We start from the raw sequence: 72,089 nt of genomic DNA, 5'->3' as shown, positions 1-72,089 counted from the left end.
GAGATTTAGTAGTTTTCGTCTGGTCATGTGATCTTAACGTTGCAGCCCCTATGAGGGGACCCTCTCCAAGTGGATTTAAACAGCAAGGTTACTGATATGATTGAGTCCACATCTCATGTGAGTGGTCTTGATTATATATATGTTTCAAAATTACAGTTAATTTCTTTTGGAGTAAAATGTATTTAATGAGGGTAAAAATACTGAGTGCACCTTTAAATGTCATATTATTGCTTCATATTTTATTGCTTCCAATGGCCTTGCTCAAGATCTTTTAGTGTGTATTTATTTAGAGCAAGAAAAGAAAGATAATATTTGATTATATATACAATATGTATGTATAAAATAATTTTGAAGGCAAAACAGCAAGGTAGGTTTAAATAAATAAGCCTTTGAAAAATAAATGTTTAATGTTTAAAATAATAATTATTTAAAACTACTTTATGTTGTTTTGCCTGATCATATTTAATAATAAAATGCTGACCTCTGGTGGAAAGATGTATTTGCAGTCCGTTTCTGTTGACCATAATAAGGGTTCCCTGTCAAAAAGCTACACTTTGATGCTACGCTGATTTAGCTCTTTGGGAACAACTTTAGGTGTGACCAGCTGTGAATATGTGTACAACACGTCATTGAAATTGACCAGAATTTATAGCCTCTGCGGGTGACATCATTGGATGCACCTGTAGCAGGGCTATTAATAGATGCGTCACAGGTGCTTTGTCATATCTTTTGTCTTCATATCATTCTGTGTGTGTTGTGCTTCTTGACTGTCAGAACTTTCTACTTTCCTCTGTTAGGAGTTAGAATTGTTAGCCAGTGTGCAGAAACCTTTCTCTTTTATAAAAAAGAATGACTGATAAACAAAGCAAGCGGTGTGTGTTCCCATGTTTACGCTCTATGGCTTAAATAGACACACACCAGTTTTGCTTTGTGTGTTTGGGGGAAGAGCATGCTGCTCTTGCTTTGGGGTGGGGCGGGTGTGAGCATTGCAATCTATTTACAGTCAAAATGCTTTGCACTCGTCTCGCTTACTTCCAAGAACCAGCGCCCACTCTTTCATCCTGGTGCTCTCGCATAGATCTGGCTGAGGAGCGAGAGAAGGTCGCTATCTCCCCAGATCCAGCTGATCCTTCTCGTAAGCCTGAAGCGCGCTTCGGCACCTTTTCGGTTCACGAGGGGGGGCGCTGAACCTCTGAACATTCCACGCACAATAATAAAGCGGCTGAGGAATTACTCGAGGTGGTTACTCGGGCTGTTGCCAGGCTACAGTTAGACTGGCCACACGAACAAGACACCCCCCAAAAGTTACAAACTAGAAGACAGATTTATGTCTGGTGGCCAAAAAAAAGGAAGTGAAGGGAATGGTATATCAGTCCCTTTCTTTCTTTGATGACCACAATGGTTTCTCGTTCATGGAGGAAACCTTATACTTCCCATGTCTTCATGCCTTCGACGTCAACATATTCGACTATCATGGGTGCCGAGGCACGGGGGTATTCAGTGATGCCGCTGGTAGAAGAGACACTTGTGGGTTATCTCTCGCCTGGCTCGGCATCATCACTAAAGAGACCCACTCTCCCCAGAAAGCTGTGCAGGACCACCTCCATGCTTGTGGGGAAGGCTTATCAGGCAGCAGGTCAGGCTAGTGCTGCCCTGCACACTATGGCAGTATTACAGGCATACCAGGCTGATCTGTTGAAGGACCTGAGTGCGGGCACCACGGATGACGAAGAGGCTTTCTCTGAGCTTTGTCGAGCCACGGATCTGACTCTCTGTATGACCAAGCAGATGGCTCGCACCATTGGCTGGTCTATGTCTGCTTTAGTCTGCATGGAGAGACACTTATGGCTCAACCTGTCGGGCATCAGAGACAAGGACAAACTTTTCCTTCTCGATGCCCCGGTTTCACCTTCTGGCTTATTTGGTGACGCAATGAATGTAGTTATCACCAGGTTCCAGGAGGCAAAGTGTCACGAGGAAGCCTTGGGGCAATTCCTTTCTCGCCGCACTCAAGGGGAGGGGCCGTTGGCCACCCAACCCCGCCCCGGTCCTTCTAGATGGGAGGCTCAAAAACAAAGCTTGGCAAGTCGTGCTCGCCCTCAGCATCCCCCAAAGCAAGACCTCAGGGCAATCATTTCTGAGAAGAAAAAACCCTGACGATCTTGCGCCCAGTCTTGTGGGGGTAGCCCCCCTTGGGTAGGGGCGCGTGAAGCATTCACCTGTACCTTCCTGATACCCCCACGAAACCTCTCCATTTCCTCCGCCTCTGGTGTTTTGGGAGTTAGAGGTTTCCAGCAAAATGTTGGGTGTTCCGTTGCTTCCTGCCTTAGTCCAGGATGCGGAATACTCGACATCCCCTCAACAGGAAGTGTCAAAATTGATACCCATCTCAAAGAAGCATGGAAGCTACTGCCAGGTGTTTCTATGTGGGTTCTAAGAACAGTAGAAAAAGGCTACAGAATTGCCGTCCTCCGCGTTTCAATAGCGAGGTCTCCACTACTGTGAAACCGGAACAAGCATGTCTACTGTGGAAAGAACTGCAAAATCTCTTGGTCAAAGGGGCCATAGAACATGTTCCCCTTCCAGAGAAAGAGTCAGGTTACTACAGCAGATACCTCCTGGTTCCCAAGAAGGGTGGGGGGTTGCTTCCGATTTTAGACCTTCGAGGCTTGAATCGCTCAATCAGGGCATTCAAGTTCAAGATGGTAACTGTCAAGACGGTCGTGTCTCAAATCCAACATCATGATTGGTTGGTCACGATCGATGTCATGGACGCATATTTTTATATAGAAATTCTGCCACAACACAGGAAGTTCCTGAGGTTCGCTTTCGGGGGTGAAGCTTTCCAATATTGGGTTCTTCCATTCGGCCTAAGCACTGGCTCCTTTGCGACTCCGGGGCATCTGCATTCTGAATTACACAGACAACTGGCTGATACTAGCACAGTCACAAGAACTGGCATTTCAGCACAGGGATATCATCTTACCTCATCTGGTTTCTCTGGGTCTGAGAGTCAACGTCAAAAAGAGCATTCTCTCTCCCACTCAGAAAATGACCTATCTGGCCGTTGTATGGAATTCGATCATGATGCAGGCACAATTGTCTCCCGCTCTAATCGTGTCCATTCAGAACACCCTGAGCAAAGTCAGGCTAGGCCAAGTTTGCACTGTTCATCAGTATCAACGAATACTAGGTCTCATGGCATCTGCGTCCTCTGTGATCCTTTTGGGCCTTCTGCACATGAGATCTTTTCAGTTGTGGCTCAAAGCCAGGGGATTTCATCCAAGGGCCAGTCCCCTAAGGCTGATAAGGGTTATGCGCCACGCACTTGGTACCCTTTCTATGTGGTTCAGACCCCGGTTCCTCACTTTGGGTCCCACTCACAACAGACGCCTCCCTGACGGGCTGGGGTGCGGTCTTAATTGGTCGTCCTTTTCAAGGGGAATGGGAGGGTCATCACCTCGATTGGCACATTAACTGCCTCGAGTTGATGGCTGTATTTCTGGCCCTGAAATACTTCCTCCAGTATTTGAGTGGCTGCCATGTCCTGGTGCGGGTGAACAACACAGCAGTAGTCTCTTACATAAACCATCAAGGAGGTTTACGTTCAAGCCAGCTTAACAGACTGGCACGGCAGATTCTCCTTTTGGCCCAGGGCAAGCTCCTGTCAATCAGAGCAGTTTATATCCTTAGATGCCTGAATGTGGGAGCAGATTTTCTGTCCAGACAGAAAATACCGACGTGGGAGTGGAAACTCCACCCCGAGGTAGTGGAACAAATCTGGATGAGATTTTACAGAGCGGAAGTGTACCTCTTTGCCTCCCAACAGACAGCACAATATCCCCTCTACTTCTCTCTGAGTCACTCAGCCCCCCTGGGTCTTGTTGTGATGGCACATACATGGCCCAGAATGCACCTGTATGCATTTCCTCCGGTTTCTCTGCTCCCGGGAGTCTTGGCCAGAGTTCACCAGCAAGGGTCTTGTCTCTTACTGATAGCGCCACGTTGGCCGAACAGGGTATGGTTCTCGGAGATAATGTCTCTCCTCGACGGCTTGTCTTGGGCGATTCCGGACAGGAGGGACCTTCTGTCCCAGGTGCAGGGAACAATATTTCATCCCCGGCCCAAACTGTGGAACCTTCAGGGACACTGGGCTTTCACCTGAAGTTATCGAGACCATTCTAAGTGCTAGGGCTCCCTCTACTAGAAGAAGTTACGCCAGTAAATGGGGTGTCTTTGAAAGATGGTGCAGTGTACATAATGCAGATCCAGTTAACTGCCAGATTGCTTCAGTTCTGGACTTTCTGCAGGAAAAATTGTCAGCAGACACATGCCCCGCCACTCTCAGGGTTTACGTGGCCCCTCTATCGGCTTGCCACGCCTTGATTTACAGGGTGCCGTTGGGGAGACATCCTCTGCTCGCTCGCTTCCTGGAGCCATGTGACTGAGACCTCCTGCTAGGACCAGGATCCCTTTATGGGACTTAGCAATAGTCCTTGAGGGTCTGGGTGAGAACCCCTTTGAACCTCTAGAGTCAGCATCTGATAAACTTCTGACTCTCAAGATGGTTTTTCTTATGGCAATTACTTCTCTAAAAAGAATTGGGGATCTACAGGCTCTGTCTGTCTTGCCAGCCTGCTTAGATTTTTCCCCAGGAATGGCTAAACTAATTTTGCACCCTCATCCTGACTACCTGCCTAAGGTTCCTTTCTCGACTGTACATCCGGTCACTCTCGAAGCCTTCTGCTCCCCGCCGTTTTCAATGCCGGAGCAGAAAAACTTAATGGACTTTGTCCAGTCCGTGCCCTTTAGACTTATGTCCACCGCACTAGCCAGTGGCATAAGTCAGGGTAACTATTCATTTGCCATGGGGTCGCAACGGGGGGAGGGGAGTTGGGTTGGGTTAGGGACGCTATTGCCCTGGCCTACGAGGCGCTGTCAAGCTTCGCCAGTAGGTATCAGGGCTTACTCTACCAGAGGGGTCGCCTCCTCTAAAGCCTTGGCTAGAGGTGTCCCTCTGCTGCATGTTTTTGATGCGGCAGGCTGGTCCTGTAGTTGTGAGCACAACTACACAACCGTAAGGGGTCCGGACATCCCCAGTGTGGCGGCGTGGGTATTCTTGTTCAAAAAGTGTAGCTTTTTGACAGGGAATGTCTCAGGTTACTTAACTGTAACCCCTGTTCCCTGATAAAAGCGGAACGAGATGCTGTGCTTCATTGCCACACTGGGATGCCCCAGGACTGCTCTTCAAACAAAATACCTGACGATGCACCTGTGATGCATCTATTTATAGCCCTGCTACAGGTGCATCCAATGATGTCACCAGCAGAGGCTATAAATTCTGGTCAATTTCATTGACGTGTTACACATATATTCACAGATGGTCACATCTAAAGTTGTTCCCAAAGCGCTAAATCAGTGCAGCATCTCGTTCCGCTTTTATCAGGGAAGGGGTGTTACAGTTAAGTAACCTGAGACATTTTACAGAGTCCTGTTCTCTAATAAATTCTTAAAGGGATAGTTCACCCAAAAGTGAAAATTCTCTCATCATTTACTCACCTTCATGCTATCCCAAATGTATGACTTTCTTTCTTCTCCTGAACACAAAGATTTTATCTCAGTTCTGTATGTCCATACAATGCAAGTGAATGGTGGCAGCATAAAAGTAATACATACTACTTCTGTGGTTAAATCCATGTCTTCAGAAGAGATATGATAGGTGTGGGTGAGAAACAGATGTCCTTTTTTGTTATAAATTCTCCTCCGAGCCCAGTAGGTGGTGATATGCATGATGAATGTGAGTCACCAGAAACAAAAGAAGAAGAAAGTGAAAGTGGAGATTTATATTTAAAATAACTTAAATATTGATCTGTTTGGCACCCACACGTCATATTGCTTCTGAAGACATTGATTTAACCACTGGAGTCTTATGAATTACTTTTATGCTGCCTTTATATGCTTATTGTTGAGTAAATGATGAGACAATTTGGATTTTTGTATAAACTAACCCTTTAATATTTTCATTTTCATGTTTATTTTCTTAATTAAAGATCAAAGAAGAGAGAGTACAGAGTATGGAGAGGTTGACTGGAATAGCCCCGAGAGTGATGAAAGTACAACGGTGGTGTAAATTGTAGGTCAGGTCGGGCACTTGCTGGTACGATGAGACCACTGGCAGCAGTGGGAATGGTCAGCTGCATCCAGACTCCTTACTCCATTCCTGTTCACCACAGCAGGTGTCACATTGGACATTTGAGAGAGCACTTGAAATCCTGGAACTACATACAGGACAGCCAAGAACAAAGAAATGAAATGAGGGAACATGCAGCCTCTTCTAATAACCACTCTGACCACAATGCCTGGAGAGGGGAAGAAACCACATGAAATGCAGGAAAACCTGCTCTTTTTCATTCAAAGCTGTCAGAAAGCATCTATACAAAAGATACAAACAACACATTTCAGATAAAAGGTTTCAGGTCCCTTTTATGAAGCAGACCTCACACAAAGTTGTATGTAATTCCTACCAGAAACTGGTTTATTTACCGAAAAATAACAAGATTTAATGCCAAGCTTGGCACTACAAATAAAAAGCAAACAAGTGGAGGAAGCTTAGAGAGCAGGGGAAGGAGTCTGAGTGAACCTGGTGAGAAATGGAAACCTACACAGCAGTGGAAACTTTCTCTCTGTCTTGTAGTTATTTTTCTCCGCTGTTTACGTGACACACTAAGAGCTCCTGTGGAGGGACACCAAATTCTTAAATCTCTTAGTGAAAACAATTAATATGTAAATCTAATTTGGACATCTGCAGTGACAACAACTCTCTCGGCCCATCTATTTAGCAATTCAGCCTTCAGCTCGGCTTTCATTAAGAAACAATATTACCATTTTCCAAGCAGCTGAGCGATGACTGGAAGGGCTGCAAAGAGCCAATGACAATACAGAGCTAAGGGGAGTTGGAGGGTGGAGGGATGATAGTGTAACCAGCCACCCACGTTGCTGAAAAGAGTGCATGCTCAAAACACAGGCACTGATGTATAAAACCACACAGACCCCTGTGTTACTCGTGCTGTCCCTTTCACTTAAGGTGATCTGACCCAGGTTTTTTCTTCCGCAAGTCTTTCCACGACTATTGCACTACGTGTCTCCCCGTCGGGATAGTGCTCCGGCACACACCCACTCAAAGAGACGTAACACGCTGTTTCCAAGAGCTTAGCCCAGTGATTGAAAAAGCCACCTGCCCAGTTCCATAAGAGAGTGGTACAGCTCTTAATCATTTCCTGAAAGATTTGAGTGCTTCCTGGTTTACTCTCTTAACCTTTTGTGCTGGGCAGCAAATATGTACTTTTGTGACACTAGAGTTTAATGGCAAAGACCACCAAATATAATGATCCCCTTGCAAAGAGCCCCCTTCCTAAAATATAAAGGCAGTTATATAATTTCGTATAAAAAGACCCATATGAGAAAAAAGCATGTATCACATTATACAGACAACTTGATGAAATAATTGGCTTCTATATTGTACTAAATTCTAAATGAATAAAATAATGTGTGAAACGTATTTAATTAACAATTTATGTTAACACGATAGCTATCTTTGACAGCCTTAAAATATTATGAAAACATTATCTTTTCTCAAATTTCTGTGGACCCCCAGAGACCCTTGAAAACCCCTGCACTAGAACATCTAGAATGGTCATTTAAAGTTCCTCCTTCATCATAAAAATAAGCTACCAAACCATTCTTCGGGAAGAATCGGGGTCTGACTGGTTTTTAATTACATTTACATTTTAGTACCTAACTATCAATTTACAAAATCTTTATAATGGGTGAGGTCTTGATTGCATTTCTTCCATTGTAACTTTAGATCTTCTGCTGTTAAATTCATATGACCCTCTGTGAAGATTGAATTCTCTCTAATATGTTTCCTGTGTTAAGAAATGTACATTTATGATGGGTGGCACAGAAGCAAGGGGAGTTTAGATTTTGGAAAAGCTTTCTTAATATATCTAGGACTCCATCAATCCAAATAGCACACCAGGATATTTGCAAAGTACAAATCCACAAAGTCTCCCGCTGGGCCTTGTCTTGTCTTATATTCAGAATAACTCCATGTTTCCAACCACAAATGGTGCTTTGCTTCTGTAAGGCACAGACCTACTGGAACTCTTAAATCACAGCTTGAAGGGTGGCCAAATTTACCAGAATATGAACACTGTAATGATGTATGGTATGTTCACAGAGCAGCCCAGCCCCAGGGATTATCCTGCAAAAGCAGGAAAAGATTTTCAAACTAATCCAGAATGGTATGCTGCTCTGATGTTCAATGCACGTTTATGTGCTAAGATAAAGGGGTGAAAGATGAGGTCAGGAGAACCTGTCCGGAATTACCAAAGCAGTCTGACTTTGTGGACAGGGCCAGAAACCATTCATAATGGTTACGTTCATAACTGACAAAAAATAAAATACAAATCTGCATCTACACCTCCCCCATACTACTGTGAAATTGGCAAGAGCTGGTCAAAAGTTCTGCTGCTGAAATTGGTCTGTTTTTACCAAGATTTGAACCACTGCCTCCACTGGTCAAAGCTGGAAGTGTTGTTGAATGCCTGGACAAATGTAAACTCCAGTTACGCCCTTTCAAATAACTGGCTAAATGCTGAATTCTCGCAACAGTTGGATGTCATATTTATGCACTATGTTTGTTGTGTTTATTTGGAGCCCCGCAGCAAACCATACCCCTAAACCTTACCTTAACTACAAAGATTTATTTTTTTTTAATTATTAAAGATACTGCAACATAAAGTTATATTAAATACAATCAAATCTCTGTATCACTAGGTGGCGACAGTGAGAAGAAACATGATAAAAATGAAAAGGAGAAGATGCTAAGCTAAAATGCTAACCGGTTAGCTTGTGAGCTAACTGGAGAGAAAATTAGAACAGAGGAATGTTAAATTTCACCATTTACTGTGCATCTTAGGTTTAATAATATATGTGACATAATGATAAAGTTATTCTTTGTCATATTTACATAGTTATAACAACATGAGAAGAGCTACCTGACTTGCAGTTTACTGCTTCTTTTAGATTCAGCTTTTTAAACGTGATGTCACCTCAGATCTAGAGGGATTATGGGATCGTAAAGTGTCCAGTCGATCAATGGATACAATGCAACCTCCTAACCACACTAATCATTGAATTTGTGAACACAAATATTTCCTGATTTCCATGGGACCAAATCTGATCCATTATAAGGATTTTCTAATGTCTCTGAGGCTGCTCACACAATGAACAATCAGTAGCACCACAAAAAAAGGTAAAGAACTTTTAATTGATGGCAGTAATCTCTATTAGTTTCTTATTGTAGCTTAATTCTTTCTTTATTGCCTTTCTTTATTATTTCTTTACCAAGCAACACAAAAATAAACTTAAAAATAATATATTAAAGCTTCATGAGAAATGTTGTATGTTGCAGTAAGAAATGTCTTATTTTTGCCTTTAATGTAAAAGAATGGGACACATTACAAAAGAGCCGAATGTGAAAGAAAGAATGAAAAAAGATAGATCCCTGAGTGAAAGGATTGATTATGTCAAGATTAAACACAAAGAGTAGAGGGGTTAATGCAATAGATTTAGCTCTGAAAAGAACCAAACAGTAACTCAATTTAAATGTGCGGTCTACAGCAGTTGTTGTTGGTGAGGGAGGTGGTCAAAGGGTGGAGGAGGTGGTGGCCACTTCTGGCAGTGACTGGGATAGCATAGTTTTTTATTAACCTGTAATAGAAATTAGAACAGTGGGAGTGTTGTGGAGCAAGACAGAGCAGCACTGGAAAAATTCTAGGTTGGCTGGCTAAGAGGCTTTCAACATCCAATCTCCTTTCCTCTACCAGTGTGCTCTGCCCCCATCTCTCTGCTTGTAGAGCCCAGGTGTGTGTGTGGTATCTTAGATATAAACAAATGCAGTACAGCAGTACACACAAATTTGGATTATATGGGTAGTTGGCAGTGTGTGAGACTATGTGTCAGAGGAGCACCACCCACAGACAGCCTCAGTGCGTGCTGAAATCACTTGCCTCCTGCTGGCACCTGCCAAGTCCCTGTCACTGTTACCTTTCTCACAGGGAGAGACTAAATAAATGAAAAACAAGACCAAAGCACCAATAACAACACAAACTGGCACCCATCACCTCAAATACTGCTCTTATGAAGGTGCTCTGCCTGCAAAGACATGCAGTTCATAACTTTATGCTAAGCATTACCAGTCTGATTCTTGAGATGTTGGGAAAAAAATGTTACACAATTCTGCCAGTCATTATTATGGAAACTACCAATCTTCCCATTTTTTAAATAATCTGAGATTATAAATAAAATGCTCTTAACACAAATGTATAATCAGAGACGGATTTAACTTGATAGAAAATAACTGCCTGAGAGTGTTCCAAAGATGGCCGCCGAGTAGACTAACATGCCTTGAAGGGGGCCAGCCAATTCAAATGGGTATAATTTCATTTTTATGATGCCATCCTAACTTCCCCTAAAACAACATGGCCTCAGACCATAACTCAATACTTTATAGGTTTAAATTTGTATTAAACCAATAAAGGAATAGTTCACCCAAAAATGAAAACAATGATCAAAACACAAAAGAGGATATTTTGAAGAATATCTCAGCTGTTTTTGTCCATACAATGCAAGTTATTTGGGTCCAAATTTTTCAAGCATCAAAAAGGAAATAAAGGCAGCATAAAGTAATCCAAGGGTTTGAGTCTCATTTTTTTTTTTTTTTTAGGGGTTACCTAGGTAAGTATAGTGTGCATGCAGAATATTTCAGGTTTGAGACTTTTTTATGGGGGTGGGAAAGTGCAATTTTTTATAACATTACAATTTCCATTATTTCAAATAGAAACTAGAAGTAGCTAGCAACACACAAAAAGAAGCTGCATTTAATAAGTGTGATAAACTAAATATGATTATTTTGTCATCACTTTAAGCTGTTAACACTAGATTTGACAGTGGGGAAAATTCAATAGATGGATTGAAAAGATTCCATTTCCAATTATTCACAAACAGGCCAAAAATGTACCACGTGAGTTCAAATGAGAACATTTTCAAGATCTCTCTAAAAAGTAATCAACCCTGTAAAGAACAATCCCTTGTTAGCTTAAGTTTCTTCTCTTAGTAGAATGCTTGTTTGAATTGCAAAGTATGCAGGTGCTATTCTGCAGTCAGGATGATTGGCCATGGAAGAAACCAGAGGCATGTGTCTTTTGTTAGGAAATATCAGCCTCTTGTGGTCAATGAGATACATGACATCCACAAGGATTGGCAGAGGAAATTTAGGATAGCCCAACATATGTGATCTGCATAACATTGTCAGACACTGTTTAGCTAGAGATGGACCACTTGTATAAAATGAATGGGAGAAATTGGAACACCCAATATGGTAGATGTAGAAATGAAAATCCTACCTTACAGGTAAAAGAGCCAATCGCCTTTTGGATACAGACATCGCCTGTCCTTTATCTTGAGAATGTGCGTGTGCATTAGCTGGACAAGCCTAAATAAATTGTGTTTCTTAGCATGATACAAGTTAAACAAAAAAGCACAATTTATGAGAAAACAAAATGTTTGTGTATCTCCCTGAACTCACACTATGTGCTAACTAAATTTTCAAACTTTCAAAATTTTGTTAGTTATGTGTTAAATGCCAGCCGATGTCATGCTCACTTTTCTTTTTACATTTCATAGCCGGTAACAGGGCAATAATGACTGTATTTAATGGCCGAAGTGAAAATAAAATGTTTTTCATGAACGAGATGCAATACTATTTATAAACAATGTGGAAGTTTGTTAGATGGAATATGCAAGGCGTTAATTCACCTATTACAAGATACAAAATATTCAACCATCTAAAAAAAAAAATGCTGACATATGTTTACTAAAAGAAACAGAATAATATTACAACAAGAGAATATACGTACCTACCTTTCACCTGTTCATAAATCACACTTGTGTACTGATTGTTTTCTCAAAATCTTTCACACGCTACAATTGAACCAGTTGTCATCTCTGACCATGCACCAATTACCCTTTTTCTTAATGAAGAAAAAGAAAGTGATATATCCACAAAAACAACAGGAAAATCACACATACTGTATATGGCATATGAATACATCTTCAAGAGCAAGAAGTTTATTAATATTTGAAAGAAAGAGTTGGCATCCTTTATTGAGATAAACAACACACCTGATATATCCACATCAACACTTGGGGAGACAGCAAAGGTGTCAGTGAGAGGGAAAATAAAACGTATAAAAACAAAAAACAGCAAGAATTAGAAAAAGGAGGGGCCTGGGTAGCTTTGCGAGTATTGACGCTGACTACCACCCCTGGAGTCGTGAGTTTGAATCCAGGGCGTGCTGAGTGACTCCAGCCAGGTCTCCTAAACAACCAAATTGGCCCAGTTGCTAGGGAAGCTAGAGTCATATAACCTCCTTGTGGTCACAATTATTGGTTCTCTCTCCCAATTGGGGCTCGAGGTAAGTTGTGCATGGATTGCGGAGATTAGCATGAGTCTCCACATGCTGTGAGTCTCTTTGGTGTCATGCACGACGAGCCACATGATAAGATGTGTGGATGTGTGCCTCAGAAGAGGAGGCAACTGAGACTTGTCCTCTGCCATCCAGATTGAGTTGAGTAACCGAGCCACCACAACAACCTACTAAGTAGTGGGAATTGGGCATTCCAAATTGGGAGAAAAGGGGATAATATATATTTTTAAAAAAGAATTAGAAAAAAGACCTATAGTAAACAAACTTAAAATATTACACATCACCGACTCACAAAATCTCAATGAACAGACTTTAAATGAGTTAAATATAATTTTGAATCAACTTGAAGACATTACACTTAAAAAGATTGAATTCCAAAAACAATAACTAAGATCCACACATTTTGAGCTTAAAAACAAGTCAGAAAAATAAACGCAATAAAGAAAGAACACTAATAACCAAGGGGGTATGAACCATTATAAGTGAGGGGGAAATATTAATCTGTTTCTCAACCACATCAATCATATCACTTCTGAAGTTATGGATATAATCACTGGAGTCATGTGGATTACTTTTATGATGCCTTTATGTGCTTTTTGGAACTTAAAATTTCTGGCAACCATTGACTTGCATTGTATGGGCCTACATTTGACATGGTGAACTGACACTTTCTTTTTACGACACTAGAGAAAATTGGCGTTGGAGAAGCATTCATGCACTGGATCAGAATATAGTCCTAATATTGTACACCAAAGGCTTCAGTTATGACTAATGAGCTCATATCACAATCATTAGACAAGGATAGCCAACTCTCTCAGTTACTTTTTGCATGGTTCATAGTAGAAACTCAATCAGCTGACTTAAAACAAAATTATAATATCATTGGCTTTTCATCGAGTAAGACCCACCATAAAATGTCATTATATGCACATGACATTCTACATTACCTAAAACCCCCAGAAAGATCACTTACAGAAGTCAAGCTCATAAAAGTCTAAACTTTCAGATTATCCTATAATTTGGACTAAGTCTACAATCATACTAATAAATAAAAACCTCAGAACATAAGACTACAGAATATTCCATTTAGCATAGGCAATATAAACTATCAGGAATACACATCTATCCAACCTATCAGATTTATTTATACTTCACTTCAATCCACTGCTAAAAACAATCGAAAACAACTTAAAATGGTGTATGAAAATATATCTACCACTTTCCCTACAGTAAAGATGTCTATATTACCAAATACAAACTACCTTTTTACATAGATTCTGATACAACCCACTACAAATGCTTTGACACACTACAAACTACTATAGTAAAGTAAATAAATGTTATTGGAAAAACAAGACCCCTAGAATAAACCTCTGTAAACTTTAGAAAAGCAAGGACATGGGAAGATTAGCAGCACCCAATTTTCACTATTACTTCATAGCAGCACAAGTACGGTATCTGTGCAAATGGATAAATAGCAATTATCTCCAAACACCAATTTTACATTTAGAACAGGCAGAATTATAATATTATATTTAATTTTGCAAGTTTATGTAGCTTAATGAGAATCCTTAAATTATCATATTTATGTATTTATTTTTAAATACTTTCAGTTTTGTTCACGGTGATTAAATCAATATTTTTTTAATAACCATCAAATAAAAGATGGTGAAAAAAAAAAAAAGGAGAAACAAAAAGGCCTCCTGTTGCAGGGGCTAAAGGCACTTATAAAACACATTGTTTTTCTTTAGTGCGGCAATGTCACGAATCACGGTGAATGAAGACACGGGATGAGGATCTAACTGCAGCGATACTTTATTGGGACAACGGTGCAAAACGAAAACACAGGAACAAAGAAAACATCCACAATGGGAAACAGTAAAACAAAAACACGGAAGGCGTACGAGGATAGAACAGGCTGGGTGACATCGACGGGAAACAGGCATCTACATACAAAAAAGACAGACTGGGAAAGGAGAAACACACAGGGTTAAATACACAAACACAATGAAGATTAAATGAGACACAGGTGAGAACAATGAAGAGTGCAGGCAGTGAGAGAGGCCAGGAATTGTGGGAATTGTAGTTTTACACACGGACAGTGAGACTCAGGGTGGGCAAAAGGGAAAACATGACATGGAATATGATGTGCTGAGTGAAACAGAAAACACGGACCGGACCACAAGGAACGTGACATAAACGTGATGGGTGAAACAGAGAACATAGGGCAGACAACACAGGAACGTGACATAGCCCCCCCTCAAAAGGACCGGATTCCAGACGGTCCTAAGAAAAGGAATAGAAAAAATAAACAAAGGTTCAAGGAGAGGGGGCCTGGACAAGGGGGAAAACAGACAGACCAAAGGGGCCACAAGGGACACAAAGACAGACTAAGGAGGCACAAGGGACACAGAGACAGACCAAGGAGGCATAAGGAACAATTAGGCAGTCCATGGGGGAAAAAGGGGCAATTAGGCAGTCCACGGGGGCACAAGGGGCAATTAGGCAGTCCATGGGGGCACAAGGGGCAATTAGGCAGAACAGGGAGGCCGAGAGGGCAAGCAAGCAGTCTCTGGGGATGTGTGAAGGGAACCGGGTCAGGTGGCCTGGGGGGCGTCCACCGGGTAGGGACAGGTTTAGGAGGCCAGGGAGGTATCGACCGGCAGGGACAAGTTTAGGTGGTCTAGGAGATGGCCGTAGAGCAGGGGCCGGTTCAGGGAGCCTGGGAGGAGGCCATCGGACAGGGACAGGTCCCGGAGGCGGAGCTGAGAGGGGCTCTGGAGAGGAAGATGGAGCCAAGGGAGGCGGAACCAAGGAAAGCTCTGGGGCCTCAGGAGGCGGAGTCGAGGGAGGCTCAGGAGGTGGAGCCGAGGGAGGCTCGGGAGACGAAGCCGAGGGAGGCCCTGGAGGCCGGGCCGAGGCAGGCCCGGGAGGCGGAGCCGAGGAAGGTTCAGGAGGCGGAGCCGAGGAAGGCTCAGGGGGCAGAGCCGAGGAAGGTGGCGCCGTAAGAGGCTTTAGGGGCGGAGACCCGGAAGGCTCTGGAGGCAGAGCCAAGGGAGGCTCAGGAGACAGAGCCGAGGGAGCCACTGGAGTCGGAGTCAGAAGGGGCTCAGGAGGCAGAGCCGAGGGAGGCTCAGGAGGCGGAGCGGAGGGAGGTTCTGGAGGAGGAGCGGAGGGAGGCTCAGGAGGCTCGGGAAGTGGAGCCGAGGGAGGTGGCGCCATAGGATGCTCTAGAGGCAGAGACCTGGAGGACTCTGGAGGTGGAGCCGAGGGAGGCTCGGGAGGCGGAGCCGTAGGAGGCTCGGGAGGCAGGGCCGAAGGCGGCTCGGGAGGCAGAGCCGTAGGAGGCTCGGGGGGCGGAGCCCTGGAAGGCTCAGGAGGCGGAGCCCTGGAAGGCTCGAGAGACTTGAGAGGCGGAGCCCTGGAAGACTCGAGAGGCTCGAGAGGCGGAGCCCTGGAAGACTCGAGAGGCTCGAGAGGTGGAGCCCTGGAAGGCTCGAGGGGCTTGAGGGGCGGAGCCCTGGAAGGCTCGAGGGGCGGAGCCCTGGAAGGCTCGAGGGGCTTGAGGGGCGGAGCCCTGGAAGGCTCGAGGGGCTTGAGGGGTGGAGTCCTGGGAGGCTCGAGAGACAGAGCCCTGGAAGGCTCGAGGGGCTTGAGGGGCAGAGCCTTGGAAGACTCGAGTGAATTGAGGGGTGGAGCCCTGGGAAGCTCGGGAGACTTGAGAGGCGGAGCCCTAGTAGGCTCGAGAGGCTTGAGGGGCAGAGCCCTGGAAGGCTTGAGAGGCGGAGCCCTGGAAGGCTCGAGAGGCTTGAGGCGTAGCCCTAGAAGGCTCGAGAGGCTTGAGGGGCAGAGCCCCAGAATGCTTGAGAGGCGGAGCCCTGGAAGGCTCGAGAGGCTTGAGAGGCGGAGCCCTAGAAGGTTCGAGAGGCTTGGGGGGCAGAGCCCTGGAAGACTCGAGTGACTTGAGGGGCGGAGCCCTGGGAAGCTTGAGAGGCGGAGCCCTGGAAGGCTCGAGAGGCGGAGCCCTGGAAGGCTCGAGGGGCTTGAGGGGCGGAGCCTTGGAAGATTCGAGTGACTTGAGGGGTGGAGCCCTGGGAAGCTCGAGAGACTTGAGAGGCAGAGCCCTAGTAGGCTTGAGAGGCTTGAGGGGCAGAGCCCCGGAAGGCTTGAGAGGCGGAGCCCTGGAAGGCTCGAGAGGCTTGAGGCGTAGCCCTAGAAGGCTCAAGAGGCTTGAGGGGCAGAGCCCCAGAATGCTTGAGAGGCGGAGCCCTGGAAGGCTCGAGAGGCTTGAGAGGCGGAGCCCTAGAAGGCTCGAGAGGCTTAGGGGGCAGAGCCCTGGAAGACTCGAGTGACTTGAGGGGCGGAGCCCTGGGAAGCTCGAGAGGCTTGAGAGGCGGAGCCCTAGAAGGCTCGAGAGGCTTAGGGGGCAGAGCCCTGGAAGACTCGAGTGACTTGAGGGGCGGAGCCCTGGGAAGCTCGAGAGGCGGAGCCCTGGAAGGCTCGAGAGGCGGAGCCCTGGAAGGCTCGAGAGGCGGAGACCTGGAAGGCTCAAGAGACTTGAGAGTCGGAGCCCTGGAAGGCTCGAGAGACTTGAGAGGCGGAGCCCTGGAAGGCTCGAGAGACTTGAGAGGCGGAGCCCTGGAAGGCTCGAGAGACATGAGAGGCGGAGCCCTGGAAGGCTCGGGAGGCGGAGCCCTAGACGGCTCGGGAGGCTTGAGAGGAGCCCTAGGAGGCTCGAGAGAATTGAGAGGCGGGGCCCTTGGAGGCCCGAGAGGAGCCCTGGGAGGCTCGAGAGACGAGAGGCAGAGCCTTGGAAGGCTCAGGAGGCACGAGAGACGGAGCCTTGGAAGGCTCGAGGGAAACTGGCTCTTGGACGGTCATGGCCACTTGCGCTGGCTCAGGGACGATCGTGGCTACAGGCGCTGGCTCAGGGACAGTCGAGGCTACAGGCGTCGGCTCAGGGACGGTCGAGGCTACAGGTGCTGGCTCAGGGACGGTCGAGGCTACAGGCGCTGGCTCAGGGACGGTCGAGGATACAGGCGCTGGCTCTCTGACGTATGAGGCTTCTGGCGCTGGCTCACTGATGTCTGGGGCTTCAGGCACTGGCTCACTGAAGTCTGGGGCTTCAGGCTTGCTGACCGTGGCTGGCGTGGGCTCAGGCTCGACTCCCTCCACGGGTGGTCTCCGGTTTCCTGGCGCCTCTCCCCGCCGGGATGACCCAGTAGATGGTCTTTAGGGCCTCGTCGTCGAACCCGGTGTGGATGGCGACCGTGGAGAAGAGTCATGAGTATTTGCGGATGGGAAAGTTCGCCGGGCCAGTTCGAGGAAAACCGCTGCTAGATCCATTTGGTGGTCGGTCTTTCTGTCACGAATGACGGTGAATGAAGACACGGGATGAGGATCTAACTGCAGCAATACTTTATTGGGACAACGGTGCAAAACGAAAACACACGAACAAAGAAAACATCCACAATGGGAAACAGTAAAACAAAAACACGGAAGGCGTACGAGGATAGAACAGGCTGGGTGACATCGACGGGAAACAACGAAGATAGAACAGGCTGGGTGACATCGACGGGAAACAGGCATCTACATACAAAAAAGACCGACAGGGGAGAGGAGAAACACACAGGGTTAAATACACAAACACAATGAAGATTAAACGAGACACAGGTGAGAACAATGAAAAGTGCAGGCAGTGAGAGAGGCCAGGAATTGTGGGAATTGTAGTTTTACACACGGACAGTGAGACTCAGGGCGGCAAAAGGGAAAACATGACATGGAATTTGACGTGCTGAGTGAAACAGAAAACACGGACCGGACCACATCAACGTGACATAAACGTGATGGGTGAAACAGAGAACATAGGGCAGACAACACAGGAACGTGACAGGCAAACAGATTTGTTATGAAAAATGTTCAAAGTTGTTTCACATTGAATGATCCAATCACAAAATGGAGATTAATGCGTTTATAGAATTTTTTAGATGTTATGAAATGCCAAATGTGACTGAAATTAACAGAAAATGTTGAACCCTTTTCTGAAGTGGTTATTTTGTGAATTTGTTACTGCAAAAAAAAAATATATATATATATATTTATATATATTTTTTTTTTAAGTATTTGCCTAAGTTTAAAATGTTGCCCTATAACTATTGTTCCTATATTTACATGATATCATGTTAAATCCCCTGGGGTAGAAGGCTCCCTCTCCACAGTTAAATGTTTCATTTCCATTCTGAAAGCTATAAAACAGGGTTTTTTATTTTGACAATAAATAAAAACATTTTTTTTAAAAGATTCATAATATATAGATGACTATCTTTGTCTTTTTGTTTCTCTAGATTAACAAACAATAAATGTTTCCATAATAAAACGAATTGAGCATCAATATGCTTGGCAATAAAATCACTTACATTTTTCCAAAACTCTTTACCAATGAAAAGTGCCAAAATAAATTCACAGTTTCAGTTGGTTAAATGGATACAAAAATGACTAAAACAGCTTTTTTTTTTAGATTAACAATTTTAATCGATTGACAGCCCTAATGACAGGCCACTGGCCACCCCCGGCCACCCCCTTGCTCAGCTACTGGTAGCTCAGTTGTAAAGACGCTGACTACCAAATCTGGAGTTCGCTAGTTCGCTATTTTGAATCCCAGGGCCTGCTGAATAACTCCAGTCAGGTCTCCTAAGCAACCAAATTGGCCCGGTTGAGTTGCCGCGGTGGGTGACGTGAAGCCTCCACACGTTCCATTTCTCCGTGGCAATGCGCACAACAAGTCACGTGATAAGATGCGCGGGTTGGTGGTCTCAGTTGCGGAGGCAGCTGGGATTCGTCCTCTGACACCCAGATTGAGGCGAAGTTACAAACTGGTAATTACAAGGTTATTATGCTATAAATGTGATTTATGAGGACATCTGTAGTGTTCCCATAATTTATATCGCTTAAAAATTATACAAAACAATGTTTTATTGAAAATGTAAAAATGCAGAAAGTTTTCTGTGAGGGTTAGGTTTAGGGGTAGGGTTAGGGTTAGGGGATAGAATCTATAGTTGTACAGTATAAAAGTCATTATGTCTGTCATTATATACGTGTGTGTGTGTGTGTGTGTGTGTGTGTGTGTGTGTGTGTGTGTGTGTGTGTGTGTGTGTGTGTGTGTGGTTTTTGTTATTTACGAGGACAATTTTGTAAGTTACAAACTGGTAATTACAAGGTTATTATGCTATAAATGTGATTTATGAGGACATTTGTAGTGTCCCCATAATTCAAATCGCTTAAAAATCATACTAAACAATGTTTTATTGAAAATGTAAAAATGCAGAAGGTTTTCTGTGAGGGTTAGGTTTAGGGGTTGTGTTAGGTTTAGAGGATAGAATCTATAGTTTATACAGTATAAAAGTCATTATGTCTATGGAAAGTCCTCATAATGATAGGTAGACCAACATGTATGTGTGTGTGTGTGTGTGTGTGTGTGTGTGTGTGTGTGTGTGTGTGTGTGTGTGTGTGTGTGTGTGTGTGTGTGTGTGTCTGAGGTTAAAAGTGGGTACAACAGGGCTAAAGGCACATCTTAAAGTTGATTTGTTTTCTGTTTTTTCAAAATGTCCTGCTGGAAAGAAAATAAATATCTGTTTTATTTATGTAGTGAACAAATATTATAGGCCTTTTATAACACACTATCTGATAAAATCTTTATGTTAACAAAATATTCTGGCTTGGCCCACATGCCCCAGAGATTTTTTCCATCTGGACCACTTGTCTATGAAGTTGAATAGGCCTGCTGTAGAATATCTTAATAAACTTGGGAATTTGTTGTTCTCTCTGATAGCAAGCGGCCCATGCCTCTAAGCCATAAAGAAGCCCCAAATCATGATGCCCCCTCCACCATACTTCACTGTTGGGATGATGTTTTCATGTTGTTATGCGGTGCCCTTTTTACGCCATACGTAGTGCTGTGTGTTCTCTCAAACAATTCAACCTTACTATTATCGGTCCACAAAACATTTTCCCAGTAGCATTGTGGAGTGTCAACATGGTCTTTGGCAAACATGCAGCAATGATGATGTCTGGTTTTGTTGGAAAGCAGCAGCTTCCTTTGTGGTGTCCTGCTATGGACGCCTTGTCTGTTTAATGTTATCCGTATAGTACACTCATGTACAGAGATATTAACAAGTTCAAATGATTCCTTCAAGTCTTTATCGATCACTCTAGGGTTCTTTTTTCCTCCTTTGTGCCCTTTGAGTCATATTGGCTGGATGGCCACTTCTAGACAGAGTTGCCACAGTACTAAATCATCTCCATTTATTGACAGTTTGTATAACTGTGGACAGATGAATATCTAAGCTCTTCAAGATAAATTTGGAACCCTTTCCAGCTTTATGCAAAATAACAATTATTAATCATAGGACTTCTGAGATCTCTTTTTTGCGAGGTATGGTACTCGTCAGTAGATGCTTCTTGTGAATAGCAAACTCAAAATGTTTGAGTGCTTTTTAAAAGCAAAGTAGCTCTAACCCACGCCTCCAATCTAATTTCATTAATTGGAGGTTTGCTAACTCCTGACTCAAATTAGCTTTTGTGGAAGTCATTAGCCTTGGGGTTCACATACCTATATATATATATATATATATATATATATATATATATATATATATATATATAGATAGATAGATAGATATATTAGGGCTGTCGATTTAACGCACTGGCCCGGACCATAATAGGGAAGATTCCTGAGAAATGCAAGCTTGTAGTAAGTGAAATTTCAGCTGTATGAGCAATGCGCAGTTTATACAGTGAAGAAAACAACAATCAACAGACACACAACACAAACATGCGTTACGTTCTTGCGTTCAAAACAATTGAAGGAGCACAAATGCGATCTCAAGGGATCTCAAGATGTGTTTAAAGATTGAGTATTAAACTATATTTAACTTTACACAGTGACCTAAACATTTTATGTTTATGAGACAACACACCCGAGATGCTACACAAGCATGTCTGACGCAGGAGTAAATTGACGGGCTCTTAAACAAGTCCTCATAATAAATCTCCAACTGACTGACAAAATCACTTGTGTAATAGATTGCTGTGAACTGTATGCCAATGATTGACTTATGATCAATAATATGGTAGTAAATAATACATTGTATTCTAAAGCCGCTTTTTGTATTGTCTTATCAATGATTAAATCTTCTGCCACAAGAATGTAATGCATTTTAATTATCTGAATATTTTGTATTATATATATACACTCACCTAAAGGATTATTAGGAACACCTGTTCAATTTCTCATTAATGCAATTATCTAATCAACCAATCACATGGCAGTTGCTTCAATGCATTTAGGGGTGTGGTCCTGGTCAAGACAATCTCCTGAACTCCAAACTGAATGTCAAAATGGGAAAGAAAGGTGATTTAAGCAATTTTGAGCGTGGCATGGTTGTTGGTGCCAGACGGGCCGGTCTGAGTATTTCACAATCTGCTCAGTTACTGGGATTTTCACGCACAACCATTTCTAGGGTTTACAAAGAATGGTGTGAAAAGGGAAAAACATCCAGTATGTGGCAGTCCTGTGGGCGAAAATGCCTTGTTGATGCTAGAGGTCAGAGGAGAATGGGCCGACTGATTCAAGCTGATAGAAGAGCAACTTTGACTGAAATAACCACTCGTTACAACCGAGGTATGCAGCAAAGCATTTGTGAAGCCACAACAAGCACAACCTTGAGGCGGATGGGCTACAACAGCAGAAGACCCCACCGGGTACCACTCATCTCCACTACAAATAGGAAAAAGAGGCTACAATTTGCAAGAGCTCACCAAAATTTGACAGTTGAAGACTGGAAAAATGTTGCCTGGTCTGATGAGTCTCGATTTCTGTTGAGACATTCAGATGGTAGAGTCAGAATTTGGCGTAAACAGAATGAGAACATGGATCCATCATGCCTTGTTACCACTGTTCAGGCTGGTGGTGTTGGTGTAATGGTGTGGGGGATGTTTTCTTGGCACACTTTAGGCCCCTTAGTGCCAATTGGGCATCGTTTAAATGCCACGGCCTACCTGAGCATTGTTTCTGACCATGTCCATCCCTTTATGGCCACCATGTAAACATCGTCTGATGGCTACTTCCAGCAGGATAATGCACCATGTCACAAAGCTCGAATCATTTCAAATTGGTTTCTTGAACATGACAATGAGTTCACTGTACTAAAATGGCCCCCACAGTCACCAGATCTCAACCCAATAGAGCATCTTTGGGATGTGGTGGAACGGGAGCTTCGTGCCCTGGATGTGCATCCCACAAATCTCCATCAACTGCAAGATGCTATCCTATCAATATGGGCCAACATTTCTAAAGAATTCTTTCAGCACCTTGTTGAATCAATGCCACGTAGAATGAAGGCAGTTCTGAAGGCGAAAGGGGGTCAAACACAGTATTAGTGTTATGATCCCGTGTCATCCTTACCGTGTTTTCTGTTTCACCCGTCACTAGTCACGTCCACTTCACGCTCCCTTGCCCGCTCCGTGTTTTCTGTCTCACCGCTCACGCTTCCTGTCATGTCTTCCTGGTTGTCCGCCCGTGTTTCACTGTCTCTGTGAAAAACTACACTTCCCTTCTTCCCGCCTTTTCCGGCCCCGTCACAGCTTTATTGTCCACACCTGTTTGTCATTTTGTTATCACCGTGTCTGTCCATTTAAACCCCGCTGTTTTCTCCTTCCCCTGTCGATTGTTGACGTTCCATGTTTTCGCTCATGTCTGTTGTGACTCGCTCTCTCCGTTCGTGTTCCCTGCCAGTCTGTCTGTTCTTTCGACGTTACCCTCCTGTCGTTTCAGGTTTACCCTACCCTCCGTGGATGTGCGCTGCTCAGCCACTCCTGCACCCCTCCTGTGTTTAATCCGGTATTCTTAGTTGGTGTTTTCCCATCGTGGACCTTTTACTTTGTTCCTGTGTTTTGTTAATTTTGTTCTTTGTTCCAATAAAGCCGCATTTGGATCCACACTCCCGTTTGCCTTCTCCTACTTCCACACTAGCATTACAGAACGATCGACCAACAATGGATCCAGCGGTCCAGCAGGCTAACTACCGGCTGCTCAGCCTAAAGCAAGAAGGCCGACCCATACAGGACCACGTCCGCGACTTCTTTGAACTGGCGAGTGTCGCGGACTTCCCTGATTCCTCCCTTGTGACCTTCTTCAGGGGTAATCTGAACTGTTCGCTTAAGGAGCGGTTGCCACCGGCGACGCGCGGCTGGACTCTCCAGGCATTCGTGGAGGAGACCTTGCTGGTCTGCGGCTCGCCATTCACTGTGGGTGTGGCCGAGGAGGACCCAACCTCTCCTTCCACTGTGGTGACTCCCCAGTCGTCCATGGCACTTCCTGTCATGCCTGCCCCACCTGCCAGCGAGCCAACCCCCATGCCGGTCGTTCCCCATGAGACTTCGTCTGCCCGGAGGAGGAAAAGAAGACGGGCTTCCGCCTCCCGGCCCTCGCCTGCTTCGGTCAGCGAGCCAGAGCCCACGCCTGCCACGGTCAGCGAGCCAGAGCCCACGCCTGCCACGGTCAGCGAGCCTGAGCCCTTGAGAGACTTGAGAGGCGGAGCCCTGGAAGGCTCAGGAGGAGGAGCCCTGGGAGGCTCGAGAGACCAAGAGCCAGCGCCACGGCCAGCGAGCCTGAAGCCACGTGGACCAGGAACAGTGTACCAGTGCATACCACGGTCAACCAGCCAGAGCCTGTCGCCTCAGAGGTCAGTGAGCCAGAACCTGTCGCCTCAGAGGTCAGTGAGCTTGTGCCTGTCACCTCAGAGGTCAGTGAGCCAGTGCCTGTAGCCTCAACCGTCCCTGAGCCAGCGCCTGTAGCCTCGACCGTCCCTGAGCCAGCGCCTGTAGCCTCGACCGTCCCTGAGCCAGCGCCAGTAGCCGTGACTGTCCAAGCGCCAGCGCCAGTAGCCGTGGCGGTCCAAGAGCCAGCGCCAGTAGCCGTGACCGTCCAAGAGCCAGCGCCAGTAGCCGGGACCGTCCAAGAGCCAGCGCCAGAGGTCGTGCCCGTCCTAGAGCCAGCGCCCCTCGAGCCTTCCAGGGCTCCGCCTCTCAAGTCTCTCGAGCCTTTCAGGGCTTCGCCTCTCCAGTCTCTCGAGTCTTCCAGGGCTCCTCCTCCCGAGCCTCCTAAGGCTCCGCCTCTCCAGTCTCTCGAGTCTTCCAGGGCTCCTCCTCCCGAGCCTTCCAGGGCTCCGCCTCTCAAGTCTCTTGAGCCTCCCAGGGCTCCTCCTCCCGAGCCTTCCAGGGCTCCGCCTCTCAAGTCTCTCGAGCCTCCTAGAGCTCCGCCTCTCCAGTCTCTCGAGTCGTCCAGGGCTCCTCCTCCCGAGCCTCCTAGGGCTCCGCCCCTACAGTCTCTCGAGTCTTCCAGGGCTCCTCCTCCCGAGCCTCCCAGAGCTCTGCCTCTCAAGTCTCCCGAGCCTTCCAGGGCTCCGCCCCTCGAGTCTTCCAGGGCTCCGCCTCTCAAGTCTTTCAAGCCTACCAGGGCTCCGCCTCTCGAGCCTCTCGAGCCACCCAGTGCTCCGCCTCTCAAGTCTCTCGAGCCTCCCAGGGCTCCGCCTCTCGAGCCTTCCAGGGCTCTACCTCTCGAGCCTTCCAGGGCTCCGCCTCTCAAGTCTCTCGAGCCTTCCAGGGCTCCGCCTCTCAAGCCTCTCGAGCCTACCAGGGATCCGCCTCCCGATCCTCCTACGGCTCCGCCTCCCGAGCCTCCTACGGCTCTGCTCCCAGAGCCTCCTACGGCTCCGCCTCCCGAGCCCCCTACAGCTCTGCTCCCAGAGCCTTCTAGGGCTCCACCTCTGAAACCTTCTACGGCGCCACCTCCCTCGGCTCTGCCTCCAGAGCCTTCCAGGTCTCCGCCTCCAGAGCCTCCCACGAGCCTTCCTCGGCTCAGCCTCCAGAGCCTCCCACGAGCAATAGTGTGATATGGCCCTACATCAGCACTGCTGTAATTCGGCAGCAGGCACAAGGCTGCAGGCCGAGTGCCATAGCTAATCAAAGCAGTGCTGATGTAGGGCCATATAGCACGATTGCAAGTGTGTTATTGCATATATACAACAGTTCAGTGAACAAGTCAATTAAAAAAAATGAGGAAAAACTGAATAGACATAAAAACGCATTTGTGCATGGAACTACTTTCTTACGAGACGGATCAGAATCTGCCGTTGCTGGTTCAAAACAAATGATGCGTCCAAGCCTTCATTAGTAATTTAAAAATGTCACTTCAGAAATAGTATCATGGCTTGTGCTGTTTCTAACAAGTCATTGGATAAACTCGGTCAGCTTTCTCAGTGGAAAATAGACATCCAAGCGGGGGTATTCATCCCTATTTCACGTTAGCCAGTGAGCAAGAGTCATTCGCTATAGAAACAGCGATGTCCTCCGCCATTTTAAACAGTATGTATCCAATGTGGAAACTCTGATAAAAGGTATGCACCTTGAGTTTTGTAATAAATCAGTTGTGTCTCTGTGATGAGCCTTAATCCTGAAGTTGTCCATTTAAAGCTGTTTAAGGCTATTTCCTAGCTTTGCTAATGTATTAGTAATGTGAACGATCATGGAGCGCTGTTCTATATAAACAATGACTAACGGATTCACTTTACGTCACCAGCTGGCTCATATTACACAAAAAAATTATCTTTTACCACCACCTGCTTGTTAACATATGTAATTTCAAAAATAAAGACTGTAACCCCTAACAGATCAGCACTGCTCTTACACTTTAGCTTAGAACAGCACAAACACAAGCAGAGTGATACACACACAGTGAAGCGTCCCAGTGCTGATGGTGTCAGACCATCAGTGCTCATGGAATGTTTCAAATGATTCCTTCAAATCTTTATCTATCACTCTAGGGTTCTTTTTTCCTCCTTTGTGCCCTTTGAGTCATATTGGCTGGATGGCCACTTCTAGACAGAGTTGCCACAGTACTAAATCATCTCCATTTATTGACAGTTTGTATAACTGTTGACAGATGAATATCTAAACTCTTTCCAGCTTCATGCAAAATAACAATTATTAATCATAGGACTTCTGAAATCTCTTTTTTGCGAGGTATGGTACTCGTCAGTAGATGCTTCTTGTGAATAGCAAACTCAAAATGTTTGAGTGCTTTTTAAAAGCAAAGTAGCTCTAACCCACACCTCCAATCTAATTTCATTAATTGGAGGTTTGCTAACTCCTGACTCAAATTAGCTTTTGTGGAAGTCATTAGCCTTGGGGTTCACATACCTATATATATATATTAGGGCTGTCGATTTAACGCACTGCCCTGGAATGCTCATGAAATGTTTCTCATCCAATCAAAATCGAGGACCGAATCGAGGACCGTAACTAACTGTGGTATATATATACACACACACACACACACACACACAATATATATACCATTGTTATCAGATTTTACTGAAGATTTGAAATATTTTCTTTGAACGTAATCTTGACCATCTGTTCTGGAGATTTCAGTTTTTCTCCATTTAAGTAGATATGTGTTGTACATTTATGCCGCTTGTCTCCATAGCTGGGTAGACTGGCTTGCATTTCAAGGGACTTTAATATAGTTCAGGAATCATATATTAAAATCTCTGTTATGGGGAAACATCTTTTGAAGTACAGTATATGATAACCTGAGTGGTGCAGGGTGCATATGATCCATCATATGGAAATGACTTGAATAACAATTTTATTTTGAAAAATTAATAAAGTCTACATTACAGCTCTACATTACAATCACAGAATTCGACTGATGCAATCACAGATACAGGTAAAGTTTAGTTAAAATTTCAAAGGTTTATGTATAAATCTTGTCTGTTAAGATTTTATTTCTTTATTTCTTTATTTTTATTGATTATTAAAAAGGATTAGTCAAGTTTTACAAAAACAAATATGGTAACATTATAATAAACATATAGACAATTGCTGTGTATCAAACAGGCCGTTTAAATTAATTACAAGAATTATGTTCTTTATAATAAAATAATTCTGTTGAATTAACTGCTCAATTGTTTTGGGGGTGGGGTAGTTTAAACGCAATCTGTGCTGTGATGCGCTGTGTGTCTGTGATGCATTGTGGGATATGGAGCTGCCTGAAGCGTATATTTGAGTAAACTCGCTCCCTTGGCCAAAATCGAGGGGCTGAGGGTCTGTCGACAAGAACTTTCCTCCTTCACAAGTGAAACAGACATCAAAAATGCCGGCGGTGATTCCCCGAGGTGAAGTGCTTTGGGAAGTTAGCGAGTGGATGTTAAAGTGAAGTGGAACACTGCCCGAGATATCGTGTTCATATGGGGCAGTATTTATAGTGCAAAATGTATCAACTAATGCAAAACTTTGAGACAGCAAGATACTTTTTTGAATAAAAAATATGATAATGCTTACTCAAAATAACTACTTCAGAAAAAGGTGCACATTTTCCTTTTAAAGTTGCACTCTTAGTGTCATCTTGGACTTACATTAACACCTAGCGGCTTGGATGCAGCATCTTTAAAGTCAATAGTTTTCAGTTTCAGATGCTATTATAGAAATTGAGTATTCACAGTCAGCCATGATTACTTTAATCAATGAGTGAAAATGTCAAATAACAGGACGGTTACTGAGATGAAGCGAGTATTCGGCTAGTCATATGATTCTAACATGGCAGCCCCCATGTGTGGCCCCTTTTAATATAGAATAAAACAGCTTTTATTAATTGTTATATTATAAGTTATTGATATGACTGGAGTCTTCATTTTAATGTGAGTGGTCATGATTTCCTACATATATTGCAAAATTACAATCCATGTCTTTACGAGTAAAACTTTTTTAATTTTCATTAGCTACATTAATTTATACAAATACAAAATATATATTTTTATTATTATTATGATAATGTATAATTCCTCAAATTCAACCTTTAGACAACCAGGTGTTTAGGAAAGTGCTGTGGTAGTTTTTGTTGCTATTAAGTGTTTTGGGAGAAAATAAAATCAAAGACGCCTTATACCCCGTTGTCCCATAGCGTCGCACTATAGCCAAGGAACAAATAGCTCCCATTTATTTTCCTTGTAACAAAATGGGAATTGATCTATCACTATACACAGACGTAGGCCTACATTGGAATTAAAAGTTAAGTATTATTATTATTATTATTAACTGACAGGCAATATGTAATTATTCATGAATCATCACACATTGTACAATTCCAACTGGTTGCATGATTTTTCGCAGCTCTTGCATTCTGGGAAGTCCATTTTTATGTATATAGCACTTGTTGCAGGAAAAACATGCATTAGTTTACAAACCTTAAAGGAATATTCCAAGTTCATTAAGTTAACCTCGGTCGACATTTGTGGCATAATATTGATTACCACAAAAAATTATTTCTACATGTCCCTCCTTTTATTAAAAAAAAATAAATAAATAAAAATAAAAATGGTAATCAACATTATGCCGCATATGCTGTCGATTGAGTTTAACTTGGATTGAACCCGAAATATTCCTTTAATAATTTCTACACTAGAGGGAGCTGTTTACAGAGTTCCCTTCCGAGGGAACTCGCACTGCGTCGTTGAAAACGACTCTTTGGGGAACGCTCCTTAGCGTGCGCCTCTGAATTATGAATGAAACTATTCCAATCTTGATTGGTGTTGCGTCATGACGTAACATGTGACGGCATAACCGGATGCATAAAAGTGACGCCGGTACACATACACATTAGCTTTCGCTCTTCAGCAAGCGCTCTATGTTGAAATTGTTTGTCTTATTTGGTGTTGTTTGTCTGATTTAAAAATATTATGGCCACCGAACAGTTCAAGAAGTGCGTGCACCCCTGCCCTCGTTTCATTACGGGTAGGGACACGCACGCTTTATGTGTGAACTGTTTGGGAGCACAGCACGCACAGGCAGCTCTCGAGGGATCTGCCTGTGAAAGTTGTGAAGCACTACCCATGAGAGTGCTGCGCTCCTGGTTGGCGTGCTTCGATGAGCACGGTCAGGCTCGCGTTCCCCACGGTTTTGGTCCCGCGTCTGTTGAGGCAGCGCGGCGATTGAAATCGCGGGGTTCGCAGCGGATTTTGCAGATGAGAATGAGACTGCTGCGGCACGTTCTCATTCTTCGTTTGAGGATCCCGAGCCTACTGTGAGTGGTGCAGAAGCCCGCGTCGCGGCTTCTTCTGCCCATGATCAGGTCCCCTTGCTTGAGCTCACTGCTTCCGAGGAAGTGGATATGCTCAGCATCGATGTGGACGACCGTGAGCCAAGCACGCCAGTTTTTGGCCAAGCTTATGAGGAGCTGATTGAGGTTGTGACGCGTGCCGTGGCCAGACTGAATATCAGCTGGCCACAAAATGAGCAGGGAACGCAAGTTGAAAATTAGACGTGCGTTTCCTGCGGCACAGATCACAAACTCAGCGCCGGGGTTTGCCGTTTTTCTCCGATCTCCACAAAGATATCTAAAACGAGATCGGGGTAAACCGCATTCGTCCCGTATCTCCAGCCCCAGTGTTTGATTACAGACGATGTTTTGGGGGCACGGTATATGGGCTAAAACCCCGGCGCTGCCTAGTAAGCCCTGCAGAGATACATCTGCTTTAATAAGTAGGGCTTACATGGCCGCACACAATCGGTGTTGGTTTCCGCCGTCTCTGACGCTCGGGCCACATCAATTTCCAGCGAACGCATAGCGAACGTTAGGTGTCAAAAAATAAAAAATATATAAAAATAAAATAAAAAACAACAAGCATCAATTGTGGTCACAAGAACCGTGATCGACTAAATCCTGCCGGTTTCCGCTTCAGGAAGTCGGGAACACTGCTCGAAAAACACCGAGACCAGCCTCGAGAGGCTGGTTCCCTTAGTTGAAGCTTCAGGAAAGAGGTCCTACCGAGGTGGTAGAACCTCGGAGGGCTATCCCAGCTGCAGAGCAACCGAGGTTGCTCTGGCGCGGAGTCCTCAGGAAATCGGTGTCGGTTCCGCCGTCTCTGACGCCGGGCCACATCAATTTCCAGCGAGCGCACACCGTGCCGTTAGGTGTCAAAAAATAAAAAACAAGCATCAATGGTGGTCACAGAAACCGTGTCGACTAAATCCTGCGGTCTTTCAGCTTCAGGAAGTCGAGAACAGTGCTTGAAAAACACCCAAGACCAGCCTCGAGAGGCTGGTTCCCTTAGTGGAAGCTCGGGAAAGAGGTCCTACCGAGGTGGTAGAACCTCGGAGGGCTGTCCCCGCTGCAGAGCAACCGAGGTTGCTCTGCAGCGGAGTCCTCAGGAAATCGGTGTCGGTTCCGCCGTCTCTGGCGCTTGGGCCACATCAATTTCCAGCGAGCATCACCGTGCGTTACGTGTAAAAAAAAAACAAAAAAAAAAAAAACAAGCATCAATGGTGGTCACAGAAACCGTGATCGACTAAATCCTGCCGGTCTTTCGGCTTCAGGAAGTCGAGAACAGTGCTTGAAAAACACCGAGACCAGCCTCGAGAGGCTGGTTCCCTTAGTGGAAGCTTCGGGAAGAGGTCCTACCGAGGTGGTAGAACCTCGGAGGGCTGTCTCCCAGCTGCAGAGCAACCGAGGTTGCTCTGCGTAGCTGAGTTCTCAGGAAATCGGTAGTCGGTTCCGCCGTCTCTGACGCCGGGCCACATCAATTTCCAGCGACGCACACCGTGCCGTTCAGCGTCAAAAAATAAAAAACACACATCAATTGTGGTCACAAGGACTGTATCGACTAAATCCTGCCGGTATCTCGGCTTCAGGAAGTCGAGAACAGTGCTCGAAAAACACCGAGACCAGCCTCGAGAGGCTGGTTCCCGTAGTAGATTTTGTAGAGGCATGGAATCATCTTCCCAACATATCTGCATGGGTCCTGCATATAAAAAAAAAAAAAAAAAGGATGGGGGTTGAGGCCGATTTTAGATCTCAGAGTTTTGAACCGGCCTTTGAGGAGGTTCAGGTTCAAAATGCTTACCATTCCTGTCATCGTGAGTCAGATCAGATCCGAGGACTGGTTTGTCACGATAGATCTAAAAGGCGCCTATTTTCATGTACCCATCCTTCCATGTCACAGGAGGTTCCTGAGGTTAGCTTCGAGGTGAAGCTTACCAATATCGGGTTCTTCCGTTCGGCCTAGCACTCTCTCCCGCACATTCACCAAATGTATGGATGCAGCTCCTGCTCCTCTGAGACTTCAGGGCATCCGCATACTGAATTTTATCGATGACTGGCTCATTCTGGCCCAGTCTCGAGAAATGGCGATTCGGCATCGAGATGTAGATCCCTGGCCATATTCAAGTTTGGCATTGAGACTCAACACAAAAGAGTGTGTTACAACCATCCCAGTGCACAACGTTTCTGGGTGTTGTGTGGGACTTCGATTACGATGCAGGCACGCATGTCTCCTGCACGTGTCGAGTCCGTTCTGGCGATGGTGTCGGGTTAAAACTAGGCCAGGCCATCACTGTAAAGCAGTTTCAAAGACTGCTGGGCCTCATGGCAGCGGCATCCAACTTGATACCTTTGGGCCTTCTGCACATGAGGCCCCTCCAGTGGTGGCTGAAAGCCAAGGTGTTTTCCCCAAGGGGAATCCATTTCAGTATAATCAGAGTAACGCGCAGATGCCTTCGTTCTCTGCTAATGTGGAAGAAACCTTGGTTCCTGTCCCTAGGGCCAGTGTTGGGAGCGTCATGTCGCGGAAAACCGTTTCGACAGACGCCTCCCTCACTGGCTGAGGCGCTGGTCATGGACGGCGCTTTTGCCAGGGGTCTGTGGCAGGACCATCATCATTCTTGGCACATAAACTGTCTAGAGATGTTGGCTGTGTTCAGGGCTCTGAGGAGCTTCCTTCCAGACATCAAAGGTTACCATGTCCTAGTACGTTCGGACAATACATCAGTGGTAGCTTATCTGAACCGACAAGGAGGACTCAGATCAGCCCTCTGTGCAGACTGGCGCATCAGATAATTCTTTGGTCCCAAGGGAAAATACTGTCTATCAGAGCATGTATATTCCGGGGTTCAGAATCAGGGAGCAGACATCCTGTCGAGGCAGGGGCTGAGGCCCGGGGAATGGAGACTTCATCCAGAGGTGGTGAAGTTGATATGGGACAAATTTGGACCATCAGAAGTGGATCTATTCGCGTCTCGAGAGACGTCCCACTGTCCACTTTGGTTCTCCTCTCACATCCAGCCCCACTGGGGTTGGACGCCATGGTACAGGCTTGGCCGAGGCTTCAGCCTGTACGCATTTCCCCGATCGCTCTGCTCCGGGAGTCCTGGAAAGGGTCCGCCAAGAGGGCATCAGTCTACTTCTGGTTGCCCCCATGTGGCCGGCCCGAGTATGGTTCTCAGACATAATTTCACTCCTGATAGCTCCGCCATGGCAGATTCCTCTGAGGAGGGATCTGTTGTCTCAGGCGGGGGCACAGTCTTCCACCCTCGTCCAGAGCTGTGGAAACTGTGGGTCTGGCCCCTGAGGGGTTCAGTACCTAAATGCTGGTCTATCAGCGGGGTGGTTGAAACCATACTTGGCTCTAGGGCTCCGTCTACTAGGAGATTATATGGCCTCAAGTGGAATGTGTTCTCCACTTGGTGTAGAGAACATGAATTAGATCCAGTTAACTGCCCGGTGGCTTCAGTTCTGGAGTTTCTTCAAGATCGTTTCTCTCGTGGTCTCTCCCTTCCACACTTAAGGTGTACGTGGCTACCATTTCGCGCTCCATGCACCACTGAGTGATGGGCCTCTGGGGAGGCACCAGCTGGTCATTCGCTTTCTCCATGGTACATGGAGGATGAGACCGACAACCAGGTCCAGGGTTCCTGCCTGGGACCTGGCGGTGGTTCTCGAAGGGTTATCCCTGGCCCCCTTCGAACCCCTTCAGTCGGCTTCGCCCAAGGACCTGACGTTCAAGATGGCTTTTCTCTTAGCTATTACCTCTCTAAAGAGGGTGGGTGATCTTCAAGCCCTGGCAGTGACGCCAGCTTGCTTGGAGTTTGCCCCTGGCGGAGTTAAAGCCATTTTACACCCGAGACCTGGCTATGTGCCTAAGGTGCCGTCTAACACGGCACGGTCCACGGTCCTGCAGGCTTTTTATCCTCCACCTCATGTGTCGGCAGAAGAAGAGAGGCTCCATTTGCTCTGCCCTGTCAGATATTTGAGTGTTTAACCTCGAGAGGTCCTCTTCTTGGAGGAGGTCGGACCAACTGTTAGTGTGTTTTGGGTCACCTAAGAAGGGGCTCCTGCCTCGAAACAAACCATTAGTAATTGGATTGTTCAGGCTATTATCTCGGCCTACAAGGTGCGTAATTTGCCTTCACCTTTGGCCGTGAGGGCTCATTCAACTAGAGGCATGGCGTCCTCTAGGGCTCTCTTATCGGGAGTACCCCTCCAGGAGATCTGTGAGGCAGCCGGTTGGGCTACCCGCACACTTTCATCAGGTTTTACAGTCTGCACCTCCCTAGTACGCCTGGCGCACGTGTGCTCTCGCCCTAGCTGAGTGCCTGAGTTCAGTTTCACCCTAGGGCAGGCCTTTTTTTCGGTCGCGTGGCCTAGTGGGCATTCGTTCCCCAAAGAGTCGTTTTCAACGACGCAGTGCGAGTTCCCTCGGAAGGGAACGTCTCGGGTTATGACTATAACCCTTGTTCCCTGAGAAGGGAACGAGACACTGCGTCGTCCTGCCACGCCCCTCAAGGCCTGAGAGCGGCTTGCTTCATCGCTAGGCTAATGTGTATGTGTACCGGCGTCACTTTTATGCATCCGGTTATGCCGTCACATGTTACGTCATGACGCAACACCAATCAAGATTGGAATAGTTTCATTCATAATTCAGAGGCGCACGCTAAGGAGCGTTCCCCAAAGAGTCGTTTTCAACGACGCAGTGTCTCGTTCCCTTCTCAGGGAACAAGGGTTATAGTCATAACCCGAGACGTTTTCGAGATCTCTTTAACCGAGATATATCCAGCTGCAGACCCGCAGCACCACCAGTTTCAGAATCCCAGTGTCAGAACCCCAGCGCCAGAACCTGAAGTGAGGGGCGGAGTTATTGACATTGAGACAAGCATGGCGGAGAGCATGGTGAGTTGTGTAACGTTGTCTAACGTTTTTGACATCATGTGGTGAAAAATTATCGCATATATTAAGTTCAGCGTTTATCTGCTAAATATTTAATTTGTGCATAACTTTATCATCTTATTGAAGCTTGAATATGTTGTCATACTTTATTGTATTAAAAAAAAAATTCTACAGATGGTTCGATACATTTTTGCGTGTTGTAAATGGGCCTTGCGGTGACGTTTTGAAGACATCTTGTGGCTCCATTCCAACAGCCATCTGCTCAGGGGTCCAGTGGAAGAGCCTCTTTTCATTCGAATGAATGAAGACGACAAGGAAAAGGCCCGCAACAATCTCCTGGAACAGTCAGAAGCTTCCAGAGAGCCCTTTCTATTTCATTTTGTGTTCAGTGATGACATGGAGTTATTTTTGCAAGAATGTAAGGACAAATGGGCCTGAGAGTGAATTCCTCATTTGATACATTTTAAGTTTAATTTATACAGGATTGTCATGATAAAATGGGCCTAGGGTTGAATTGGTCATTTGTTGTATATATTTTTATTGTTTCTTTTAAAATGATGCTGAATTTTCTCTTTTTTAGTTTTTTGACATGTTTTATTTTACATAAAGAAAAATGCATGCTGCACATGTTCTTGTGAAATAAAGTATATTTTATATAACATGCCCAAGTTTCAAGCATTATTTTTCACCATCATGATCAGGAAGTAACTCTCATAATACAATGAAACGGATAACTATATACAATTATATTACACAAGATCAATGTTTTAAAATGCTTATTGTACTGTACCTTAATGTATCATTATAACATACGTATAAAGTATGATGTTTCGTTTGTAATAAAAGCAAACTACGCTCCAAAACGTTAGGTGGCGCTACTCGGTTTTGGACCGCCCCTCACTTCAGGTTCTGGCGCTAGGGTTCTGAAACTGGTGGTGCTGCGGGTCTGCAGCTGGATACTATTGGTTTAACCTGACATTACATATTCAGACACCGATCAGCCACAACATTAAAATCACCTGCCTTATATTGTGTAGGTGTGACATAAAAAAAATATATATTAAAAATGTGGGGAAAAGGGCACAAATGCAACTAATGTAAAATATAAAGTTGAATTCTGGAGCAAATGTTTCAATGCAAATTAAAATATTATGAAGTGGTTAAATGTCAAGTATCTTAATTGAGCGATATAATGGACAAGTATGATAATTGGCTAAACCAGAAATCTTAATGTAAAGTTAGCTTCAACTAGAATCTATTTTAAGAGAGTTTAATATTTGTAGGATTTAACAGATAATTTATACGCCACAACATTTTCAGCCACAACATTAAAACCACCTGCCTAATTGTGTAGGTCCCCCTTGTACCGCAAAAAAACAGCGCCAACCTATTCTTCTCAACACAACACAGAGTGGTTATCTGAGTTAATGTAGACTTTGTACGTTTGAACTAATCTGACCGTTCTCTGTTGACCTCTCTCATCAACAAGGCATTTCCATCCACAGAACTGCCTCTCACTGGATGTTTTTTTTTTTTTTTTTGGCACCATTTAGAGTAAATTCTAGAGACTTTTGTGTGTGAAAAATCCTAGGTGATCAGCTGTTACAGAAATACTCAAACCAGCCCTTCTTGCGCCAACAATCATCCATGCGAATATCTAATCAGCCAATTGTGTGGCAGCAGTGCAATGCATAAAATCATACAGATACAGGTAAGGAGCTTCAGTTAATGTTCACATCAACCATCAGAATGGGGGAAAAATGTAGCTCAGTGATATGGACCATGGCATGATTGATGGTGCCAGATGGGCTGGTTTGAATTGGGCTGTAGAATTGGTGCCAAAAACAAAATTACTTCCAGTGAGAGGCAGTTCTGTGGACGGTCAGACTGGTTATATTTTACTCATTATATGAAAAGATATAATTATCTGTTAAATCCTGCAAATATCGTTTTAAATTATTTTAAACTCTCTTAAATAGATTCTAAATGAAGCAAATTTTACCTTAAGATTTCTGGTTTAGCCAATTATCATACTTGTCCATTATACAGTATAGCTCAACTAAGATACTTGAAATCTATCCTCTTCATATTTATTTAGAATTTGCTCCAGAATTCAACATACATTATATTAGTTGCATCTTGTCTCTTTTCCCCACATTTAAACATAACTTAATGGCAGATTGTGTGAGATACGTTTTTTTTTTTTTATAATAGTAACAAATCTTCAAACACATCCATCCTCTGACAGGTCTTTCCACAGGAAACTGTGAAGTGTGCGACTGATGCATTTGTATTCATCCAGTTGTGATGAATCCCTCAAAATAACTCTACACAAGAAGAGGTACTGGTTATTAGATAGTCTCCTTGAGTATAGATACATTTATTCTGTCAACACTGACAAGACTAATAAGTGTCTTATATAAAAATGGGCAACTGCATTGCCTTACGTTCGTATTTCTGAATGTACAACTGAAAAAAAAGAAATTCTACATTACATAATAACAATAGATACATGTTTGATTTAACACTTTTGTAAAATAATAAAATTGCCCTTATACAGTGTTAATTTCAGATTAAAATCTAAAACCACTAAGAGAATATTTCATTTGCCGCAGATTTCTGAAACATCAAGACACAAGAAGACGGTGGTAATGAAACAATTTTATTGAATCTTCCAGTAGAGACTTGATATTCATGGAATAAAACTGCTTTCTGAGAGTACAAGTAAGCAAGAACAGCACAAAAAAAAAAAAGAAAAGACAAATAGAAACAAGAAGCCACTTATGAAAGTGCACATATGAAGGAACAACAATATATTTTCTTCCAAAAAAAACAAAAAAAGAAAATACAAAAATGTTTACATTTTAACAGTGGATGGGATTTCACTATGAATAAAAAAAACAGAAAGCAAGTTAATCAAAAATCTACTTTTTTTTTTCCAAAACAATATTACTAGTGCCACTTAGAACTTAGTCAACAAATACATTTCTTACTTTTACTCTAAACAAAAATGTTTTTTTTTTTTTTTTTTAACAGATTATTCATGGCATTTCAGAAATAAAAACAAATATGGACGTTCTTTCGTGCAGCACAGTGGTGCAGTGCACAACATATGGACAAAGTAAACAATGCCTGCCTTTGCTCTCGTACACACCGTAGACTTACAATCCTGGGGATCAAACCACACTTGCAAAAAAACAGACTGCACAGCACTTTCTCTACTAATAAGTACATTTACACACTACTTAAATCAGTCGAAGACAACTGCGATAAAAGTAGAGCAATATACGCATGAGTTTGCTCATGCATCCCTACCCACTACTAACATGCCCAACTCCCCATACATATTTCGTAAAGATTTGCACATTCAAATATGTGTTTTTCTTTTACATTAGACATTTCTGTCCATTTCTGCTACATTTTTATTTTCTTTCCAAGACTGAGATATCATAGAAAGATGGCTGGGAGAAATTATGCGTTAATGGCCTTATTATCTTCACACATCCTCATGCCCTTCAGTTAATTTAAAGCATAATTGTGACAAGGAGGAGGTGGGGCCGGCCGTGTGCACTCAATCGGGTTAATCAGCCGAGGAGAGGGATAAGGCAGAGCCGGAAGCAACAGTTTGGGAAAGAGAGAGCCACACGCAGCTGCCGTATTTGTTTGTGTCTTTTTTAGTTTTCATAAAACATTACTTTGATGGTTCGTAGGTTCCCGCCTCCACCTTGCCCATTTTAAACCGTGTTACATTGGTGCCGAAACCCGAGAAGGAGGAGGGATGTGGTATTGTGGAGTCCTCGCCACTACCGTCCGCCCAAAGGAGCAGCCGCAAAGGGAGGGGGGGCTCCCTGCCGGCCACCTGGAGCGGTCGAGCCGCTGCCAGAGGCAGAGGGGCTAACTACCGCCCGCCAGAATGCGGAGGGACGTTCCATACGCCAGGGGTCGGAGGACTCGCTCCGGTCCAACCGGTCATCCGCCTGAGTGTGGGGGAGTGGTCAAGGACCAGGCGACGGCATATCTGGGAACCGGCAAGCAATTTTTTTTCTCTCACTCTCTCCTCTCTCTCTCTCGCTCTCTCTCACTGCCACTCTGCCTTGCCCTTTCCCTCTCCTCTTTTCCCTCCCCTATGTCTCCCTCCAAGGTCTCGAAAGATGAGGAAAGCCTGCCGGCAGGTGCGGCCGACAGGGCAACGTCCCACCCCCCGGCCTGAGGTAAGGGAGGGAGGAGTGTGATAAGGAGGAGGGCAGGGCCGGGACGTATGTGCGCTTGGCCGGCTCCCAATTGGGCTTATTAGTCGAGGAGAGGGATAAGGATGAGCCAGAAGTGGAAGATCGGGAGAGAGATATTTTGTTGTGTTTTCATTAAACATTATTTTGATGGTTCGTCCGGCTCCTGCCTCCTCCTTGCCCATTTTAAACTTTGTTACAATAATATTGTCTCTTTTTTTACCCATGTTCATCTAACCCACTACTCTGTACATGTACAACACTGTACTAGCCTCTAAGTTACGATTCAGATCTTTTTTCCCCAATGGAATACTGAGATGTAAACTGGAAAAAGGAGAAGAAATGCAATAGAAAAAGAAAGAAACAAACTGCTAAAAAAAACTATTTCTTTCACAAGACCAAAGGGGGATACTTGCCACAAATATGATGGCCTCATCATTTAACATGCTTGGTCACATAAAGTTGTCAAGTATCTTCCAGATTCTCTCAGGCTAAGAACTGAGGAGCCCCCAATCAATCTTCCTTCAAGTAGAATACAAACCCCACCCCTCTCGCCCTTCCTCCCTCCCTCCCTTTAACCAATCAACTGCTCTGTGGGACCCTAGATTGAGAGGGTTCCATAAGCCATTGCTTTATGGTCAGCTCTGTCTAGGACACAGAGGAAATAGGGTTGTGAGGGGAGCCCATCTGGGTGAGGACTTTATCCAGCCACTGCAGGGGACCGTGAAGATGAATCTCAATCCAGCATGGGGTGCTTGTCACATCCTGTCGATGGTACTCTGCACCCCAACCCTGAAACACAAGTAGAAATGCATTTCACCCAGAGTTATTGATAACTATATTAGAAACACTTTACTAATACTAGGTAGGGCCTCCCTTTACTCTCAAAACAGCCTCAAATCTTCATGGTATGCATTCCACAAGATGTTGGAAACATTTCTTTGAGATTGTGGTCCATGTTGACATGATTACATCGTGCAAATTCTGCAGATTTGCCAGCTGCATATTCATCAGAGATCAATTTTTTTCCCCAGTTTTGATGGTTGGTGTGTACATTAACTGAAGTTCCTGACTCGTACCTGTATGATTTTATGCATAGCCCAGCTGCCACACGATTGGCTGATTAGATAATCGCATGAATAAGTAGGTGTACAGGTGTTCCTAATAAAATGCTCAGTGAGAGAATTGGAAAAACTGAAACTAAACTTGACACATGACTCCAAAACTAACTAAATAAAAATAAAATTACCACAACTTATTTGAGCTTTTGTTTTCGAAACATGGTGTTGTCATTAGTAAAGTGTTGCAATTCAATCTGAAATGAAACTTTTTCGGTGTTAAAATACTTTTCACTTATCCCACATTAATATGCAGAGACAACTAAGATAGCTATTTGTAGATTAATTTTCTCAAAAACTGTAAACACTTTGTCTCTGTGGCGCTATAAATGTTTTTTAATTTTTTATATTTTTTTAATTTCGATCAACAGCAAACAGTGGACATATTCAGAAGGCTACTGTTTATTTTTGCAATTCCGTTTGGTGGTGCAGTGACAGAAATTACACACTTCAGCTTTGAACAAGAAAATACCACTTGATAACGATGTCCATATGAAATTTAACTTATTAAACACATTTGTACAGTGTAGAAAACACTGAAATGATCCAAACTAAACTAAAACAGCCATAGATACTAAAACTAAAATAAAATGAAAGAACAAAATTTAAATAAAACAGAATTAACAACTAAATAAAAAATTCTAAACTACACTGTAAAACAATAGTTACATTTGGAATTGACACCATAACGATCTATATCCAGGGCTTGAGTTGAGGGGGATGCGAGGGGATGCCATTCCCTTTGTAAAACCACCATCCCTCCTTACCATGCCCTTTAGATCAATGGTGTCATGTATTACTTAGAACTAATCTTGCAAGTAAAATATTTAATGTTTAATTTGAATACGTTTGATAAATAACAGACATTAAATAGGGCTATTAGCTGGTCAGAATTAGATTTCCACATGTGCAAGGTTGTCAGATTTTTATAGGTGAAATCCCCCAATCAGATCTGGACACTTGTACAGTTTGGATATATGCTGCCAGGGTGAAGCTTTAGTCCCATAATCTGGCAAGCGCAAGCGCTCTCTCTCACTGCGAAATGATGCCGGTTTTCTGAAAACACTGTAAAACAGGTATGTCAGAATTTGCGATGGGTTGACTTACACCACAATTTTTTAAATGTTTCAAGCACTTTCAAACATGGTCAAGTAGTAGATTGAAGTAGAAAGACATTTTTCAGCAGTGGGCGAGCGATCTAGATAAAAACCCTTTTCTTTATCATAATGTGGATTCTTTTTACAAGATTCATAATAAAATACAATAACAGAGGGTAACAGGTGAATACTATGTTCATACGTCCTAAGGATGTGACCCTAATTTTTGTCCAGATCTATTAAAATTAAAATACATAAAAAATGCTATGCACACATACCATTTACTTGAATACACCTCTTCTATGATGAACATTTTTCAATTGCTGAGTTTAGACATATTAATGTTTTTTTTCTGGGGCTTAAAGTAAAAAATGTCATGTGGTGTCCAGAGACAGAAAAAAGTATCATTAAAAGCTGAAATTTCTGAAAAAAGAAATGTTGGCATGATTGTGCAGAATAGACTTATATTGTTATTTCTTAAAAAATATATAAGCAGTGAAACAATTGTGTTTTAAAATATGATTAAATAATTTATTTTTTCAAAAACAAAAGTAATTGGGTGTAACAACATGTAGGTAGTTATTTTGCTGTTTATGTTGACCATAAAAAAAACATAAAACAGAGCGTGAAGAGTGTGAAGTTTTAAAAAAAATATGATTTTTATTTTGACATTTTAATGAAATGGCACATTTTGTTCAGGTGGTGAGACCCTGAGAAAACTATTCATAAAAAAGTAAACTATCTTCAAAAATTTGTTTGAAATCTTTTTGGAAATTAATGATTAAGCTGTTTATACTCTCAAGTATTCAAGGTGCAAAGAAAGTTTAATAATACTTTATACTTAATGGTTACACTACATGACAATTTGAAAGTATGATTATTATTTATTTATTTATTTTGTAGAAAATGCTATAAAGGTTTTTCAAAAATGTATGAAACCAAATTGGACACAAAGATTAAATTTCTGAGAACACGACACAAGTGTTTTAAACTGGATTATTAAACACCTTGTACAACCTTATTGGTCAATGACCAATAAGTATTAACCCCCCTTTGACTACACCACCCCCTTTATTTTTTTTTACAAATCGACCACTGTCTTTATCTACTTGATCTTCACAGAAAAAGTGGTAACCTGCAATCATTGTCCGAAGGATCAATTTCTAATTTATCTAACCAATAAAACACTTCTGTTGGTGTCACTTAATTTGTCAGGTTAATTTAGTCAGATTAAAAAATAAATTTGTCTTGAAGAAAAAAAACAATTGCTTTACATGTTACAACAAGAACCATAGTTTTTAGGTTATCTGAATTTTTTTTTACGTTTAACTCTTAAAAATGACTTCCAATGGTGTAGCCTAATGTTTTCAAGTTGATTTAGTCATGTTAAATCATATTATGACTTGAATTAAACCAGGATATTTAAATGAAACCACATGGAGCACATGGAGTTAGGTTACCTGTCAATGCATGATTTACAGTCAATATAGTGTTGCTGTATTGAAACCAATACAGATTGGTTTCATCTGTTTGAAAATGTATCTGGTCTATAGCATACCTTTACAAAGCTCATGCGAATGGTGCACATCTTGGTCAATTCATATACGGCTTCAAAACCATGATTGACAGATTGTGCCAGGAGTTCCGCAAACTCCTGGTTATTGAAGATTTTGAGGCTGCAGCGACTGGGGATCTTGCATACAGTGGTGGGGTGGAAACCGTGGTGGTAGTTGCAATTACGGCTCTGGACAAAGATACTGCTGTCACTCAAACATTCAGCATACACCTCTCCTCCCACATAGTACAAATGGACTCCTGTAAAATGCATGAAAAGGTCATTGCAAGCTTAAGTTTTAATGGATATTTAGCTAAGTTACAGCTATGTCTGAAACCGACCACATCATAAAAATCATATTAAAGTCATTTCAACAATATTTTTGTGTTATATTATATGCAAATTAATCCTCTGTGCACAGTACGTCATTCATGCCTTATAATGTTATCAGCATTGGGCAGTGGATTCTAATCAGACCTTTTCCAATGTGGCGTCTGGTGTTCTCAATCGTGGAGTTGCGGTTGACATTCGACAGCAGACCCAGGCAGAAGCGGTTGCGGTTGTTGGAGGGGTCAGTAAAGCCGTCCACCAATACGCTAGTGGAAGAGGCCTGGAAGGCTTCTCCCACCCGATTATTCAGCTCATAGTACACTATGGAGCACCAGTGCTTGGGTTCCTCATAGGCCACAGGCTGAACATCTGCACAGGAGATTGGGATGAATTAACTCAATGAATACAAATACCCCACAATCACACACACCCCTGTCTTTTTTTTTTTTTTGGAGGATGTGATTTCTATTGTTTTTATACTGAGCTAATGATATTTTATATCCACTTACCGTACCTTTTTGCATTTTTTAAATTTTTACTGAGACATTTAGCATCAAGCAGTTTATTTAAGCAGTTACTTCGTAGGGAACGTTGGCTGATCCAAACAATATCAGAGATTAAAAGTTTTTCCTATCCTTGTGAGGACATTATATCACTACAATTGCAGACAAAAAAAATGGACCCATATACACATACAGTGCTGTAAAAAAGTATTTGCCCCCTTCCTGATTTCATAAATTTTTGTGTATTTTTAATTCTAAATTGTTTTAGATCAAACAAGATATAACATAAAACAAAGGTTTTATAACAAAGGTGACAGGGCGGAGGGCGGGCCGGGTCGTGATTCTACACACCCGGTTAATCAAGCCTCCGAGAGGGATAAAGGCCGACTGCGGACGGTGGTGCGACAGAGAGAGAGAGCATTTACGGGCAGCTGTCCGTCATATGTGTGTGTTTGTGTCTTTTGGTTTAAGTTTGTCATTAAATATAATTTATATTGTCAAGCCGGTTCTCGCCTCCTCCTTTCCATAACTCCCTTTACAAAAGGCAACCTGACAAAACACAAAATACAGTTTTCAAACATATATTTTTTTATTGAAGCAAAAAGTTATCCAACACCTATATCATCACCCATATGGAAAACTAACTGCCCCCATAAAATTAATAGCTGGTTGTGCCACCTTTAGCAGCAACACCTGCAACCAAACACTTCCAATAAATGGAGATCAGTCTTTCACAATACTGTGGTGGAATTTTGGAAGGACTGCCACTTCTGGGAAGGTTCACTACTGTGCCAAGTTTTCTCCATTTGTGATAATGGCTCTCACTGTGGTTCTTTGGCGTTCCAGAGCCTTTGAAATAGCTTTGTAACACTTCCTAGACTGATGTATTTCAATCACCTTTTTCCTCATAATGTCTGGAATTTCTTTCAACCTTGGCATAGTGTGCTACTGGGTGAGATCTTTTAGCCAACTTTATGCTGCTGAAAAAGTTATATTTATGTGTTGATTTGATTGACCAGGTCTGGGTGTGTATAGACCAGTGAAATACAATTTCACACAGGCCCAGTTGGTATTGTACAACTTTTTTGATTCAATAAATAACATTATCATTTAAAACCTGTATGCTGTGTTTACTCATATTGCCTTTATTTCATTTAGATTTTGTTTGAACCCTTGAAAAAATTTAGTATGAGATATACACAAAAACAGAAGAAATCAGCAAACACTTTTTCACAGCACTGTACTTAAGATGTTTAGGGATGTATTAAAACAAAACATAGTGATATGTTGTCAATTTAAAATATTATTACACTGTGAAAATATGTTTTCATCTTTGACAAATAAAATCAGTTAATGTTAAGTCATGTTTTAGGTCACCTGAGAGAGCATATATTACAGCATAAGACTACATGGCAATAGTAACAAGTTGAGAGTTTCACTGCTTTTCACTGGTTTCAAAATATATTTATATGATTATTTTTAACATTATTGACACAAACCTCAAACTAGTTTGATTGGCACTGCAGACAAATAAGTGAATATCTAAAGACATTTATAGCTATAAAGATTTTGGCATCATTAGTGTTTGCAGGATTGAGTTTTAGCAGTATTAATTACAGGATTTAACTTGCATTTGTATGTATCATCTCTTACAGCAGCGGGCATATCGATTTTAATAGTGTATTTATAAGAGGTCACTGTTGCTAGGCTATTAATGGTAACACTCTTGTAAAAGGCTTCACTGATTGGTTATAACACTGCACTGTTCAAGGGCCAAAAGAACAAGACCAAGTCAGCATAGTATAAGTGTCTGGCAAAAACAGAGAGCTGGCCATACCAAATTCCACCATAGCACATGCAAACAAGACATGTTTCATTTGTGGGTCCCATAAAATATATTGTAAAAATGGTAAGCTGCAATAGTTACCTTAAACCTTTAAAAGTCACTACAAAAATATTAAAGGTAATTGTATTACTCTGTTTAATTTTGTATTTTTCTTTTTTTATTCTAAACATTAATTAAAATGTTATTAACCACAATCAATTGGTTGAAATGTATTAAGTTCTATGTAATATTGTGAGGATGCGTTTTAGCTTTTGCTCATCCATCAATATGATTGTTCACAAAGCCCCAAAAAACTAAATGGTTTTCTTCTTAATGACACTGAATGAGAAAAACAGACCTAGGCCTGATTCACAGTGTTTTTACATTATTAATCTGCTACCATTCTACCTCAATTAATCAGATGAGGAAACTGTCACAGGAGCTATTTCTACATTATTTAAATTATGTTAATTTATGTAAACATATGTAGTCAGGTTGATTCAGTCATTTTAAAGATGAAGTTTGTAACTTTTTCGGTGTTAAAATACTTTCTTCAATCCCAGTTTAAGAAAGACGTTCAAAAGTAAATTTTCTTGAAAACTGTAAACACAGTGTCTTTCATTTGAGCGACCGTTTCAAGATGGTGTGAGTTGGGGGCAGGACTATCTGCTTGTTTGGTCAATGGTAGGCATTTTCAGAAAAACAATGATTATTTTTGCAATTCCGTTTGGTGGCGCTAGTGGCACAGAAATTATTTACAGAAATGTAGCTTTAGATAATATTTTGATTTGAATACAAACAAGTTAATTTAGATGTTGCCACATGAAGCACATCCTTAAATTTACCTGATTTTTTTTTTTCAGTGTACCAAATTATGGCACTCAGAATGTCCTCTCTCTGGTATCTGTAGCCAACTGTTCTAATAAAGACAGTGCAATGTGTTTATCTAAGGCATATTTCTTCTGAGCATCCTCTGACACTGTGGAACTGAGCTGCAGGTGTGTTTTGTCTACTCTTTTCCCATCAGCCTTTCACAATGGAAGTGTAGTTACAGCACTGCACAGGATGCAGCTTGGACATACATATCAAAACTGCGACTGTACAGCAACTTCCACAAATATTTCAACACTTTCTCTCTGTACACTCGCCTTCACCTCCTGTGGGACTCTGGGGGTTATTTTTTAAGTCATTGCAAAAGGTGCCAGTGGAAGAAGTTGGACAGAGTATAATGTTTGGATTTGGTATGATTTTTATTACCTTTGATTATTCAATTTATTTTGATTACATTTTTGTTTTGTTGTAATTAGAATTTGTAATTCAATATATTTGGTTTAAAGGGGTCATGAAATGGAGAATAAAATTGACCTTGATATTTAGACATATAAGAGGTGTAACTTTACTATAAAAACATACTGTAAATTTCAGAACTCAAAACTTCCTCCCCAGTCTAAAAAGAGCATGTATAGATGCCACCCTGCTGAAACATCTCGTTTTGAAATCTGTCTGTCCTTGACGTCACAAAACATTGCTCATTTGTATTTAAACATCCCACAACATGTGTAATCACACCCTTGGCCCCGCCTACTGGTACGCAGGCCAAAAGAGCAGGCCTTGTGTGGCTAACTAGTCCAAACATAACACCAAAGGGGACCCATCTGGACTATTTTGGATTATTTTTGAATATATTTATGCACTAGACAGACATCTTTGACCACTTGATACATATCTTGTGCTGCTTTTAAAAGTCGCAGTGTCAAGTTACAACTCTGAAAGTGAGAAGCTATTCTCTCATTCAGCTGCTGCATCTGTCATGGACACATTCTTTCGCACATCTGCACTATTTTTATTTGTTGGTGTATGTAAACATGAGACGTCTTTGAGGATGGACGTCTTTCACTATGGAGGTCTTTGACCATTTCAGAGTGTTTCCAGCGACGTGCACCTCAGTGCACTTTCAGTATGTGTGTATATCATTTCACCGTTCTTTGGACTATGACGTGTTAATTGTTTTCGGCTCATGTCAGCATAGATTGCTTGTGAACAGTCAAAATATAATTCAAGGATGGGGCAGTTAAAACACCTAAAAAATGTAAGTAAACTGTTTCATTCATGAATATTTCAAATGTCATGTCTGTTTGGTAGTTTATGGTGCTGAGTGATAACAGTTGTGAATATTTGAAAAATTGTTGCACCTAGACTTACCTACCAAAACTTAATGGCCATGCCAAGTGACTTTGCTTGTATGACTTATGGCATAACACTGCGGTTAGTGCTAGCGCTCTTAAAATAGGGCCCCAAATATTTTATGGGGTGCATAAAAATTAAAACTGGAAAAGGAAAAGCAGTAATTTACCCCAAATTACCGATTTCTAACCATTCAAATAAAATTTTATGTACCACTGGCCCCATTTACACCTGGATTTAGCATCTGTCTTCAGGTGATCTTATCACAAGTAATCAGTCGAGGCACATTAATGTTTACAACTGCTATTTATATTCATCTCAGATGCATCTACATTGACTACTTGTGATCCGATTTCATTTAGGGGAGGTTCTCTGAATCTTTGATTTAATACATCACTTACTACATCAGTGAATCACTGCTTGTTGATACAGCACAGAAAAGAAAAAAAAAATATTTACGCATTTCTGACTACCTCTAAAAATTTGGTTTGAAAACAGATGTTTTGGACTCTGTTTAAGGGGTTATTGTTTAGTTTTCTGGTTAGTTAATTTCAATCTTTTGCTAAGTCAGACCAACTGATATGATGTGACTCATTTTCAGAATTCAACAAGCTTGTAAATAATGAGCCAAGTCTAATACTAACTCTACTAGTTAGTATTAGCTATATGGTAAATAATTATTGTTTACAGTTATTAAAAGAACAAAATTATTTGATGGTATGATGTAACGTTTTAAAGTAATTTCAAATATTGAATTCTGTTTATGATCACACCACATACATAGCTTCAAGATAAACCTGATATTATGGACAAAAAAGCAGACTGTCTTTGTGTGAGAGTGTGTGTGTGTGTGTGTGTGTGTGTGTGTGTGTGTGTGTGTGTGTGTGTGTGTGCGTGTGTGTGAGTGTGTATTTATCACTTTGTGGGGACCAAATGTCCCCATAAGGCTAGTAAAACCCGAAATTTTTGACCTTGTGGGGACATTTTGTCGGTCCCCATGAGGAAAACAGCTTATAAATCATACTAAATTATGTTTTTTGAAAATGTAAAAATGCAGAATGTTTTCTGTGAGGGTTAGGTTTAGGGGTAGGGTTAGGTTTAGGGGATAGAATATAAAGTTTGTACAGTATAAAAACCATTATGTCTATGGAAAGTCCCCATAAAACATGGAAACACAACGTGTGTGTGTGTGTGTGTGTGTGTAAGTATGTTTGTGTGTGCACTTCCTGCACCTGCAGTGTGGGCAGGCAGCTGCTGACAGCTCTAAGTAGCCCATGTCAGATTGTAAGGATGGCCGATATCTTTGCTGGAGTGGCTGAAGCTTAGTATGGCAGTGCATTTTTGTCCATTGTGTGCAACGCATTATGGTGCTCATGAAGTGTACCTGGCCGGTTGTTGATCTCCACAGGCAGGTTCGGAGCAAGCAGGTTAGTGTCCATTGGCTGGGGACAGTCCTGTGTCATTGGCTCCTCTGGGGGCATATAAGCAGGTGGGGGAGTTTCTTTAGGGGCAACACCCAAAACATAGACAAAATCGATATAGATATGTAAGAACATAAAAACTGCTGCACTGAATCAGCATGCCTATTATAGAACTACCTACAATACTGTGTTCCTTCATTACTCACAGACTAAAAAATTGTCTCGTTCCATGAAAATTAATTCAAGGTAATTCAAGTATCAAACAACGTGTCCCTAACAAAAGTACCATGGTGTTACTATAAATATGTACATGGTATTTATAAATACATGTGAATTCAAAAGTCGGCCCTGCCTTAAGGCCCCTACACACTTTCTACGAAATCGAAGAATGAATGTGTGTGACGTCATTTAGATCAAAATCTTGCCAAAATGAAGATGTTTTTGCATTTGTTTTGTTGCACAGCTTGCCAGGACAAACTTTCAGGAAAACTTCTTACTTGCTGCTAAACACCTAACTGCCATTGGTTAACATCATCGGTAGGTGTGAATGGAGCTCCACTTAGTTCGAGGCCGAAAACGAATTCCCAATCAGTCAGTTAAGATCAGTCAACATTAATACAGTGCAGTGTTAGTAGCGAGCTGGTGCAAATGTACCTACATCTGTATGATTGTTTGCGTAGAGACATTTTTTAAGCATGCCATGCAATTTTTTAAATTAGTTTACAAAATAAATCAAATCTACTTAAATACTACTTAAGTGCCCATTCACTCTATTGTTTGCTATGCTGCTTCACTCATGTGCCGTCTCTGCAGACGAAAGCCATTCACACATCTGCCCATAATACGGTATGCCTATCATCATTCTTTTGTCTGTATTCTGCCCATTAACACTGTTTTCTACACCAGTCTCCGCAGTAGTATCAGTATCATCATAAATCACAATAACAGTGTAATCAGCACATATTATGGTCGCATTACCACCATGAAATCAGAATATAAACAAGACAAATTACGCATTTTCTGCTGCACATATTACTTTAAATCATCAAAGTGTTAAAAAAGCAACTTTACCGATCTCATGTGAATTCTATTTATAAAATGAGGCAAGAAGTCATTGAAAACACATTTTAATGTCACATATTTTTGGTTTTACATGTAGTCTTGTGCATCTCGTATTTAAATGCTCCTCTAAACCCCTCCCCACAATGGGTGTGGCCGGTGTCTGAATGTTCGCAAACAGTATGTCATTGCTCAGCTGTTTCGAACATCTTTTTGGCTCTGAGCGAAGAATGAAGAGTGAGTGTGCTGAAGACTTTACAGAGCCATTTGAATACCATGCTATATGAAGATGGCAATGAAACTATATCATATTAAAGAACCATGGTACCATAGTAGAAGCACAGTGCTTTATTGAAAGGGATGATCCTCCAATGGTTCTCTCTCAAAACATCCACTATAACCTTATCTATATTGTGTACTACATAGGAGTACAAAAATGTATCTCTACACACTGAATAAAAGTTCAGACTAGAAAGGTCTGGCAAAAAATAGATATTTAAATTTGCATAATGAAAAAAGTGCCAAGTGAATTAAGTGTTGGTTCGGCTTAGCACAACATTACAAGGGTCTGAATCTTTATTCAGTGTGCTGACAACAATTTTTATTTTTTCATAAGTCTTCTTGCCTTCACACACCTCAAGTAATATTAGTTTAACTGAGCACAGCAACACTTTCTATTATGTACTACAGCAGAGGGCAAGACACATCCAAAATGTATAGCATAATTGAAGATTGGGGAACTGTCTCACCTGGCATCTGAAAGGGGCTCCCTGGATCAGAGCTGGAGGGTGAATGGGGAAAGGTGGTGGTACTGCCTGTGCCGCTGTTGGGCGAACTAGGGTAGCTGTTGGTAGGGGAGTTTGGGGTGAAGGGAAGGGCGTTTACTGGCTGCTGGGGGAAGGAGTCAGGAAAAGTGGCATTCTGAGGCATGAGGGGCTCCGTCTGGTGCAGTGGGTTGCGGAAACGTGGCAGCATAGATAGTTTAGCGTTGAACTCGCTGTTTCGTGGCACCAGCACTGGAGGCAGCACTGTAGAAATGAAAGAGAAAGATTTCAATCGTAAGCAATAATGATAATCTCAAGAACCCACTAAACATCAGTCCAATATAAATTTATTGGCATACATACTAATGTCTCTAAGTTCAGCATGGACTTCTTGCTTTTATTATGTATGTGCAAAACAACATATTTTCAAAATTGACTATTAAGTGGATTGATTGAATGACTAGTGCAATAATTGGTCTTAAAGGGATAGTTCACCAAAACAATTAAGATTCTCTCATCATTTATTCACTCTCATGCCATCCCAGATGTGTATGACTTTCTATCTTCTGCAGAACACAAATGAAGATTTTTAGAAGAATATCTCAGCTCTGTAGGTTCATACAATGCAAGTGAATGGTGACAAAAACTTTGAAGCTCCAGAAAGGCAGCATAAAATTAATCATCCGACTCCAGTTGTTAAATCTTCAGAAGCAATATGATAAGTGTGGTTGAGAAACAGATCAATATTTGAGTCCTTTTTCCTATACATCTCCACTTTCAATTTCTTTAAAATTTTGAAAGTGAAAGCGGAGAATTATGGAAAAAAATACTTAAATATTTATCTTTTTCTCACCCACACCTATCATATTGCTTCTGAAGATATGAATTATGCCACTGGAGTCTTATGGATTACTTTAATGTGGCCTATGTGATTTTTGGAGTTTTAAAAGTCTGGTCACTATTTACTTGCATTGTAAGGACAATGAAATATTCTTCAAAAAAAATTTTTGTATTCTGCAGAAGAAAGAAAGTCATACACATCTGGGATGGCATGAGCATAAGAAAATGATGAGAGAATTATAATTTTCATCAATTTAACAATTTTGCCATATTTTATTCACCCTTATATTGTTCCAAACCATGTACATGATCAATATGCTTATTAAAGAAAAATATCAAAGCAAAACAAAAAGAGAAACAAAAAAACAAGAAAAAAATCTAGATTGACTAGTAAACCTCACTCACTGACTAGTTGTTGAGTGATTAGTCAAGTAGTCAACTATTGGTATTATAATGTAGCCTTAAACAAATGTGCACTTAGCAGCAATATAATAAACCTGAGGAACATTAAGTATGTATGCTGAGATTATCACTTTCCTGAAGGTTATATTATTATTATTATTCAAGATATAATTTTTTTTGGTAAAAATACAAATCACAAATCTCATTTAAAAGTCTAATCATAGGCACACACGCCTGCACACTCTGAAAATAGTACAGCACTAAAATGTGGTAATTGTGGTGTTTTGAAGTGGATTTTTGCTATAAACATCTTTCCGCCTAAGCTTCCCACTTGCCTTTTCATTTAGACAGGAAAATATTGTAGACTGTCAAAAAGCATTTACACCGAGGTCTAGCATAAAAATGATTAGAAACTTGAATTTAAAGGATCTCGCAACTAATGTAGACAATCATTATGTGACTTTCTGAAGAGGAGGGGAAAGACAGGTGTCCAGACATCCAACAGGCCCGCACTAAACAAGCGTGTGCTAGGCGGGCAAACAGTCTTTCCTGCTATTGTCTGTGTGGGTGACAGGAGTTCCTGTAAAACTCTTCCTCTACACAGCCATGTTTGTCAGTTTCAGCTGCCACACACACGCACACACACATGTTGATGTGGCTATACTTATGAGGACACTCCATAGACATTATGATTTTTATACTATATTCTATCCCTAACCCTACCCCTAAACCTAACCCCCGCAATAAACTTTCTGCATTTTTACATTTTTCAAAAATATATAGTTTAGTGTGTTTTTTTAGCAATTTGAATTATGACGGCACTAGAAATATCCTCATAAACAACATTTATAGCATAATACCCTTGTAATTATTAGTTTGTATCCTAACAAAATGTCCTCGTAAACCACCCAAACACACACACACACACACGCGCACACACACACAAGTGTACACAGACCCTGAACAAAGCCCTTATTCTGCCCCCGCCTGGAATTTCCTGCCCCTGCTCTTATAATGCGTGCACACACACATACTGTGGACAGCTGTTTCTGTGTTGTCAGCTGACCCTCATCTTCTGCTTAGCCAACAAAAAGGGGGCTGTGCGTTTGAAGTTCATTCTTTCACTATAAGCATAGATAAAGAAAATTTTCTTGTTTCCCATTAACACAAATACACACAGAGCACAGAAGGTTTTAGACTCCACAGTTTTCGATGCAACCAGATTCTCTCATGCGGTATCAGGATCAAACAAAGGAGAAAAGCACCTGGCAGAGGCCAGAGAGAGATATGGAAAGGGAAGGACATAAAAAGAAAGACCATCTGCAGGAACCATGGGAAAGGAAAATTAAGGAACATGCATGGAAATGGGTACATATGGGCTATATATTCCATACGGGATTCACTGACAGTGATTTTGTTTTCGCACTATTCAGGCTTAAAAATAAACTTAATCAACTGTACAGAAAATCCATCTGGAAAGTTGAAGTGATTCACAAATCACAACTTTAAAAAAAAAAAATAAAAAATTATTCACTAAGAATGAATTGCGCCTGCTGATAGCATTGTTTATTTGGATGTACTGACTGCATTGTTTTAGGTCTGGGTTTCAGATTTCCCAATTTGATTCAACTGCAATTCACAAGCTCTCAATTTCATTTGATTCTAATTTCAATTTGATACAATTCTGATTAATTTGGGTATATTTGAGTTATAATGTTCATTTTGCATTCATATGAAAGAAATTCTCTCTCAGCTAATGATGTAAATTATTCAAGAAACCTTCCCACTGGGTACACAGTAAAAATATTAATTAAAAAAATAACAACAGGGCCCAAACAATGCGGTTCAATCACTATATTTTTAACAGATAAAATGATCAACTAGGGCTATCGATTTAGCTTGTTAATTCTGTGTTTTTTAATTTTAGGAAAAATAATGCACCCAAAGTGAGATGCTCCAAAAGCAGCTGCGATGACCCAGATGGAATGCATCCTGTGAGAGACTGTCAAACTCAATTGAAAAATAGCTGTCTAGAGTAGGCCATAATGTTTAGTGATATGGAAATAAAAATATAAAAAATATATTTCTAAAGCCACTTTTTGTACTGTCTAATCAATGCTTTACTTGTATGCTCGCATAATAATGTAATGTACATAAATAATCTAAAATATTATGTTTATAATTATTTAAATAATTATATGCAAAATTATATTTATTTGGGGGCCTTTCTCAGTCATTTTTATATATGTGTTTAATTGTGTTTAAATCAATTAATAAATTAGCATATCATGTTATTATTACAATTAAAAGTTTTAATCAATTGACAGCCTTTTAATCAACACAACCAAAACTGAAGTAAATGTAATAAAAGTAAAAGACAGTTCTTGGGATTTAAAAAATTGATATAGGGATTGATCAAATTAGGATTACGAGTAATCGGAAAATCAATAATTTTACCAAGCCCTAGTGAATTCTTCTTTTAAGCTGCAGCATGTAATTTCTGCACCACTATCATCACCAAATGCAATTGCAAAAATAACTGCTTTTAACAGTTTCCTGAAAAGTCTCGCTATCTTCTATTGGATGTACAAACAGTCATTGGTTTGTCAACACACGCCTTCTAGACTACTAAGGTCTTCGCAGAGTTTATTTGTAAAGATCCCCAAATTCCCATCTTAAGTAAAAGGGAGATCAGGCCTTTTCAGTGGCGGCACCACGGCTGTGGAATAGCCTTCCACTACATATCAGGTCTTGTACATCAGTTGAGGTTTTTAAATCTTATTTGAAGTCTCACCTTTTTTCACTTGCTTTAACTGTGCTTAATGTGGGTTGCTTATTTTATGTGTTTTTATATTTTCTATATTATGTATTTATATGATCTGTGTATGCTATAATGTGAAGCACTTTGGTCAACATTTGGTGTTGTTTTAAATGTTCTATAGAAATAAAATTGATTGATTGATTGATTGATTGATTGATTGATTGATTGATTGATTGATTGGTTGAGCTACTGTGTCAGGCTGCACAGGGCGATCAGACAAACAGAGGAATGTCTTTGAGCTTTAGGGAGCCTAAACACTAGAGTTTACGCTGTGTCAGAAAACTCTGTGAATGCATTGATCTTAATGGGGATCATGCGTCTGAAGGACAGAGAGGGAAAACGCAAGGGTTTTTCGATAATGAAGCTCTGTCATGCAACCAAAAGTTGAGAACATTTACACTTTTGATGCAACGCACTCTGATGCAAGCATCCGTTGACCAATGGGAATCTCGGAGAGGCGGGACATTCTGTGAAATCAGAAAAAAATAAACATGCATGCTGTGTATTCATTCCCTGTCCTTCATTATCTTTCTTTGTCAGGCTAAAAAGATAGTAATTGTGCAGAGAGATCCTGGAGAAGAGTTTCAATGTTTACTGGTACATAGCCAAAAATATATATTTTAAATAGCCATCTCTATCTCTGACTGTCTCTTCCCCTTGTGGTACACGCCTTCCCTTGCCATTCCCATGTGTCAAACACTCCATCAAAGCTTTACCTAGTGTGTAAGCACCCTTGATGTGCATGCCCACATGATGCACAAGATGCCCTGATACTAATTTGTAAATCATTATTTCAAACAAATTTTTCCAAAAGGTCACAGAATAGACTTATTTTAAGAACTATCTCATTAATAAAATACCCAATCAATATGTGAATTAGGTGCTACTCACAAAACTTATATATTTAGTCACTCACCTGGACTGTCCACCCTCTTGTAATGGTAGGGGTTGATGCACACATCTTTCTGCTTTGATCCAAAGGGGAATTCACAGCACTCCAATGCCTTGAGCTCATGGTGTGACTGCAGGTCGGGCCAACGCCACACGCGGCAATAGATGACATGTGGCAGCCCCTTCCGGTGCGACACCTGGAGCCTTCCGTCCAGTGAGCGAGGGATAGTGACGCAGTTGCTGGGCTGACCAGGGCAGCTGAGGGCCCTCTCAAGCTCCTCCATGGCACCCTTCTTCTTCTTCAACTTCTTGACCAGTGCGTCCACCGCCTTCTCTGCCCACTTCTCCTCTTCGTCGCCTTGCTTCCAGCCCAACAGCCGCTTGACTGCCGGGCTGGTGAAGGAGAAGAGTGATGTGACATTCATTGTGGCGCTATGTGCGCCCCAGCCAACACTGTCACAGTGACTCCGTAGGATACAGCAACACACACAAGAGTCTAGTGTTTTTGCTTAATATGAGAGGCGAGAGCCGCAGGAACTAGTAAACTTTTCCTCTACCTCCTCCAAAAGTAACAAAAACGTAACCACTGTGACACAGGAACAGGTATTGCAGAAAGGTGCGTTTTTCCAAGGCTAGGTTGGATTATCTTAGTATACCTGTAGACAGAGAGACAGCTCAGTCATAAATTTATACCTTGAGATTTGTTTAAAGGAATAGATGACCCAAAAATAGTTGTCCACATTTACTCACCCCCATGTCATTCCAAACATGTATGTCTTTCTTCATTGGAACACGATGATTTATAAATCAGTGGCAGTTGATAAAGCTTTAAAAAGGACTCATAAACGTAGTCAATGCCGCTTGAGCATCATATTCCAAGTCTTCTGAAGGCATATGAGGCATGGTGAGAAACAAGCCGAAAGTTATTTTACTGAGAAAAGTGAAAGCAAAAGCAAAAAAAACAGTGCTTTTGCTTTCACTATTCACTTGAACGTGCAACAGAGAGCTTTTGGCTGTAAGATAACTCTTTTCACCAAAACCTTTTGTACACCTTCTGAAGACTATGAATGACACATGGACTGCGTTTATGACACTTTTAGGTCCTTTCTTAAGCTTAAAAAAAAAAGACATATGGCTTTGGAAGGACAGGACGGTGACCAAATGATAACACCATTTTCATTTTTGGGTGAACTATTCCTTGAAGAGGACATGCTGGTATTCCCATCACTAACACTGACTCAAAAGAAAAAAAAGAACAATTGAGGCAATACATCTTCTACCCTGAGAACACTGTGATGACATCATTGCATTATGGCTTCTCGGAATGGCTGCCTTCAGTCACAGCACTGAGCTTCCAATTACATCCGCTCTACGGTAAGCTCTTAAAATGGCTTTCAGCATATGGGAAGTGGGATGTGTTCACATGCCACACTACACCAGCACTGGTGTGACACACTGCTGAGTGATGCTGAACAGCACTGGACAATGTCCTGACACATATCCATTTCCGCATATGCAAAGATGCTGTAGTTTACAACAGAAGACCATTCAAGACATTGCTATAGGCTTTGGAACTGCAACTAATGCAATTGGTCACTTGGCCAATAGACCAAACACACACACACATACACACATTTAACAACAGGAGCCTTTCCGCATCCTAAGAATAGAAAGGAAACACATTTGGGTTACGGATAAAAGTACCCATTCAGAAAGATCCCAAGGCAGCCATTCTCAAACTAGTATTCATGGTAATGGGAAGGGAAATAAGAGTGCATAATGCAAGACTTCACACTTCTTTTGAAGTTACCAGATGGTTTAATAGCATCCACATTGGATTAAAGCAAGAATTGGTACATTTCTTAGGGCAGAACACCTTCAAATCAAAGTAAGATACACTGATAAAAGTGGTAACCTGCAATTGTTTCCGTTATATTAGGTGTCTTTTACTATGTACTTATGCATTTGATACAATGTACTTATTATGTACATTGTACTTACATTTAACCTGCATTTAATTGCATTTGAAGTTACACTGTTTACCTTATCCCCAATCCTAAACTACCCCAACCCTTACCCTAACCCAAATCTAAACCAGTGTTTCCCAACCACTGTGCCGCTGCACACTAGTGTGCCATGAAAGATTGTCAGGTGTGCCGTGTGAAATTATCAAATTCCACTAAATAATTAAATGCGTGAAAAAAAAAAATAATTTCAGGGATCCAAACTCCTCACCTTTCTTAGAAATTTGCCATTTTGAAACCATAATCTGTCACTTTTGTGATTGTGAAGAGCAATGATTATTGTGCAAAAGTGAGTGATATTTATACGCATTAAGGGTCTTTCGCATGACTCCAATAATGTCTTTGAGAGTACTAAGCAACAAGAAATATTTAAAAACTGTCCAAATTTATGAAGAGACATTGCTCATAAAATCGCCCCTCTGTGATGCTTTCTGCAACTCTTGTCATGTGGAGGGCAATGCGGTGTTTGACGCTGATGTTGAACGGAGCGTTGACGCCTCGACTCAACTCATGTGAAATGTGCTTTACAATGACGAAAGAACATTATTGAAACCCAAAATTATTATTATATTGTTTTTTCATTACCCATTTAGCGTTCTTGCCACCTGTGACTTCACTCAGCGAAACTTTTTTTGTTTTGCATAGCTTAATTTCAAACATTATAGTTAAACATGCTACTAAGACAAACAGAAAACATGGACAAGTTCTTGAAAAGGAAAAATATTGACGATGGTTAGCCTATGTGGGATAGTGGTGTGCCGTAGAATTTTTTAGTCGTAAAAAGTGTGCCGTGGCAGAAAAAAGGTTGGGAAACTCTGATATAAACCCTACCCCTAAACCTATCCGTTCCTCAACCTCAGTAGCAGCAAATGTGAATCTTGTGAGAATTCTGCATAAGTACACTGTATTTTAATGTTAGTACATAGTAGTTAAAGACACCTACTATACAGTATGACCAACATTTCTGCTTAATCTAACCCATAAAAATGACTTTTGTTGGTATAACCTAATTTGTCAGGTAAATTTTGTCAGATTAAATAACATTTAGTTAATTTAGATGTTACCTCACAAAACAGTTTTACAGTGAAATTAAAAATGTCTCCTTACAAAACACTCTTTCTAGAAAATATTTATTTCCAGTGATCCCATTCCTTTTACCAATGAATTTCAATTACTTTTCCAAGACTTCTCCAGTTTCTTGTAATTAATAGATAAGGATTTTTACAAATAATTTTATAATGATTGACAATCTTTAGTCAATCACAACTAGAAGAATAATTATATGACTCTTTTTAGGATTTTATTAATTTTCATGTCTTTCCTTTTTATTAAACTGCCCTATTTTATTTGTCAATATTTTACTTGTTACAGAGATATAAGAACTTGCATGTGATCAACATGAATCCACTTTTAACAAGACGTTCTTCCATTGTATCTGTGTCTGAGTGTCAGGTAAATATTATCCACTGACTCTGTTCTGGCCTATTAACACTAGATAAGTGAGGTGACATCAGAGAGAAGCTATTTGAACTATGCTGAGTGCTAAGAATAATGTTGTCCTCAGTGAGCGTGACTAACCTCAGCCACTGTTTCACTTTAGAAAGCTTGTCTGATGTAGGTTACAATCAAGGCAAAGAATGACAATGGAATTTGTAATAACATATTCATTAATTAAGGGAAAATATACAGCCAGTCAGTCACTGTAGTATAATAAACATCAACAGGGTAATTGGGCAAACAACGTGGTCTTGTATCACCCCGAAGGAGTTTATTTTGCAATAATGTTTGTCTTATTACACATATATTTATCAAACAAATAAATAAATGGAAATTAAATATCGATACTGAGTGGAAATTATTTGATTAGCTTGTGAGTGATACCAGAGTCAGAACATGAGCACAGCAATGTAGAGAACATAGATCTCCCATTTGAGTGGTCAGTTATACAATGGTACTACAGTAGGGTCATTATTCAGAAATATCTGACCGTTGAATGACACTATTGACCGATCAGAATCAAATATTACAGAGAGTCGTGTAATAAATCAACACATTTTAAAGAGAATTTTTAGAAAAATGTCTTTGGCCTTTAAATAGTATAAACAAGCATGAACTTGATTCTATGGTGGCTGAGAAAATACACATCAGACTTGCAGTCATTCAATGAAAACAGGTGCAATTTACAACTGGGAAGGAGAGAGTGTAGCGGCTGTTATCATGGACCACAGTGACAGGGAGGCTAAAAAGTTCCTCCTAAATTTAGCACCATTTCACAGCCAAAAGCTCATTTAAAAGCCTGGGACCTTCTGCTGTTGTCAGGGAGGAGATGAGCAGGGGTAGGAAGAGCATCACCACCCTGCAACGAAGAAAAGACTAATCTCCCTTTTGGGGTGTAGAGAATAGTAAGCATCTTTGGGTTCTCTTGACTAACACAATAAATCTGATACCTGATCTTTATAGAAGTTAAAGTTTTCTGTGAGGATGTAGTTAGCAGGAGTTAATAACAAATTCTTACCTACAAGCTGCATCTTCTTAAAAACATTACAAGCCAAGGGAACCAACCAAATAGGTTAAAGAAGAATATATGGAGAACTTTCCAACTGTTTTTGTGGAATAAGGAACAAGGTGAGTTTACAAAGAGTTCATGGAAGATCTGAAACGTGTGAATTTTTTAATTTTTAATTCTCTTTCGTATCAACATGAATACAAGTGATTCAGTTCTTTCGTCATAACTCGTCTCATTTGATTCTTAGCTTGCTCAGTTGATTGTAGGATTAATATAAAATAATTCTTAAAAAAATTGTCATAACATAGCTCAGAATTACAATTCAGGTTCCTAAACGGTTCTATTAACGATTCTTATAGTTATTTTGAAGAAGAACTATTTGGAAATAAGAAATGCAATTTTTGTTGCAATTGCTAATTCTTTCATCTTTAGAAAATCACACTAGGCTAATTACAACAAAAATCACAACGTGTATCTTTAACTGCACACAGGGCCGTAGCAAGTAATATCTGGGCCCCCTGACTGTATATTGCTCTGGGCCCCTTTCATACAAAAAAATACAAAAACTGGACCTGTGGGAACTTTAGAATCATTACCAACTTTCACCCCATTAGCTACAGCCCTGATTAAACACTGTCATATCAACACCCATCCAGAAATGACTAAGGATGTCCCGATACCGTTTGAGAAAGAGTACAAGTACGAGTACTGATCCTTATTATTTGGTACTCGCAAATACCAAGTTTGAAATGAATTAAATTATTAAAACTTTAATCAAATGAAAATAAAACAATTCATATTCAACATAATATTGTTATATTTCTATAAAATGAAGTGCTTATATACAGAACCTCACATCACAATCCAGAGTTATTTTTGTTAAATAAAGTGCTGCACAGAGCATCATAGATGTGAGATATTGCTTAAAAATAATACTTGATTATTTATTCGTGCCGTAGCTAAGGAGCTACAGAAACACTCAAACCAGCCCATCTGGCACCAACAATCACGCCATGGTTGAAATCACTGAGATCACATGTTGTCCTCATTCTGATGGTTGATGTGAACATTAACTGAAGCTCCTGACCAGTATATGCATGATTGTTTGCACTGCACTGCTGCCACACGATTGGCTGATTAGATAATCGCATGAATAAGTAGGTGTACAGGTGTTCCTAATAAAGTGATAGATGAGTGTATATCCAGTGTTTTTTTTCTCATAGTGTGCATGTGACTAAGTAACTGAGGTTCTCACACCAGTGCCAATACATATTCGTTGTATTGGTAGACGTTATCACTTGATGACGCTAGTCTCTGTACTATAAATTCGTTAGTGGGCGTTTCTATTGCTGTCGCTCTAATATTATTGGTGGACTGCATGTCTAGCCATGTCTTTTGAAAATATAATCACAGATGAGGGATTTTGTTATTAAAACTATCATTTCATTCTGATTTGACAAGGAAACAGTTATCTTGTCCCTAAAAATGCTAATTCTGCAGGGAGAGTGTTTTTATATGAACCTCAGCAGTGCTCATTGCATCATCTCATAAATAAGATAAATGAACTATCAATGTATGAATCAAACTCACTCAGACTGACGACAATTTCTTTTCCACGCATCATTTTTAAAAATGATATCCAAGTGGTCACAGATGAATCATATAGAACAGTGAAATCGCTCACAGAAACTTTAAATTCTCTTCTGTCTTGCTTGCACTCACTTTCCTTATATTAAAGGAGATGGGTGACGTGAGTTCAAGTGAACTCTTATCTCTTAACTCTTCACTCTTATTGGTTGTTGCTCCTGAAAGTTGTTCTTCATTTGCATTTGAAGTTAAACTTTTCTCAACTTTGTCGTGTTGCTCGCCACACCCACACCTATACCGGTTTCACGGTATATCACGGTATGAAATTTAACGGTTATCATACCATGTTAATTTGCTTATCTACGATAATGAGAAAAAAAAAAATGCAACCGGACAGAGAATCTGACTTAAGACTGAGGGGTCTGACATAAGTGAGTGTGTGTGTGAGTTAAAGCAGTGTTTCTCAACTGGTGGGTCGCATGTCTATTCGGACTGAGTTGTGGACAGCAGGGAATGAACAATGGCATGCTTCTCCCATTGAAGATAATTCGGCGGCCGCCCAAGTGATAGCCTATTTAGGACTGCCGAGGCAGATTTAATGATAATCTTGCAAACAGCTAAAGGTGTCTCATCTGCACTTTCACACGAGTGTAACAGAACCAGCTTGCGATCATGATCTGCTCCTCTCTGATGTGTGCATGCAACAACCAGGCTTCGCTTGATATTGCGGAGCGCAGACCTGGTGTGACTAATTTCAATTCTAGTGAGACTTTTCTAGTTTAAAGCGTTACGGAGGAAGTCAAGTCGAACCTCTCAAACAGTAGGCAGCCCTGACATGCCAAACAGCACTGAGGAGGAAAAGAGCAACACTGTGTTATGCGCTTATTTACAAAATTGTTTCAAGATTTTACATGAGTTAAAGTAACGGTTATATTTTGACAAAACGTTTTAGTTTCACATGAAATAATCTAAAGGTAGAATCTATTAGACCGCATTTTATATCTGCAGTGCCAATTATAGTTTAAGTTTCAAGATATGTTTCAGCTAGTATTTATTTTTTCATAAATACTATAATTTGTTAGAATTATTATTTAAGACTAGTTACACTGACCCAACCATGGTAATGAGGAGCTTTTCCTCTTGTGTAATATGTACGTTCTGTTTGAATTATGTTTGAAATTAGGAAACAAGTGGTATAATAATGGGCTCATATAAGTAAATATGCTCTTTGATTTTTAAAACGTGGAAAGAAAACTTCCAGTCGCTTTTGTTGTTGACGTCAACAACAAAAATAACGTCACTTGATGCATGTCCTTGTACTTGAAAACCATGAACAAAACTATGCAACATAAAAGGAAATGCGACCCAGGATACATTAAATACAGGTTATGTTTTTACTATGGTGGGTCGCCACTTGATATCCAATGTATAATCTGGGTCCTGAAGCAAAACCAGTTGAGAACCACTGAGATAATTGTACAGACAGAAGCAGTCTGGCTGTGCTGTTGTGCACCTACAGTTTATGTTAATTATTAATAATCATAGGACATTACTTTAAAGATCACACAGCTGATGTTATTTTTTATATAGTAGTTCATTTAACATGCTATGCAAACATGTAAACTAACATGCTTTAGTTATATAACATGTTATAGTTACATGCTATTTTTATCATGTTTATCATTTGGTTTATTATTATAATTCTGTTAGCTTTCTTATTTATTCTATTTATTTGATTTATTTTCAAAAGGGAGACTTTTTTTTACACATACCTCCATTTAAAAAATGGTTTCAAGTTCTATTATAATAAAGCGTTTGTTCATCCAAAACTCCTTTAAAGTTCATTGTAACTGATAATTATTGTGTAATACCGTATACCGTGAAACTGTGATATTTTCTGAGACGGTTATCGTACCGTGAAAATCTCATACCATTGCAACCCTACCCACATCTAGTCAGCAGAGTTCGCTGACGCTTGTGTCGCCGGATGTCGCCAGCTTTTTGTCGCTGGAAGTCGCTGCATGTGTGTATGGGGCTTAAGACTTTGCTGAATGTGAAAATTCCACAACACCTGTGTGACTGTTAAAAGTATCGCCATGACACACATCAAAAGGCTCTTTATTTTTACGTATCACAGGCAGTCTTTTCATTGTCAAAGGCTACAGCCCACTTCAAACTCCAACACATATGCAGCTGTTCACTTAGGGAAGTTGTCATACATCTTGAAGGCACCCTTCCCTAGCCCAAACACAGCACAGATCAGGTATTCCCACAGCAGGTGGGCTGTCTGAATATCCGTGTACCTTTTTCTCACACCAGGGTCTTGGTTTTGGTAGATGTTCTCTTGTCTGTCTGGTTTAAAAAATGCATGTCTTTAATGGCCAATGACAGGTCTCGAAGTTGCTGTTCAGCTGCCTTGTTTAAATCAATCCCATGTCAGATTTTGAGGGGAATTCCACAATCTAAACATCAAGGCCAAGGCATACACTGTCTGTGTCATCGGAACTGAGGCACATTATTAAGGATTCATAAAATCTGACCACTAGTCTAACGCTTACCGGTACATAAAATTCAATATACCATAGCATTGATGCCTCAGGCAATGTTAGTTAGGGCTGTTTAGAACCCAGCCAAAACAACCATTGCATACTATGTTTAAAGGGATATTTCACTCAAAAATGTAAATTCTACCATCATTTACTCACCCAATGTTTTCCAAACCCATCTGACTCTTTCTTCTGTGGAACACAAAAGGAGGCAGTATGTTAGTCTCAGTCACCATTTACTTTAATTGCATTCATTTGAATCTTTTTAGCTTACAATAAAAAGTTAATAGTGTTTAATATTCTCCCAAACATCTTTTGTGCTTCACCAAAGTCATACGGGTTTGTAACAACAATAGGTTGAGTAAATAATTACAGAATTTTCCTAAATTTTCCTAGAATTTTTATCCCTTTAAAGGTATTTAAAACAAGGTGCACTTGCAACAGCAGAGGAATTGATATGACCACCTGTCCACCTGCCTAGTGCCATGCATGTTGAATAGGAAAGGGTAAATCTTGGGTTGGGATTAGGGATGTGCAACAGTAATCGAATAATCAAGTAATTGTTCTGCACCAGCTATTGACTATTAAAAGTCTTTTATGGGGTGTAGCTCAGCGAGTACTGACGCTGACTATCTCCCCTGGAGTCGCGAGTTCGAATACAGGGCGTGCTGAGTGACTCCAGCCAGGTCTCCTAAGCAACCAAATTGGCCCGGTTGCTAAGGAGGGTAGAGTCAAACGGGGTAACCTCCTCGTGGTCGCTATAATGTGTGGTTCTCGCTCTCGGTGAGGCACGTGGTGAGTTGTGCATGGATGCCGCGGAGAATAACGTGGGCCTCCACGCACGCTATGTCTCTGCGGTAACATGCTCAACGAGCCACGTGATAAGATGCACGGATTGATGGTCTCAGACACAGAAGCAACTGAGATTCGTCCTCTGCCACCCAGATTGAGGCGAGTCACTACGCCACCATGAGGACTTAAGAGCGCATTTGGAAATTGGGAATTCCAAATTGGGGAGAAAAAAATCACAAGTCGAATATCACAAATTTATATTCCTTTGAGCATTTATCTGCCACTGTGGATGTGTGTCGTCGAGGTGTTGGATGACAGAAGTAGACACAATGGCATCTTTGTGTGCTTTCAAGCAAATCCAAGTGTGGCAATACTTGTAATATTTTGATTCTTATTGAATCCCACTCTATTGGTATTCTTTTCTTGTTAGAGTCATGCAAAACAACAGACAATGGTCTGTTTTTATGGTGGAAAGAAATAAGAAGTGGTACAAGAAACTCAGAAGCTTATTAGACCGGTATGTGCCATCAATATCTGAACACCAGCAGAGAGCATTTTACAAAAAAAAAACCTTTCATCACTATTATCAAGTGAAATTATAAAAATGTGATTTTGTTTTTACCATAAAAACCATATGACATCAGTATTGTTTTCTATGTAAGCTCCAGGTGAGTACAAATGTTTTTACTGTGATTTTTAAATATTTTTTTAACAACCCACCTTTGGGTTAGAGTAATCAACTACAAAATTACTCAAAAATGCTATCTCTATTTGGGATGTAAGATTTGTTAAATGGATGAGCATCAAGTAAACTTAGCATAATAGATAGCCTGACTGAGCACTTGTTCGCTGTTTGGCAGTTTCGGTTCCACATTTGCGATGCAGGGCACCAATTAAAACACAATCATTGCGTATTTCACCTTGTGCTCTCCAGGCCTAAGTGCATGTAAATATTAGCATTAGCTTGAGCATTGGTGCAGTAGGCAGAGCTATTGTGGCTCCCATCACGCAACTTTGACAGCCTTGACCCCTTGCATCATCTCTATGTATCATTTTGCGCTGCTTCAGTGCCGTTAATCAATTTAGGAGGCAGTAATGATGCTCTCTCAGCCCTCCCAGGGGACTCTGCATTATAAAAAATGTACATTATTTATCAAGGGCTGGAACTGGGGCCCTCCATTAAGCACCAGCTCAATTGCGATGTTCTCAAATAAAGAAAGGGGGGGTTGGACAAATGGAGAAGCAGGGATGAAGATGAAGAGAAAGCAAGAGATAGAGAGAGGGGAGAAAGACACTTAGACCAAGAGCAAGTGTGCTTCAAACTCCCTCTGATGCCACATTTAAATCAAACGGGCCAAAGGTTCTTGCACAACAGCTAATGCTCTGTAAACTGATGGGTAATCGTTTGTTCTCAGTATGTTGTGAGTCATTGCAGAGCTTCACTGATACCAGCGCTGTGAGCCAAGAAAACACAGCATACCAGATGATACAAGTACAGTTATGCTGCTCCACTTATGGAAAATAAATGTTTGAAAAAGCATTTAGGTCTTCATATTTAGATTCATAAACAGTATACATATGCCTTGTGATATATATACACACAGACCTGAGAATGAGAATATGTATTCCCTTTTTTCACACAAACAGAAAGCTTTGGAAGCAGGATTCCACCACAATAAAATAAAACAAATAAAAGTGGTAATTCAGACTTTATATCTCACAATTCTAATTAAAATTTTCACAATTGTGACTTTATAATTTACAACTGCAAGATATAAAGTGGAAATGGCGAAATATAAAGTCGAAATTGAAATAATCTCTTTGTGTGTTTATTTAGACATTCAGACTTTAAAACTCACTGAGTTTATATCACACATTTGTGAATTTAAATCTCGGATTTTCAAAAGAGTCACAATTACGAGAATTAAAGTCAGAATTGCGGAGAAGTACCCTCTATTTTTTATTCCATGGTGGAATCAAGGTACCATTAAAAGCACTATATTTGTCTGTAAACAAAAATGTATGTCAGATTCTTAAATTCTGATTTATGATTGCTATGGTTTCCAATCATAGTGGTAAAGAGGACGACTGGCAAATCTCTAATTATTCTTTATTTTATTTGGTTTTTTTATTGCTCAAAATATCTGAGCATCCTCATAGTTGTGTAGCCTAATTAAAACACCTGATTTACTAACACTAACAGTATTAATCGTGACCCACATTAAGTAAGTAAATTGAAATTTTTAAGATTTAACATTTAGTTTTCAAACCAACAGAGTAACAACTCACACAAACAATACAATAAATTATGCCCTTATTGTATTGTTTGGGCAACAAACACACACACACACACTCCCTTTCTCATTAGGGCAAACACACACACGCACATTCCTATGTAACATTATAAGACAAACACACACATTCCCTTTCTCATTCTGAACTCAACAGACTATGTGTGAGAATAAAACAATCCAAGTAAATCATGGACAAGGACAAATTCTTGTCCTTTGAGTAATCTGATATGTCATCTTCAATAATGTCAGGAAATCTAGCTCAGGTCTCACAGGCTCTGCATGCATCATGTACTGGGGAAAATATTCACTGTGCTAGCAAGTGACATGACTTATTGTCATTTTTGTGCACTCCTCCTACAAATCATACAATCCCCCTTCAAGAGCACAAACCAACGTGGGTGGTAATTATAATTAATGAATAATGTATAAAAGAATGACTGTACAGATTTGAAGCATTTGTGGAATCAATAATCATAGCCAATGCTGACTTGGAAAAGTATTACAAAAGTGCATTAGAATACAAAAAGCCTACAAACATTTATATTATTGAAAATTACTGTTCCTATGGTAGAAACAAGAGAACATCAACTTTCACGAACAGCAAACAAAATCTACTATCACAAACATCATAACTAAGAGTAGGCTACTGCAAGCAAATGCCAAACAGCATAACAAATGCGAAGTAACTGACTCTCTTGAGTTATTAAGAGCCCCCGAATTTGATGCTCCATTACTGTTGTGTACGCAAAGTTAAGACTCGGTAAGAAGTTATACATTGTGCATTCCTGTAATGAGCATTGGCGTCTGTAATTTCACAGTTTGTTGACGCGTTTAAATAGAAGAGTAAAGTTTACTGTACCTGGTGCGCTCCTTCAAAGCATTCATACAGCTCGAGCTGCTCTCGCGGCTGGCGTCAGTGTGTCGCGGACCGCCGCACCCTCCGCACTAAACTCTGTATCACGCCGCGGGACATAGTGAGGGGCGGCGCGCGGGTAACAAGTCCTACTTTTTTACACATTCAACGCTTTCAAAGTACTGTGGAATGAATTATGTAACATTATAACAACGTATCCTACTCTTTCTAGGACCCGAGGAGGCCGGTCTGTGGTCCAGCATGGCACTGACCTGGGTGGGTAGGACCATGGGAAAGCCTTAGCACACAAGTGATGCTACAGTAAATCTTAGCTTGTGTAAATGTTTCTATGTGCAAAACAGTGTATGTTGATTAACTAAGGTATCATATTAATTAACAGAAAATTGATAGCTGCATGTTTCAATTGCTTATGAGAAAGCCTAAAAAGCTATTTACTTGGAAGTGATTTAAAATGTAGCCTAATATATTCGAAGTTATGATAATGAAACAAGCAAATCCAAAAGATAAACAAAAATACTTGTATTTCTATGAAGGCTGATGTGTCTATTTTTTGTGTGTTGTTTTAAATACATTTTTTTTGTAACTGTCCCTAAAGAACGTGCTGAAAAGTTTTCTTCCCTCATATTTTCTACCTCCAAATGCCCAACTAATAATATCAAAGTTATTTAAGAATGTCTTCACTAAATCCCTCAACTCTCCACAGCTTAAGTAACCTACACTTATGTTAATGTAGAACAACTTGTTCTTCGTTAAGAAAGTTTAGTAGTCCAGCTATACAAGTTCACTCCGTTTTAGAGTGCGTGGGCTCGTGGAACTATGTTATCATTTGGCGCGGCGCGGAGGGAGACCATCGAGAGTAGGAGTGCTGCTTGCGCGGGTTACGTCACGCGGTTGGCGACAGAATGTCTGAGTGAGGCGCGAGTAAACTGCACGTGAATGTGAAATCTGGGAAAACACTGCGAGCAGAGAGTGTTTCAAGAAGTGTGTAGAACTGGAAGACAGTTTTAATATGTCTGAAATTAGTCATATATTAATAAAGATTAATATATAAAAGACCATTTTAAATGGTGAAATTGCGTGATAATAAAAAAATAAAAATCTGATTTTTCTTTTAGTGATATTATATTTGTGACTTGCAAGTGTCATATTAAGTGCGGCCTACAAGTCTCTTGTTTTTACTCTTTGTATTTAAATCGTTTCTATGAGCATATTCTCTTAGAATGGCATTGAATTAGTTTATTATAATATGTTATCTCTCTTCAGAATACATAAGTAACTGCTACAATAAACAAGTAACAATAAAACTAACAAAACAATTGTCCTTAAATAAAGCCTTAAGAATTCCAGTCATAGCATGTTACCAAATAAGCATCAGAGCATATCCAGCAGCTGTGCAATGTCTGCTTAAATGATGTCATTGTTACAGCTATGGAATAAGACTGATAATCATAGACACAAATGATAAAAAAAGGAAAAAAAAAAGACTTGGATGGAGAACTTTCTGATGTTTTACGAGAAGAATATGTATACAGCATGTATATATATATATATATATATATATATATATATATATATATATATATATATATATATATATATATATATATATTATTTTATTTTATTTTATTTTTTTTGTTATGTTGTAACTAAACAAAATCCAAAATAAATCAAAACTGTAGTCACACTTTGCCTATGATTTGCAGACATGTACTCTTGACATTTTCTCAAACGACTTCTTGAGGTATCACCCTGGGATGCTTTTTAAACAGTAGTGAAGGAGTTCCCATCTATGTTGGATACATATTGGCTTCTTTTCTTTATTATTTGGTCCAAGTCATCAATTTCCAAAACTTTTTTTTTTTTTTATTAAACTTTAGTTTGTAAATAAATTAATATGGTGGCACAATTATATTTTTGTCTACAAAACTAATTTCAAACATTTAAGCACATGCCTTCAGATCAAAAGATTTTTAAGATCATGAGAATCATTTCAGTCAAGTGTTTCAAAACATTTGACCGGTAGTGTATATATACATATTTATGTTTAATGACTGTGGCAGGGCGGAGGGTGGGGCCGGGTCGTGATACTACACACCCGGTCCCGTATTAGGCTAATTATGCCTCCGTGAGGTTTAAAGGCTGACTGCAAAGGGCCGTGCTGGAGAGAGAGATCGTTAGCGGACATGTCCGTCATGTGTGTGTTTATGTCTTCTTTAAGTTTATCATTAAAACTATTATTTATATTTTGAAATGGTTCTCGCCTCCTCCTTTCCATTGAATCTGCCTCATTGTCTCCTGACTCCTCCATCACCCCGACCAAACCAGTCTACAGTGGTGCCGAGAACCCGGGTTTGGAGGAGAGCGCCGCTATGGAGCCTTCACCGCTGGCCGAAGTCATCAACGCCCTCACCGGCATCCAGCAGACATAAACACACACATGACGGACATGTCCGCTAACGATCTCTCTCTCCTGCACGGCCCTCTGCAGTCAGCCTTTAAACCTCACGGAGGCATAATTAGCCTAATACGGGACCAGGTGTGTAGTATCACGACCCGGCGACGCCGTCCGCCCTGCCACAATGACATACTGAACATTTATGTTTAAGGGTGTACTCACACTAGGCGATCTGTACCGTGCACAAGCACGTTTGACCCCCAAAGTCCAGTTCATTTGACTAGTGTGTATGCTGAACTGTGCCTTGGCCCACTTGAAGAGGTGGGTTCGGGCACGGTTCAGTTGGCTCAGGCAAGGTACGCTTCTAGTGTGATCGCTAACCATGACCGAGCATGGAACTCGAAACATGACGTCAATGATGCAACTGGGCAAAGGGGATAATTTTGTTCTACGGCAGGGGCGTAGTGTTTACTAGAAATTTGGGCAGACGAGAGTATACAGGAACAACTGGATATAACACACAAGAACTCTTGAGAACAAAGAGGTATTTGGTCAAATTCGTGACTTTCTTCGTACTCGCGGATAGCAAAGAATCACTGAGCAATGAAGTGTCAAGCTGAAAAAAACTGCAGGTTCAGGATCTGAAGGTACGGGATGCACTCCATTAATCTGGCAGCTCATTGGACGAAAAGGATGAATTTCAGTGGTACGACGCTGTCCACAATTAGGCACGTGAAAGGGCCGTGTGTCACCGCACCCCAAACGACTCCAAATAAGCAACAAAGTAAGCAATGTTACAATGGTGGGCTTCATTGTGCTATGCAAGAGCACTTTTCTTCCTGTTTTCTTCAAAACAAAAAGTCGCATCGTAATGACGTAAGCGTGCTCAGGCCTGGAACAATGTGCAATGTGAGTGCAGGCCAGCGGGGGAGTGGGGAGGGGGGACAATCGTGCTTGGGCATGGTACAAGGCAACCAGGCCTAGTGTGAGTACGCCCTAAGGATAAAATCTCTGCTTAATGAGGAAGCAAACTACAATGTTCATCTTGGCTCCCACTGGGCTGTTGTCAGATGCACTTTCAATTTAAATCCTATTGTCTTTAGCATCACCCACTGCTAAAGAGGTAGGAGGGAGGTCGTAGGACAGCCTCTCACCTCTGCCATTGAGCCCTCAGTCGCCCTCATCACAAAGGAGCCGGGAAGATGTGCCATAGGAATGTAGTACTGAAATGTTCTGCCAGCATTCTGCTGATCGAAGAACAGAAATGCAAATGTGAAGCTGGACCATAAAGGAACTGTCTCTAAATCAGTGGTATTTAAGCTTGCATAAATATGCGACTCATTTGTGCTTTGGTGCCATCAGTGGTCTTTGGCTCAGTGCTGGTGTTTTAAGTAATGCTAAACCTGATGGCAGAGAATCAGGCAGCT

General features: G+C 41.3%; 1 protein-coding gene across 4 annotated transcripts; it reads right to left on the bottom strand.

The window, feature by feature from the left end:
• Positions 1-38,665: 38,665 nt before the first annotated feature.
• smad1 (SMAD family member 1) lies at positions 38,666-68,350 on the bottom strand. 4 transcript variants are annotated; one of them, XM_052126192.1, is made up of 8 exons: positions 68,253-68,329; positions 64,467-64,499; positions 55,670-56,300; positions 50,676-50,954; positions 48,831-48,947; positions 43,082-43,303; positions 42,608-42,864; positions 38,666-39,626 (listed from the first exon to the last, which is right to left on the bottom strand). In XM_052126192.1, exons 3-8 carry the CDS (start codon positions 56,067-56,069, stop codon positions 39,483-39,485), a joined length of 1,419 nt encoding a protein of 472 aa, XP_051982152.1. In that variant the 5' UTR covers positions 56,070-56,300; positions 64,467-64,499; positions 68,253-68,329; the 3' UTR covers positions 38,666-39,482. The 4 variants fall into 4 exon arrangements, with proteins under 4 accessions (XP_051982152.1, XP_051982154.1, XP_051982153.1 ...); XM_052126194.1 differs by having other exon boundaries at positions 48,831-48,917; XM_052126193.1 differs by lacking the exon at positions 64,467-64,499 and having other exon boundaries at positions 68,253-68,350.
• Between the last annotated feature and the right edge of the window lie 3,739 nt (positions 68,351-72,089).

This window comes from Xyrauchen texanus, chromosome 5 (assembly GCF_025860055.1).
Source record: "Xyrauchen texanus isolate HMW12.3.18 chromosome 5, RBS_HiC_50CHRs, whole genome shotgun sequence".
NCBI lineage: Eukaryota > Metazoa > Chordata > Actinopteri > Cypriniformes > Catostomidae > Xyrauchen > Xyrauchen texanus.
This window is presented reverse-complemented; position numbering and strand designations above follow the sequence as displayed.

What these genes read in the sequence shown, in the direction of transcription:
- smad1 (XM_052126193.1), bottom strand. Translation starts at nt 56,069, where the DNA reads ATGAATGTCACATCACTCTTCTCCTTCACCAGCCCGGCAGTCAAGCGG. An exon ending in CAAGAGGGTGGACAGTCCAG is followed by an intron (nt 50,955 to 55,669) that starts GTGAGTGACTAA and finishes TCATTTCTACAG; the next exon opens with TGCTGCCTCCAGTGCTGGTG. An exon ending in CAGACGCCACATTGGAAAAG is followed by an intron (nt 42,865 to 43,081) that starts GTCTGATTAGAA and finishes TGCATTTTACAG; the next exon opens with GAGTCCATTTGTACTATGTG.